Raw genomic sequence first — 72,089 nt, 5'->3', positions numbered from 1 at the left:
TAAGCCAGAGAATGAAAAACATCCCTTCCTAAAGTACAGTGATTCCTCAGTTTTACTCTCAAGTTGCAGTTGCACTTCTAGTGCTTAGCCTCACTTCTACAATCAAATTCATCCTGGATTTATGGACCCAGCTGTAAGTGCCATGACATTATTTGGGATCTGGTCCCAGTTTGGGTGCCAGTGCTGAAGAAGGAGCTTGACAGCTTTGTTTCTACTGCTTCTGTGCAAACTCGCCGAAAGATTGAAATAACAGAGTTCTGCAGAAAAACTGTAATTATATCATCTTTTGACAGCTGGGGTGATGTTAAACTTGTGTATTGAGTAGAATTAGGTATTTTATTTTATTATTCTTTGAGTTGTAGTATTTGAATTTAAAAACTGATAGTACATGCAGATCAGAAATGTAGCGTTTCTGAGGTATTTATAAAATAAAATGAGAAAATCAGCCCTATTTATCCTGGTTGTTCTTCAAATAACGTTATTCTGGAAAAATCAAGATTTTGTGCTTAGTTATCTGAGGCCAAAACATACATTTCCAGGCAAATGGTAAATCCTTATGGATTTACATTTATACAGAACTGGTAATTGCCCTGATGTCAAGAGGAAGGGATTAAGACTGCAAGTACAGGAAGATGTGCAATAATACTGCTCCTCTGCACGAGGGCTCAGCCTGAATGGTCTCCTCAGGGACTCTCCCACCCCTTGAAATTCAAGAATGATACAGAATCAAAGAGCTTTATGGTTCTGGCAGTTAAAAGGACAGTCAAATTCCACATAAATGTTAGTTAATACACTGCTCATACACGCCATGAATGCATTGCACATGCAGCTTCACACACAGGAAGGCAGATTTTTTTTTAGGACTCCTTAGAAAATGGTTTTATTTAGAAAGGCAAGAATCCTCTATGCGGAATGATATATCTTCCCGGCAGCCTGTTTTAAAGGATGAAAAGATTAATTCATCCTTCTCTTGAAAACAACAAATGGAAGGTAAATAACAGTGTCAGTGAAGGGGAACCAGTCTGCCCAATGGAGTCATTCTCTTGTGCACTATGAATTTCACTGCTGATCAATAAAATATATCATTTCCTTGGTGCGCAGGTTGTCAGGAGTGAGACAGCTACAGAAAACCCCTATCCTGCTTTTCTTATCCCTATTTATTTCTTGTGGTAGGAGCAACATGCAAGAAGTAAAATTAATTCTGATTTTTTTTTTTTTTCCGTGTGCAATAAAAAAACACTTTAGAAAATAAAAATTAAGTGAAAGCCTACAGATCAAAACTTAGAATTTTGATGGTGGATTTAATAACAAAGATTTGGTCGGCAATTAATTAATTACAGTAGTAATTTTCTGCTTTGGAAATCACTCACATCTTAAACAGAGGCTCTCAAAGGAACAGGAACACTGAAATGTCTTGGCCATGATACAAACAAGAAAATCTAGCCAGGCAAACTGTAATACATAACAGATTGTGTGAACCTTGTTTCATGAATGAATCAGAGCCATGACATCCTTTTGGAGATAACCTATTGGCTCCAAGATGGTGAATTTAGTCCTGCTCTTCACAGCTTAATGTCAACCTTACAAATAAGCTTCAGCAATTAAAAAAAATTACACAGAAACCACTTGTACACATGCAATGTGGTCCAGAGCTCACTGGGTTTAATGGAAAATCTCACTCCTAGTGATGTCAGTGATCTTTAGATGAAAATTCTTTAACGGATCTTCTGAAAATAGTAATGTGGGGCACTGTGTTAATAATTTAAAAGTAATTCCTCCGTAGTCAATCTAATCAGGCTATGAGTTCAAAATATTCAGGAAAACCCAAGAAATTGGCAGGGTTTTGTACAAACGTTCAGTTTTCTTCTTTCTTATTATCCCCAACAAAGGACTTTTTAGACACAAGATTCTTCCGTAAGTCTTCAGGGAATACTCACAAATAACGACTATATCTTTTTTTATTGTCAGAGTTTTCCCAGCAGCCATGCAATCTGGCCAAAATTTGGCCCATTTAATCTTGATTGATGGTTAAGATGGAAAAGAAATAGAAAAACTCACTTGCTTTCTGGGTCTTAAATTGCTCGCAGGCTTCTGAAAGCAATTATTTTGACTAAGTGGAATGTTATTGATATAAAATAATTTAATTTCTAGATTGTGGGATGCGACTGTCACCCAGTCACCCATTCAAATCAGACTGCAGCCATGGCAAGGTCTTTTAGCTTAGATGGCACTTTGGTCTCTCCTGCCTGCTCACACCTAGACTATGAGAACAAGAACTCCAAGCTGCATGTGTGCCACACTGATGGGATGCCTGAGCCATCTCCAGAAACAGGACTGCAGCCATATGCCAAATTTTCTGCTGGCTGACTTTTCTCTTCAGGCTCACTTTCAGTTTATTGCATGTACTGGGGTTTTGGGACCCACATTAGAAAGTGTTCATTGTGGTGTACCACATGTCACTGCCATGCTAAGTCAGTTAAAATTTGCCTGGGGCTCTCTGTACCATCCCACATTTCATGACACTGGCATACTTCTCTTTAATGATAGTTCCTGGGTGTTTGAGAAGACTCAATGAGTGGTAATTTACCAAAGGAGTGACCTTGTGACATAATGACCTTAACTACTGTGGAATGATTAAGCAGTTATTCTACATATTTAATTTCTGCATATTCTGCATACTATAAAATTAATGGTGTTCATAGAAACAGAGATACAAAATGATCATAAATGCATTATATTGAAAGGACTAGTCCAGATCTCACATCTTTATAACAGTTAAGGGAGAGTCAATATGGAATGAATTAGAACCCAAAAGCAACCAAAACTGTTTAATTTCCAAGTTTGTCCGGCACGAAATCTCTTTCTACTGAGCTTTTACTTAACATTTACTGTAATGCTAGTTATGTAACTTAACATATTCAGAAAGCATGGAGACCTCAAAAAAAAAAACAAAACCCAAAATCCAGGATTGAGGCTGTTTTCTTCTTTTCAGGTGAAGTCTACAGCTTAAAAACAAGGTACATCCACCTTTTTTACAAGGTGATTCACACCTTTCCTTGGTGTTCCACTGTAGATCATATTTGAATCATTAACATCAGAGGAGAAGGAATCTTATGTTTGAAGAATTTTGGGGTGCCAATGACAAAGAAAATGAAAGTCAAATTGAAGGAAGTATGTACAGAAGTGGACAAAAAGGATGGTGAAGGAAAATAACCTGATTTTTCATTTGGATAACTGAGAGAGGCTGTCAAATGTTTTCACCTCCAGGGCTTTTTTTGAATTAGCACTAGTTTGACAGTTGCTGCTGTGAGGTGCCTCAGGATTAAAAGTGTGGAGAATAGAGATGTCATTCTGACTCCAAGAGAAGATGACATTCAGTAGATTTGTATTGGATTGCATCTTTATCACAGTAAAAAGCATGTCTCACTTGTTCTAGTGTCTTTCTTGCTTTTCATTTTCTGGACACCAAAAAATGCAGACTGACAGTCTGATTAGCTCTCATAACTTCCATTAATGATTCTTCATTTAACCACATTCTAAGGGACAGTTATTCTTTAAAATCAAGGATGTAAAGAACAAGGCAATAATGCTACACCAATTATTGCCTTCTTTCAGGCGTCTCTATGAAATATAGAAAATATGCTATTCAACCAAAATGAGAAAATATTTGTCAGAGTCATCAGTGAATGCAAATGTTGTCTCCCATGAGAGTTCTAACTGCAATTGAACGATTTGGAAAACAGCATGTGTAATGTTGTTATCCATGTCTGTCTAATGCACATTTCCAAATAAGTCTGAGGATTCATTAAAAAAGAAAAAAAAGAGTCCTGATAGGTTTGGTTTTGATTGGGTTTTTTTAGGAGCTACTCCTAAATATTTCACTAAGAAAAAAAAAGGAATGTCTTCCCCTGGGTTTTGGAAAGATTAATATGGGAAGAAATGGATTAATTTGCAGAGAAATATCTATACCTCGATTCCTTCTTCTTTTAAATATAGAAATGATGACAACCCCATAAGAATAATGTTTGAAGAGATTTTCAAAAAAGATACTGATTTTGAATATTAGCCCAGGATACATCTAAAAAGACTAAGTCACAGGATAGATAGCATGCTCAGTGTTTCTTAAATGTAAGATTTTTAATACGCCAAATATTTTGCAGCTGAAAATAAGATTCTCTTAGGTGGTTATCCCATTGTGAAATCATGGAATCCCAAATTTTTCTGAGCTTTTTAGGTTTTTTTTACAAATTTAGGATTCAATATTCAAATGTATAAAATATTAGTAAACTAGGAGTCTTTTAATATTAGGTGTTTTAATTAAGTGGCATCCAGATAGTGGGAAATAAAAAGGGTCTTTAAACATGATGAATATGCAGTTCAGAGGCAGAATTAGCAACAGAATTCATATTTGCTGCAGTGCTAGTCTTAAAACTTGCTCTTAGTAGTGTCCTTTCTGTAAGTATTATGAAATTAGCGTAAAAACCTAAGTGGATTAAATTAAACAAACAAACAAACAAACAAAAAAAACCCAAACAAAAACCCAAACCCCAAGAAAAACCCCAAACTCACCCAATTTTATGGGAAATTTGTACTTCATTAACCAGCCTCACTCTTTACCTGAGATAATTATTTTCACTCATGATGCCTTTATAAAAAGAAATCTTATTTCCTACTTAGCCATTACTTAGACTGACAGAATGAGACAAGCAGTTTTGGTCTCCTGTGGTAAAATAATCTGTTCTCTTTCTTAAAGCATTCTATTTCCCCCGAATTTGCTTTCTGATTTTTACCAAAAATCTGTTACTTAATACACTTTAGTTCCACATTTGCCTTTTTCTCAGTGGCCTTAGCGTGACATCTTGTAGACATCCTATGATGAACCAAGGTCTTCTTCCTGTGCTTTTTTTGAGCAAAAAGCTTTTAGCTCATTTGAGAAATTTTGATTAATTATTCCTGACGACTTCATCTCCTAAATTTCTTTTCATTTCAGTTCTTTTCCTCTGTTAATCTAACAGTTCTTCCATGATGCTCCGACTTTGTTCCTGCAGTGCTGTCCAGCTTTGAATCATCAGTAATTTTTTTGAACTCACATTTAACCTCTGCTGCCAAGATCATTAACAAAGCTTTTGTAAGACTCCTACACTGATCAGTTCTTGAGACTCTTCCCTGTTTTCTGTACCATAATTTCTTTATCAAGCCCTTTGATTACCTTTCAGCATTTTTATTAATCCTAATTTATTCCAATTTCTACAGTAATTACACATACAACAGTTTATGAGGTGTATTACTGAAGCCTCGATCAAATCTATTGCACTTCCTTTGTTAAGAAAAGCATGTATCTTGCAATGGACAAACCAGACTAGACATTTTGTGTTTTATCACTCTGTCTATTAATTCTCTTTGGATAAGACCAACGAAGCCAACCAAACTACATAATGTAGCTAAATAAGACAAATATTGTGATGGTTATAAGCCTTAGTTTGCCATTTCCATGCCTTAAATTAGTGAGAGAGTTATGACTAATGGAAATATTCCTGTCCCCACTCCAGGTGTATATTCTTTACTTGTAAAGTGGACTGTAATCAAAGAGGAATGAAAAAGCAAGGTTATTGTCCAAAGGGAAATATTTTTTTTTCTAGATTGTTGTTTTACATGGTCTTCACATGAGTCAAATACAGGCTGGGCAGAGAATGAATTGAGAGCAGCCCTGAGGAGAAGGGCTTGATGGTGTTGCTTGACAAGAAGCTCAACATAGCCCAGTAATGTACACTTGCAGCTCAGAAAGCCAACCGTACCCTGGGCTGCATCAAAAGAAGTGTGACTACCATGTTGAGGGAGGTGATTCTCACCCTCTACTATATTCTTGTAAGACCCCACCTCGAGTATTGTGTTCAGCTCTGGAGCCCCCAACATAAGGACATGGACATGTTGGAGCGAGTCCAGACAAGGGCCAGGAAGATGCTCAGAGAGCTGGAGCACCTCTCCTGTGAGGACAAGCTGAGAGAGTTGGGGTTGTCCAGCCTGGAGAAGAGAAGACTCCGGGGACATTAGAGCAGCCTGCCGGTACCTAAGGGACCCTACCAGAAAGCCAGAGAGGGACATTTTACAAAGGCAGGTAGTGATAGGACAAGGGGGAATGGCTTTAAACTGAAAGAGGGGAGATTTAGATGATATTAGATTTAGATTTAGATCTAGATATAGATTTAGATCTAGATTTAGATATTAGGCAGAAATTCTTTACTGTGAGGGTGGTGAGCTGCCCAGAGCAGCTGTGGGTGCCCCATCCCTGGCAGGGCTCTAGGCCAGGCTGGACGGGGCTCTGAGCAACCTGGTCTAGTGAAAGGTGTCCCTGCCTGTGGCAAGGGGTTGGAACTAGGTGATCTTTAAGGTCCCTTCTACTCCAAACCGTTCTATGATTCTGATGGTAATATAAGAAAGTCTCCCAGAAAAGTTTTTATACCATGGTCTGATTTCTACAAAGTCAGCCTGTCATGTTAAGGTTGATGGGTTGGTGTTAAAAGCGTATTTAATTTCTGCTAAGAATGAACTCAGCCTGTAACCAGAGATCCAAACACTTGTTAGGCTTTTGGAATTTTAATCTCACACTTGAACTGTTTGGCTAGGACTTGTCTCAAATTTCCATGTACATTCACGCAATTAAACAATCTACAAAGATGTGGCTTTTTAAACCTGTAAAATGAAGTAACATTTCATATTGGTTTACCTGTTATTTTCCTTCTGATCTCTTTTCCTTCTAAAATGTTTAAATTGTCACATCTGTAGGATGAAGACTGAGCTCCTCCAAGGAGGAGTTTAAGCACAGGTGGACAAGGGGCATTGTTCTCCCTCTTCTCCATACCTTGCTCCACCCCTGGAGAGCTTGCTCAAGAAAGTGAAGGAATGAGGCATTCCTCACGTTAGTCCGTTCATACTTCTGTCCCCTGAGACTGACAGCAGTGATGCTCACTGTATTTATATGCCCACTCAACTGATAGGAACTGCCTTGGAACTGCCGGATCACTTAATTCAGACCCAAAATATTAGAAAATGATGACCACATTCTGTCATTGTGACCTTAACTGCATTTGAACTGGCGTTACAGGGGAAAGACTGTTAATCCCATTATGACAAGGCATCTCTTGGGAATGTTGGGTCTGCAAGTTGCTACAGAATTTGGAGGAATGTTAGGATGGAAAACTGGAGGACACATAAAAAAGCAGTGCAATAAAAAAATAAAATTGAATACAGACATGAAGACTTCAGCTGTGAGTGTATCAGAGCACTTATTCTTTTGCAGTTGTCCTACTGTTTACCATTAATGTATGTTTTTCCAAGGTACTTCCCTTACCAAAAAAACCAGTAATCCCTATTTTCAGGTTGTGAATTAGGAAGAAAGAATTTCTCAAATACAGAAACTTTGTTTTGAAAATGCTACATAAAATTACTGTTAATTAACCTCTAGGCAATGATAAAATAGTGTAAAGTGTTGCTATTTTTTATTATAATGTTCACTACAGAGCATCTTCTGGAGCAATTATATATATATATGCTGTCCTGGGCACTGGGAAAACAATGATTTACAGTCACACCCTAAATTGCTTACACTTTAAAGAGAAGAGCAGGCAAAATATTAATGGAAAATATGGAATATTACATGACACATACGGAAAAATGCTTTGGAAACTACTGCATTGTACACTTATTTGGGAAATACATTAACAAAATATGAGGAAAACATCAGGAAAGCAATTGTCACTCCAGTCTTCAAAAAGTGCAAGAAGGAGGACCCAGGGATCTACAGGCCTGTCAGCCTCATCTCCATGCCTGGGAGGGTGATGGAACAGCTCATCCTGGAAGTCATCTTAAAGCATGTGGAGGAAAAAGAGGTTATAAGGAGTAGTCAACATGGATTCACCAAGGGGGAATCACGCCTGACCAACCTGGTAGCCTTCAGTGGTGGAAGAGCTGGCCGGGCAGGTGAGGGGAGGGCGGTGGATGTGTCCACCTTGACCTCCGCCCGGCTTTTGGCACCGTCTCCCACAGCAGCCCAGGCAGGCTCGGGCCGGGGGTCAGGGGAGCAGTGGGGGGCTGAGAGCTGCCCGGACGGCAGAGCTCGGGGGCTGGGGTCGGTGCTGCGGGGTCGAGCTGGGGGCCCGGAGCTCGCCGTGTGCCCAGGGGTCAGCGCTGGGTCCGGTCCCTGTTCCACTTATTCATCAGTGACCTGGATGAGGGGACAGTGTCCCCTCGGCACATGTGCTGGTGACACCCCACCGGGAGGGGCGGCTGGTGCCCCAGGGGCTGCGCTGCCATCCAGCGAGGCCTGGGCAGGCCGGAGAGCCGGCGGAGAGGGACCGAGTGACCTTCAGCAAAGGCCAGAGCAGGGTCCTGCCCCTGGGGAGGGACAGCCCCAGGCACCAGCAGGGGCTGGGGGTGACCTGCTGGGGGGCAGCTCTGCGGGGAAGGGCCCGGGAGTGCTGGTGGGCAGCAAGGTGCCCGTGGGCCAGCGGTGTGCCCTGTGGCCAAGGGGCCAGTGGGACCCTGGGGGGCACCAGGAGGAGCGTGGTGGCCAGCAGGTCGAGGGAGGGGGTCCTCCCCCTCTGCTCTGCCCTGGTGGGGCCGCACCTGGAGTGCTGGGTCCAGTGCTGGGCTCCCCAGCTCCACAGAGACAGGGAACTACTGGGGAGGGGCCAGCGGAGGCTACAGAGATGGTGAGGGGACTGGAGCATCTCCCTGGTGAGGGAAGGCTGAGGGAGCTGGGGCTGTTCATCCTGGAGAAGAGATGGCTGAGGGGGGATCTCATCAATGCCTACAAACATCTCAAGGATGGTTGTCAGGAGGACAGGGCCAGGCTCTTTTCAGTGGTGCCCAGTGACAGGACAAGGGGCAACAGGCACAAACTGCAACACAACAAGTTCCATCTGAATATGAGGAAAAACTTCTTTACCCTGAGGGTGACAGAGCCCTGGCACAGGCTGCCCAGAGAGGCTGTGGGGTCTCCTTCTCTGGAGACATTCTGAACCTGCCTGGACGCAGCTCTGTGCAACCTGCTCCAGGAGAACCTGCTTTAGCAGGGGTTTGGACTAGATATCTCCAGAGGCCTCTTCCAACCTTGACTATGATGCAATTCTGTAAAAATGAAACACAAAAGTTGGAAACAAAAAAGATGGTGTTAAAAAGACAGAGCCAGGAAAGAGGGCAGAAGAGCAGGGTTAGAAATTTAAGGGGAGCCAGTGAGAAAAAACTGTGGACACTGTGAAGAAAAGATCGGTAGGAGGATAAAATTCCAGGACATGGAACCCTACTAATAGGTCTAATATAATCAGAGTGTACTACATTTCCTGTATGTTCATGTCAAGTTAAAATGGAGAGTTTAATTTTAATAGCTTGGTGACAGACAGGTAGACATCAGTAAAGAAGAAATTTCTGTTCACTAGAAAAATTTTAGGACGTCAAAATACTTGCAGCTGAAATTACAGTAAAATTCCCTCTATAGCTTTATTAGATTAGTTTAATAATTTTATTTATATATTCTATCATTTTAATAGTTCTTAATTTGTTATGGAACATTCATGTTGAAAAAAATTTTTTCCAAATTATGAAAGTTTTTGTTCCAAGAAATCAAAAAGTAATGTTATAACATTTTCAAAGTGTTTTACTTTCTGTACAATACTATGCAATACAATTTTGTCCAAGCTGATATCATTTCACATTAAAAAAAAAATTGAACTGGTTTTCTCTGAATAGCACTGAATGAGAGAAAACTATTGGCATGGAATTTTTCCAGTCAGCTCTTTTATTAACATCCTCAATTTCCTGTGCTAGAGTTATAACTTTAATTAATTTTATAAATGGAATTTTAATATAAAAATTCAAGCCATGCTGTGAATATGACAGGAAGGGGACTGGTCACTTTGCACCCTGTGAGCTGGGATTTGCGTGCTGTAGGGAGTGGTAGTAATGGAGATGCTACAGATCCAGTTGCCCCTGAGCAACTTACTGACTGAGGACAACAATTTGATGCATGAAAATAATTTTAGGGAGCACAGAGCTGAGTAAAAGGATATGAACTCTGAAATGGAGGAGAACCACAAAGAAATAGCATGTGATCTATCAGCTTTGCCTCTGCAATTGAAGGACAAAGCCCACATTTGCTCTTTTAACTGAAGATTTGCTTCATTTGTATGTGCTGCATTTCTATGGGCATGAGACGACTCATTCACACACCCGATCCCAGGAGTGTCAGGTTGATCTTAGATCAGTAGGTAGAAAAAGAGCTTCTCTTTCTGCAGGAAAAGGTAACTCAAATCTATATTGCTTTTGTTTGATCTTGACCCTTACATTTACTTTCGGTCATGGAAAGTGAAGAAAATTGGCAGATTTTTTGCTCAGTTTCACTGGGATGGGAAAAGTCAAAAGGGAAAGGAAAAATTTCCGGTGGTATGTCTAGCTAAACCATTGCCATAGTTTGTTTCTCTGTGATTTCTCAGAGGATGCAATTCAACCAAATTAACTTCAGCTGCATTATTTAGAATTTTCATTCCTCTGAAAACTTAACTTAAATTCAAATATGATTAATTATAACAATTTTGTCACATTTGTAGATGCTTGATTTTTTGTAAAGGACACTGACTTTTTGCAATGTAGCCTTCTATGCAACATCCTATTAAAGCACCATATAAGAGATTCTGCCACTGAGACTTTTGTTCCTTTTTGTTTCCCCTTTTGTTGAGCTTCAGCTACATGACATGCACAGTAAGTTCAATACTGCTTCAGCAAGTGAAGAGTGTAACTCCTAGTAAATCATCATTCTTCTTTCAAATACAGAAAACAATTCCATGACAGATAACATATGAGATATTGAATGATAGACCTTTATTCTCTCCAACAGTTTCATTCTATCTTTCATCTCATATAATTACATTTTATTTCTGTGAAACTTTCTCTGGCTCTGTGTACAGTAATCATATAGTAAAAAGCCCTGACCTGTCTACCCATTGACTGTATTTGAATGACAGCTGATCTTGACTGCAGGCCAGAGTCATTAAATTTAGAAGGTAGTTCAGGTAGGAAAGTTTGATTAATATCAAACAAAGCCCATTTAATGCTACACCCTTTTCAGAATGGAGTGGCACATTTAATAATTATATGAAATGGCTTTAATTTCTAGCATCTATTCCACACCTTTTCCATTTCCATAAGACGGACAGGCTAAGAATACTTAATGCCCAAACAAGAAATGCTAATACTCATAGCCATCAAACTTTTTGTATTTTTTCAGTGTAACTCCATGACTGAAACAAAAATTGGTTCCTACATGATTTCCTCCATTGTGTTCTTTTTAGTGTAGGAAAGAACAAAAAATTACATTGTTTAAAGCTGTAGATTTACTAGTCCTACCACTGGGCTATTAATCCATAAAACACCAAAAAGATGTATTGAAGATGCGAAATCCCATCTAGACAGAATGATTTTGAGGGGAAATTGGTTTGTATATTTCTTTTATTCATACTTACTCAACTATCTTTTGCAGTGGTGAATAGCAAATGTATATATACATAACAAATCTCCATATGTCAAATAGATGTCAACACATGGAACAAAAAATATTATTCCATGCTACACCATAAATGGGTATCTGAAACTGAACCTGTTCTTTAGTTTTCCTCTTATTTATCATTCCAACTGTAGACAACATCCCCTGATGGGCTGAGATGGACCAGGCACACTGTCTTGTAAGACAATAAACTCACACATTTTGATGGTTGCTCCCCCCCCACTGCATACTGTGATGTTTCTTCTCTAATCTTTGCTTCTAGCAAAACAAAACCAAAGTCCTGTTTAAAAAAAATATTAAAAAAAGAGAACAACTTTCTATGTTTAGATTCTTCGTAAAGATTTCCCAGTTCTTTGTCCGGAAATTAGATACTTGTCACATTGCACAAAAAGTCACTAAGGGACACTATGGACTGGTGATGGTTTTGACAGTTCAAGCGACTGAGTGCCACACAGCCAGCTGGCCTAAAGGATGGATGCAGGGTTTCTTCTGGAGTTTAGCTTCCTATACGCAACCCTGAGAAAATCAAGACATCTCTCTGTCTTTTTGATGACCCCCTTACTTGCTCAGAGTCCTTTACAACCTGTTGGAGGTGGTGGGCAGAATAATAAAAACAGAATAAAAGGGAAAGTGACAAAATAATTTAAGTCTTAAGGCAACCACTCTTGTCCTAGCTCAGGTGTCCCGGGACATTCCCCAGCACAGAGTTCTGGCTGTGTACTGAGCTAAGGTCTATGCCACACAAGATGACAAAGTGATGTCTTCGGGGCCACTCCCTGAACTTCCCACACTCATCAGCTCCCGTGTTCATTCATTCTTACTGGCCAGAATGACAAGAACTCACTTCCAGCTGTCCTCCACTGTGACTTTTTTGGGTTTTCTGCTGATAAATGGGTGACGTTCTTACCAGCAAGAATGAAAAAGCTCAGCTGGATTACACTCAGCAACTGTGAAGTCAATGGGTGTTTTCCATCTCTGGATTTCCAGAATTATTTTCTAATTTGCATCCTTTTGAAAAATTGTGTACTTTGTGTTGGTCTGACTTAAGCTATGTGTTATGTTAAGTATTCCTGATTGGTCCCTAACAGCAATATATTAATGTTATAATCAATGTGAATAATGGCATTCTAGGCAGTACATTATTTAAAATAAGTAACACTACTAATGTGGCAATTTCTTGTTTTCTGCAGTGAATGACCTTACTTTGGTATCAGGTATCTTCCTACTTGCTCAAGAGACGGTTCTGTATTGTGGTCATACTATTCTTTGCACACCAAAGTTAGATGACACGGCTGTTGTGTAAAGAGTGGTACATGTCATAGGGCATGAAAAAATAATTATTTTCATTGTATATGAAAGTGTAGGGGAAGGCTCTGGAGACAATAAAAATGCTGCTTCCACTTGGTGAACAAGGAGGGCTGACAATCAGATGTATCAACTCTCCAAACACCCATAAGGTTAAAAAAAAATAACGTTCAAGAAGATTAGAAAAGGAGAAAGAATCCCAAGTTTAATTTTTTCTCCATCCCTTTATGACCTTAAAATGCTTTGTAAAGCAATATATCACTTGAGAAATTGCTAGTAATGGAATAAGTCTGTCATTATTTTGATTGTTTCATTATTACCAATAAATGAAAACCAGAATTAGAAATACAAACCAGTACTTATGGGTATCCTAAGCCTAACCTTCAGATTTATTCACAACACACACCTGAAACAATACTGATCCAGAATTTATTGAAATCCCTTTGGTTTGCAAATCTGAAGGAAAAAAATTTTCATTAAGTATTAGAAGCAAAGAAATGAGATAAAAAGGGATTTATTTTTTATGCTTTTAATGTCTTTCCCACTTGTTCTTGTCTGATGTTTCTCACCAGCTCATTTTATAATGAATCCAGGGTTTTGTCCTCTAACAGTTATATTTTCAGTGTAGTAGATCCTGAAAATGTTACATGCTTTAAAAACAACTCCGCAAACTGAGAGACTTTTTATTTTATTTTAGTTATTCCATTCTGCTACTCTTAGAAAACTCCTTTAAATTTAAACATTTAAAAAAATCTTTCCAATCATCAGTTGCATTCCCTCAAGATCCTCTATTTTGAGGATAAACATTCAGGTCTATGATTTTTGCTTTTTGTTTGACACCTTTTACACCGAGGGATGCAAAACACAGCAACCCGTAAACTTTTACTGCAGAACTGTGTTGTGTCAGCACATAGCCAGAAAATATACTTAATTTTAGTATCGGGTTTTGTTTGTTTGTTCCACCTTTCCTGTTCCAAAAGTGAAGTCTCCATTTCTCAAACCTTTCAAAACTGTTATTTATTGTATCATATGTACTGGTTTGGGACATGCAGCTGTGATGAAAATTGGCCCTTTTTGCATTGTTAAAAATGTTGCCATTTTCCGATATAAAGCAAGAGTTGCATTAAGTATCTATCTCATTGCTGTCACTTGTGCTAAAGGAAAGGTGTGCTGTAAAGGTTGGTGAATTAGTCCTCCTGGGTCCTGTTCCTGCCAAATACAAATCTGAATTCTGTTATGCCGGGGTTTTCATACACTTGACTTGGAAAAAATGCTGATCCCGCTTTCTCTTTCATGAATAAACTTCAGTGAACTGTATTAATGCATTAGGCACACAGAAACATTGTTGGAACGAGCCCCGGAGTAGCAGGGAACAGACTGGGTTACTTAATAAATCATCCCCCATTCATGACCATAGAGATCTGGTAAATTGCGTGTCAGAATTGGCTTTACTGACGTTATGGGGGGGTCCTGTGCAGAGGTGCTGCCTCCACCAGGCTGTGTGTTACCTGACCCACATGAACAAGACCATTAAAATAAAGGAGGGCAGGAGATTCAGAAAAGAAGGAAACCCACCCTTCTTATTTCTACTCTCACAGCCATCCCCCTGATTTAAGTGTATCTACTTCTGCCTTATTAAAACATGAAAAGCGATCTAGTTATTTATAATTGGACAAGATTTTATAGGGTTATAGAAGCACAGAATGGTTTAGGTTGGAAGGGACCTTAAAGATCATCCAGTACCACCCCCCTGCCAGGGGCAGGGCCCCCTCCCCCCAGCCCAGGCTGCTCCCAGCCCCGTCCAGCCTGGCCTTGAGCCGTGCCAGGGATGGGGCACCCACAGCTGCTCTGGGCAGCCTGGGCCAGCGCCTTGTCACCCTCACAGGGAAGGGTTTCTTCCCAATATCTAGCCTAAACCCATCCTCTTTCAGTTTAAAACAGTTCCCCCTTGTCCTGTCACTACCAGCCCTTGTAAAAAGCCCCTCTCCAGCTTCCTTGCTGGCCCCTTTAGGCACTGGCAGCTGCTCTAAGGTCTCCCCAGAGCCTTCTCTTCTCCAGGCTGGACAACCCCAACTCTCTCAGCCTGTCCTCACAGAAGAGGTGCTCCAGCCCTCTGAGCATCTTCCTGGCCCTTTTCTGGATTAGCTGCAACAGGTCCTTGTTATGTTGGGGTCCCCAGAGCTGAACACAATACTCGAGGTGGGGTCTTACAAGAATATAGTAGAGGGTGAGAATCACCTCCCTCCACCTGCTGGTCACATGTCTATATCCTATATATCCTATATATATATATATCTCACATCCCTATAGCAGGTGTCTAGGTTTCTTCAGTAATACTCTTCTGCATCTGAATAGCTGACTTCTGCCTTCAAAAGTATCTTGGGCACTGGAAACAGTCAGTGGGTGACAGTAATCATAAAATGAGACATCCCGTGATTGAGGTTGAAGAATATCTCAAATAAAGTGCTATATATAGGAGTACTATAGGCTAATGTTATCATTCTATGATTCTATTATTTCCAAAATGGAGGAAAAGGGTCTCTTTCTATCCCATTCAGTCTTCCCTTGCCCTTTCCTGGCATGTAAGCCAACATGGCAAATAGGCATTTATTAATGTTTTACAACTATTATGCCATACCCTTAATATTATTTTTATATTTTCATATTTCTTTCTTTTCAATAATGTTTTTAAACCTTCTTAAACAGGTCTAGGAAGTGAAACTGAAATGAGTGAAGTTGAAAAGAAAGAAAAAAGTATGAAAAAGACAGAAGAAAATATGAAAATAATGTTTTCAGTTACACGAATCCTATCTCGTGCCCATATTACCTTGTGCGATTCACAGCTATTTTTGTCCATGCAACAGAGGAGGGTAGTAAGCACTGCCATGAGAGCAGAGGTATTACCACAGACAAAGCAGGCAAGGAACTTCTTAAACTTGCTTTCTTGTGTTAAAAAAAGATCCTGGTAAACTACTTGCTGTGCATGAAATACTCCCAAAAATACAGTGTACATACCAATTGCCAGCTTGCTATATTCTTATTGGCATCCATCCAGCCTTGTGAAGCAATTATGTATATGTCTCTCTTCAGTACATACATCTACTCTCTGTGAAAGTCAAGGAAGGAGGGAAAGAGTTCTTAATTACAACAATTAGAGCAGAATTGCAAAATTGAAATTATTTCATTTTTGTGACATGAGGTCAATAATCTTATTAGTTGTTAATGCATTTATACTCCCTAGGCAATCATGCTAATAGCATTATACCTGCACACTCACAGCACTGGGCTAGTGTTGCTTGATAAGTGTATTGAACCCCCATTGTAATGGTGACTTACTTGAGGAACAGCATTTTTTTTTCATGTGAATAGTACATAAAGCTCCATTTCATTTTGTACTGATGCACTGTTCTTGCATGGACTGCCAGATCAGCAAGAAGGGGCCATGAAAATACTTCAAGAGGAGACGGAAGGAGAGGACAGGAGGGATATGTCTACTAGAAATGAAAGGTATACAGCAAACCCATCATTTGCAAAGACTCCTGAGTTTTCCAAGACTTCTGCCACCATCTCTGGAGTCAAAACAAAAATCTTTAGATTCTTTTATAGTTATTTTAGTAGATTGCATCTGGGATAACTGAAGGGCACACATTTGATAGTGTGGATATTATTTGTAATGTGGAAAAACATTTGTAAGCCTGAAGACTTGATTTTCCAGCTGTATTATTTTGTCTAAAAACAAACCAAAAAAAACCAAACAAAACAAAACAATTACCTTTAACCATGAGCTTTGTCCTGCTCATACTTATTCTGGACTCTGTAGAGAGAAGGCAAAAACCACATTGCAGAGATTTCTGCCTCTGATAGTTGAAATAATATAGATGGTTGTATTTGTTGGTCTGTGTGTGTGTATGTATGTATGTTTGTATTATAGAGAATTTCATTAGGTCTCCCTATCCTGACTTCCTCAAGGTCCTTTGAAAATGTATTTTCTTCATGCTTTGCTTGAGAGGCTATTATTTTCCACTAACAAGCTGATTTTTTGCTACATATAATGCATAGGTACACTGTAAGAGGAGACACCAGTAGGCAAGGAAGAGGCCCATGCTATGATCATGTTGTTTCCTATGTGATGTCATTAGAACTGAGCTAAATGTTACTTTGGGCAAATAACTGTGGGTTTCACTTTCCTTTACATGTTATGAGGACAAAGTGAACCTTAGCAGAATAGTTTTAAGGCAGCAATAGCTTCTTCCAGATATGTTGGGTTCTGATCATATGTAGAAGTATAGCAGCACCTTCAATCATTCCATTTCCACTTCCCTATTTGTTTGTTCCTACTAGTTCCCCAGGGAAAACAAAATAAAAAAGAAATTTATGTAGTATGGGTAGGAAAGAAAAATCCTTTCCTTGGCATAAAATATGGTTTTACACAGACATATAACGGAGTCAATAAGATTCTTCCATCTATAAAGTGGTCTATGAATATGTTGCAAATGGCTATCTTCATGCAATACCAGGTGGTGTATACATAGTGGACCAGGAGTATGCATTGGGCTTGGAAGAGAGGAGTTTTGGGGAGAGGGAGGCACTGTCTTTTAATCAGTTTCTTAAAACACAAGAAATGCCCTACCAATATTTCCAACGCTTATTCTTTCTGTGAGGAAACAGAAAAGGCTGTTCAGGGAGGGTTGCACAAGTTTAAGTCTTGTAGGCAGATGACTTATTCCACTGTTACTGTATTAGGAATGTTAGAGGGTACATACCTCCATATTCCCTTCCATATGTGTTTAAACCTTCCTGTTGTCCATTTCATAGAAAGATAGAAACACTGGATGGAAGGGACATCTGGAGGTCATCTAGCCCACCGTCTGCTCAGTACATGAGTGTTGCTAAAGCTAGATCAAGTTAGCAGTGACTGTTTGACAACATCTGGAAAACCTCCAGAGGCAGAGATTCCACAGCCTCCCATCCTCCTGTTCCTGTGTTGTGCAACCTTCTCAGTGAAAAATGATCTTTCTAATACTTAGTCTGAACCTCCCAAGCCACAGCTTGTGTCCATTCCACTTTGTTTTACCATCTGCCCCTACTAAGAAGAATTGGACTCCATAATCTTTGTAACTGCTTTTGAAGTGATTCCAGGGTGTCATTAGGCTCCTTCTGTCCCTTATCTTAGTCACACTAAACACCCTCATCTCCTTGAACTTTGTGTGCTTTGTGTGCTTCAGGCCCATAATCATAATAGTTACTCTTTGCTGCCTCTGTTTTCTCCACGTGCTTCTTGAATTTGTGGGGTGGAAGAATGAACACAGCTCCAGGTGTAACTTCACCTGCACTGGTGAAGAGAATAATACAAACTCTCAGTATTCTGGCCATGCTTCTCCTACTCTATGCAAATATGGACCGTGCCTTATTCTTGGTGGGAGTGCTCCTGGCTCCTGCTAAACCTGCTGTCCACCCACTGTGCTCAGGTCCTTTTCAGCAGAACTTCTATTTAGCCTGTCAGTTACCAGCTGTAATAAATGGAATTATTCTGCTCATGTGCAGGACTTTGCTCTTCTCCTTGTCAAACTCCATGAGATTTCTGCTCACTCAACCTTACAGTTCATCAAAATCCCTCTAGACTGAGGCTTTTTCATTTGTTTTCTCAGTCACTCAATAGTATAGTATTGACTTTGCTCATTAAATATCTAATTTGTCTTGTCTAATTTGTCTGCCTAATTTCTTTAATCCTTTTTGAACCTCCTGATACTCTGTGTCTCCACAATCTCCTCTGGCAACAAGCTCCAGCATATTATTGCTTCCCTTATATGTGTTTCTACCCTCAACAAAATCCAGGGGTTTTAATATCCCAAGCAAAGTTTGAACTCTTTTAGGGATTATGATCATTTGCAAAGTTACAACATATATTGCAGTTTCCTCAAAATCAATTTATCTTTGTCTCTTTTTTTTCTTTTTTTTTTTTTTCTCCCTATGATGTCAATAAATATTTTTGTCATTAATGTTTGAGGTCCACAGGGACATGGTTCTCCAAATATGAGCTGTTTAACTCTACTGCCTGTCTTTTGTCATTAAGTCCATAATTCAACATAACATATAAGCACATCCATCAGCACGTTCTTTGCACGTTTTCTTGAATAATGATGATGTATGCATTTAGTGCACTGCTAAATAAGAGCCTAAATAAACTGCTCTTTTCTTTTTTTTTTTTTTTTTTTTTTTAAGTTCCACCGTGTGCATAATGAAACGAGTTTACAACAGGTGTACAGCTTGTGTCGCAACATGGTCCAATATCACAACTACAGGAATGCCCATCTGTTAAGTCAACCTTTCTGGCAAATTGAGAAAAAAACAGGGTGTCAGTGCAGCCAAATGCATCCCTTCTTTGCTAGGGAGGGAGCAGGAAAGCAGTTATGCTCTTTCAGAATAGAAAACAAAGAAAAAACCTTTACTTCTTTAGAAATTGTTTAGAGGAAGCTCTACACCATGAAGAACAGAGGAAGCTTTTTGTCAGTTACCCAAGTTGTCAGTAAAGATGTTATTTCATCATCAAGTGATTCATCAGAAGAAGAAAATGAAACAAGTCAGAAATCTTTCTAGAAACAAGTCAGAAATCTTTCTAGAAGGAATGGATATGATAGCTGTAACTTTTCATTCTCCAGATTCTATCACAAGTGTTTCTGTATGATGGAAGGATGCTTCCAGTAAATACTCCCTAAACTGGTGTGTGTCACTCCATCCCATCCCCACCCCTACCCGCCCCCCCCCCCCCCCCGGCCTTCCCACCCCCACCCCCACCCCCCCTTTTTTTTTTTTCTTTTTTGAGACTGCTCGTAAGTTCTAATTTACTAAGTGACAGTTCAGGTAAAAAAAGGCACTAATCATGGCAGAGAACTGAGGTGACAGGAAAGAGACAAAGAAAGATGTCAGCCAGTAGGACTTTGACCTCACCATCATTTCCCAATGTTGTCCTTTGAAAGAAACCAGAAAAGGCAAATTCTTCTGTTATTTAAACCCTTGACATCCTTGGAGGGTTCTAAGATGTCAGCACTGACTGAAGCACAAAGAATAGAAATAAAACAAATACATGTTTAATTATACTTAGTATATAAACCTGACAGTCCAGGCCTGTTCTTCTGACAGTGATAAACCACTCATGTAAATAAAGTATCTAAAATAGAATGAGTACAGATAATTTAAGATCTACTTTAAAAAAGACTTTTAACATTCCGATAATTAAAGGGGTATGATAGATTACCTCAACCTTGCTGTAATCAATAAATGAATTTACATTGATTTTGTAAAATTTCTAGCCAGTATTTAAGGCTGAAACAGTCAAAAGTGCAGGGGTAAATAATATGCTGCTGAAAGTCAATAGAAATACATGTAGTTGGACTAAGAGTAATTCTGGTTACAAGTTCCCTTTGAGGTCCCTTGGAGGTCATGTAGTCCAACCTTCTGATCAGGTCAGGGTCAACTAGTCAACTAGATCAGCTAGCTAAAGACCTTATTCCCAGGGATTGAGAGACAACAGCTTCTTCGGGCACCTTTTCCAGTGTCTGTCTACCCTCTCAGTGAAAAGATTTTGCCTTTATCCATTCACGTTTTCCAATGCATCTTCTTCTTCTTCTTCTGCATACTTCTGACAAGGTCCTGGCTACCTCTTCTCTAAACCCTCCCATTAGATAGCTGAAGGCCATAGTGAGATCTCCCTTCACATTGTCTTTTAAGGCTGTCCAAAACCAAATCTTTCAGCTTCTGCTTGCTTGTACATCACACATGCTCCAGCCCTATACTGTCTTCATAGTCTACTGCTAGACTTGCTTCAGTATGTGATCACCTGTGCACAACTAAGCACAGTACTGCAGATGTGCTCATGGCAATTTCGGTAAATATCAAGTAGAACACAGAAAATTAAAACCACCACAAAAGCTATGCAAGTTTTTTATTGATAACAGGCATGTCATAAAGCCCAGCTCAAGAAACATGACAGTATAACTTCATACTTAAATATGTACTTGAGCTAGCAGTATCATTGACAGCTTTTTGAATGGAGGCCTTGATTAGTAATCCGAGTTTTTAGCTACAGAAATAGTCAGAAGTTAAACTACTAGATCTCAGTGTTTATAAAATTTAAATGATTGAGGTTTTATTTGTTTTTAACCTAGGGAAACAAAAAGCAGGTAATAAAACCAAAGCCACCTGAAATATTGCTGTTTTACATTTTCTTACTCCATTTTCTCCATGCAAAGTCAAAAGTGCATTAAAAAGTAATATTGTGCTGAGCTCACAAATATGCAAACGCCTCTAGATATCTTGTCTCAATAAAGTTTATAGAATGCATTCCCAAAGGTCTGACAACAAAACACAATAAATCGCAAGGCTTATAAAAAGATAATGCATGCCATTTTTTTGCTTACATAAACACAAACAAATGCAGTGAGAGGCAGGAGTGGCTATGAGAGGCCTCTTCTATTCCAACTAATTTCTCTTATCATCACATATATTTGTAATGAATTACCACTATCTATGGGAAAAATAAATAGCAGACTGTGTGAAGCACATGGGCATTTAAAAAAAAACCAACAACCCCGCATTCTTGCAAGTTCTGTGGGAAGATGTCTTTTCCTTTCTTTTCTCAATTATTCACACTAGCTGTTGAGGATCATATCCTATGGGGAACCCACTCTCCCAAAGAAAGGAAAAAAAACACCCCAAACCCAACCACCCAGCAGAGAAAATGCCGATGTTACAGTACAGCAGAAAACCCTCAGCAAAGTCCATTGCTAATTCATCAAGAAATGAAAATATATAGGCTAGTGTTACATATTCAGAGCACAAATATCCCAGGGAAACCCTGTTCTACATCATAAACTGGGGAAGTTGCTTTCCTTTTCTGAGCAGGAGCTTTATTCAAGCCATGAGTAAAGTCAGGGTTTTCTTTACAGGTATGATCCTGGTCGAAAATGAATCCCATAAAAATGTATATAACATCTAAGCCTTATTACCCGAGTTACAGAAGTCTGACAGGAGTTGCTAGTGTGTGATTATAGTTTACCTGGTTAAGGATTTATACTTTCTAATTATAGATATTTTTTAATTAATGAAAAAAACCCAAACCCACACGTAATGAGAGAGTAGAAACACACATTTATTTACTTCATAGTTAATTTGTCTCTAAAGTATTCATAGTTGGTAGAGATCCCTTGTATGTATCTGTGTCGGTGAAGTACAAAGTAAATATTAACAAGAAGAGGGAATTTGTTACGCCCAACAATAGCTGTCAGAAATGAGGCATTTAGTCTGAGCTCCTCAGCAACATACATTGAACCTCCTCTTAGTTGCCTGTTTTTTGATGGGATGAGCAACCTTCTTCACTGAACAGAGAGAGAAACTGTTTAGATGGTGTAGACAGCATAGCTAACTTTTAGACACCTAAAATAAAACAAGAAGAAAACTTCCATAGCGGCTTCATCGCACTTTAATAGCAGGAATCCCTGAAGCAGTGTGTGTCGCAGGAAGGCATAAGTGCATTGACACAAGTGACCTGTTAGAAATGTGAGTTACCCTATTAGCAATGTGAGTTACCAATACTGATGGTAAATACATCTATTAGTAGTGTTCTTGTCTTTCTGATGTTCTAAGACTATGAGACAAGGCTTCCTGTGAGAAATTGTGTGTCATCTATTAGAATAACTGGTATTATCTTGAAGGTGGAGGCACAGGGAGGGAGAAATTACTTTTCAAAGACATGGCTCCTTTTTGAACCTGAAATAGATGCAGAAAACTGAATCTTTGTTGTTAATTGTGTTCGTGTGATATGTAGGAGGGGATGGCCATCACAGGGCATTGTGGTTGTGGAGGTGCTCCAAAACTTCAAAAAAACAGCAACGTAAAGTAGTGCTGGAGCTGTCTGATTTGAAAGGATTTTTTTTTTTTTTTCCTTGATTAACTTGATCTCCTTTGACAGCCAATGACCCCTTTAGTGGATGCGGGAAAGGCTGTGGATGGTGTCTACCCGGACCTCAGCAAAGCCCTTGACACCGTTTCCCAGAGCATCTCCGGGAGGAACTGGTGCCCAGGGCTGGGACGGGTGTGCTCTGCGCTGGGTAACAAGCTGGCTGGGTGGCCGGGCCCAGAGCGTGGTGGGGAATGGAGTCACATCCCGCTGGCGCCGGGCACAGGTGGTGTCCCCAGGGACCAGCGCTGGGGCCAGTCCTGTTTGATGTCTTCATCAGGGACCTGGACGAGGGGCTGGAGCGCACCCGCAGTGGGTTTGCAGAGGACACGAGCTGGGGGCAGTGTGACCTGCTGGGGGGCAGGGGGCTCTGCAGGGGATCTGGGCAGGCCGGGCCGAGGGGCCGAGGCCAGTTGTATGAGGCCCAAGAGGGCTGAGTGCCGGGCCCTGCCCGTGGGTCACACCAGCCCCCCACAGCGCTGCGGGCTGGGGGCAGGGGGCTGGGAACTGCCCGGCGGGGAAGGGCCTGGGGGGGCTGGTCGGCAGCCGGCTGGGCATGAGCCCCCCGTGTGCCCAGGTGGCCACGGCGGCCAGCAGCGCCCTGGCCGGTGTCAGCAGCAGCGTGGCCAGCAGGGCCAGGCAGTGCCCGTCCCCCTGTGCCGGGCCCTGGTGCGGCCGCCCCTCGAGCCCTGGGCTCAGCGTTGGGCCCCTCACCCCCAGACAGACCCGGAGGGGCTGGAGCGTGTCCAGAGCCGGGCAGGGGCTGGGGAAGGGGCTGCGGCACAGCTCGGGGGGGCAGGGGGAGCTGGGGGGGCTCAGCCTGGGGAAAAGGGGGCTCAGGGGGGACCTTCTGGCTCCCTACAGCTGCCTGGCAGGAGGTTATAGGCAGGTCGGGTCGTTCTCTTTTCCCTAGTGACAAGCCATAGGATGAGAAGAAACAGCCTCACTTTTGCACAAGGGGAGTTTTAGACTGGATATTAGTAAAACTTTTTTCCCCAAAAGGGTTGTCAAACATCAGAACAGACTGCTAAGTTGCGTCACCATCCCTGGACGTATTTAAAAGACTTGTGGACATGGTGCTTAGGGTATATGGTTTAGTGGTGGGCTTGGCAGTGCTGGGTTAATGGTTGGACTTGATAATCTTAAAGGTCTTTTCCAACCTAAATGATTCTGTTCCATGATTTCATGAAAATAACATCTTCATCTTACCTACAAATGTTAACTATGAATCTTCGAGACATGCAGAATTCAAAGGAAATGGTTAACCATGCAAACGACTTATTCTTTGAGTCATCATTCAGAGTGGTTCAGAAGTCATCATCACATTCAAGACATCTAAGCTTTGTTCATTTCTACCAGACCATCAAATAGAAATATTGTGAATACAAATATCAGGTGAACACAATAAAAGCCTTCTATTGAGTTTTATGTACAAGAAATATAAAATTTACTTTCAAATTTATCAAATTAAAATAAGAAATTCTGAAATATTGTATCTTTACTTTTACTTTATCTTGAGTATGCGTACTGCTGATGCAAAATTAAAAATCTTTTCCCCTGATCTTTGATAGCAATTTCATAAGTCAAATGTGTATTTTTGCTGTTTCTTCTGATCTCATTTTTCACTTATTTCTTGAGGGAGATTCCACACCCAGAATGGATACTAGATATATTGCCTGGTTTTGGTCCATCTGTAATGTTATCTTACATTCACTGAGGGAAAGGAAGGGGAGAAAAATGGTGGAAGAAAGAGCAAAGAGAGAAAGAAAGCAAAAAAAAAAATTCCATTCCATGAATCATTTTATCCAAGATTAATGTAGGCAGAACTGTCAGAACCAGTTAGACCTAGATTAGATGTAATTTTTTCCCCATCACTGTTTTCCATAACTCTGCTGCTACTAAGCATGGGTAGTTTTCATGACATGAACCGTATCACTAGTATTTTAATATTTACTATTGTATTTACAGTTGTAGTCATGATGTCATGAATAGATGAGGTGCTTCCTGAGTTTTGGGATTTTATTATTTATTTATTTTGTGGGTTTTTTTTCCTAACAATAAACCTCTGAGAAATAACACTATTTCCAGAAAGCTTTTCAATATCATACAATATGGCTGGGGTGTTATGATTCTTCCATTCACATTGTAATAACTGCTGCAAAAGCAAGGCAATGTCAGCCTATTTTGCAGAGTTCCTACCTAATAAGAATAAGTACTTGTGGACATGCAACTTCCACTACCATCAGTAATCTAACAATTAAAATGTAAATCAATGTGATATTTCAGAGTACCTGTAATTTGCATATTATGTGTGAGTTTAAACTTCCTGAAGGTATTAAAAATTGTGTTATAAAAGAACCAAAGCATGTTATGTATGGCAAGTTGAGATTCTTTCTGTGGCTGGATTACAAACAAGGAACCATATCATTCAATTTTTAGGACCTCAAGGAATCATATTATGAAGCATGTCTCATACATCTGCACAAATATCGGTATGACTTGTGAATATGTGCAGATGGAAAGAGATGTCTATTTTTTGTTCCTTTTTAATTCTTATCCAGCCGTTCAGCAGTAGCAATGGAGCTCATTGAAATCTTCCCACACACTTGGGTTGGGTGGTTTCATGGTCATTAATATTTTTGGCTTGGTCCAATAGCACCTGAGTTTCTCGTGTAGTCCCCATACAGTTATTAGCAAGGTCCAGGAGCCTCTATGTTGGGTGCATTCAGTATGGAGTGGCTGTTTGCAGAGAGATCTATAAACAGTAGAATAAAGTCATCTATGTAATCTGACTGAAATGCTTTAACTATCCCCTATAGCCAAAGCCCTTCAGTCACACAAGTGAGGACATGGTTCTATGGGCATAAAAGTGCCTGTACCAAAATGGCTCGTTCCCTTATAAAGAATATAAGATACACCAATACAAATTACCTCTGTTACTCTGTGATTTGCCTATTTCAGGGATTGCATTGATCTATTGGTCAAAAATCACATTCATCAATGAAAGAGTTATACTCTAACTAAGTTTAAGTGAAGGGAGCTGAGATCAGATTTCTATCTGGATAAGAAACTGAAGTTACTAATTTGTGTTCAGATTGGACTTTTGGGCCATTTAGAGTGTTCATGCAGTCCAAAGCCTTAATCTCTGGTTCCTCTAAGATCTTGGCTCCAAATAACAGATGTCCTCAAAAAAAAAAAAAAAAATAATAAAAAAAAATTACTCAAATTCCAAGCAAGAGACTGGTTTTCTTTAATTCATGGTACACCTCTCTGCTTACTGCCTCTTCCTCTTAAACGCTCAAATGTGATTGTGTCTGGGGACTGAATTAATAGAGAAGGCTCACTGAAAGATGCTGAAAGGCAACCCAATCCTTGCAGCCTGTCTTTAGCCCATCTGTGACATGAACACCTCCTTCAGCAGACCACACACCAAGTAATAACAGGTATCCTATAATGATGGAGGAAGGAAAGTCTTTGACTCATTTCTTCAATAGCATTTTATATGACAACAGGCAGCTGGGACTAGAGTCCTTAAAACACCTTCCTCTTGATTGTTCTCATCTCAGGGTTTATCAATCCTGTCCCTTCCCTAAAGGACACACAGTCGACAGTTGACAAGGAACATGTGCACCTGCTGGGGATGGGAACAACCTGATCATTTTCCCCACTCCCTGTTGCAATTTCCCTTTATGGAGTCATATAAATGTAGGACCATGCCTCCTGTTGACTGATTACTGGCAGGTTTAATTATATAAATAGCACTCTGTAATTCAACAGTTGCAGGCAACAATGAAGGATTTGCTGGAGATGTATTCTTTCTTTGCAGTCTCATTTATCAATGTACAGTTTCTCACTTGCTATTTATCATCTGCTTTTCTGTGCTTCCCTCGACATCTGGAGGATTTGTAGTCTGCTAAGTGGAGCAAGGCCTTGTCTTGAATACCTTGCTATCCCTGGCCAGGCAACATACTCCTGACTTTTCCCCGGTTTAACTTTTCTTTAAATAAACTTGACAGGTTCAATATATCCTTGCTGCAAAGGATATATTTAGAGGAATCGTAAGTAACAGAGAACAAACTGAACAGCTACAGCTGAAGGAAAAAAGAGTGAGACAGAGAGAAATGTACCTCTAATGCGTGTATGAATTTATAATAACAAGCAGTTGTGATAATTGCATGTCTTTTAACTCAAGAGGGCCATAAAATAGCGTGATGGAATATACACACGAGTGCCAGGTGGGAAGCAGGTCTTCCGTTTTGCAAGTACTTTCAGGATTTAGAGATGTTGGACGTAAAGAAGCTCTTTGCTCTCATCAGTTTACGAAAGCAGTTTTACATCCTGGTACATTTGAAGTCTACAGGATGTCTAAATATGTCTCTGCCGTACAGATGTTCCAATATTGAATATCTGGGAAATGAGGAGGAGAGGGAAGAAAAAAAAAAAAAACAACAAAAAGAAAAAAAAACAATAAGAAAGAACCCTTTGGAAGAAATCGAGTTAAGAATTCACTTAAAAATTTGTAAACATTTTGTTTTGATAGTGACCTTTCAAAGTTTCTTTTATTTTCATTTTCAAATGTCAAAACAGGATATTTTGACAATTACAAGCCACAATATATTTTCTTTTAAATTGAAATGTGGTATTTTTCACAAGCAGTCCCTTTTTGCAAATGGTTTCAATTTTGAAGAAAATCATTATTTTCAGGGGTGAGGATGGAAAACAAAAGATAATGCATTTCTGGAAAATGATAATATTTTTTTATCAGTAAAGCACGTGCCTGGCCAAATGGGGGCTACCTGTCCACTTCCAGAAACCAACAAGTCTGGCCCCCAGGTGGGTAATAACCTTTTGAGCTTTACCTGGTTGCCCAGCCTAATTGCAAATAACACCTTAAGGGAGAAGGGCAGGTACGACTGAGCTGGGTACTGGTCTGCCTTGTGTCCAGTACCTGGGCTAGCCAAATCCCTGACCTGGCCACCAGGTGGAGGAATTATACAGAAGAAAGTGTTTTCCCTTTGTAATAGCTATCCTGTGCACTGGCATTTATCTGAACAGACTTTAGCATTCTTGTCTGTAGTCAGCATACCAAAAGTTGGCAAAAGTCTGGTAGATTGTCTTGAACTGCATCATCACGGAGAGGATATCTGACACTGTTGGTTGAAGGGTTGGGATGAGACTTAGGAGGGCCGAGTTCACTTCAGGGTTGTTACAGACTTGTATGATCTCAGGGGAACATCTCCAGACAGTTTCACAGGGGATCTTGCTGTGTTGCTGATACTGCATCCGAGCAGCACCCTCAGCTCAGCAGGGCTTTCACCGAGTCACGGTCAGGCTGCTGAACAGCATTGAGGAATGAGCTGACTCCCTTCTAGGCATCATGGGCCTCTTTTACCGTATCCTTGGAACACATAACCATTCTTTACTTCCATGCTTAAAAAAATCTCAGGTACGAGCAACATAGGAATGCAGCAACTTCAAGCTCATGGATGTGACTTAGGTATCTATAAAGGCTTCTTCCAGTTGACAAGTTTTAACTGAAGTGACTCCCTTGCCTAATAGCTGCTTTCTTCTTCCAATTTCCCAATAGAAGTCAAAAGTAGATAATATTTTGAGATCTCTATCCATCACAGACTCTCTATTTAGGGTTTTGTGATGCTGACTGTCATAGTAGTATTTGATCTCATTAATACCAAATTAACAAAAGCCAGTGTCCCAATGGACTGTGAGGAAGAACAACATGACAGAGCAGACTTTTAAATGGTATCACTTATGACAACTCCATACAAGCTGATAGAAATGTGAAATTTCCCCCAACATCCAAGATTTCCACCTCCCTAAAATAAAATCCCCTATCTGTCACCTCGCTATCTTCTCTTCACAGAGTTCATACACCTTCTCGATGCACGTATTATGTTAAAAGATTCTATGTATATAAAAATACATGCAAATTCTTTCAAAATCTTTAGTGAGACAGAAGTACTCAAATAAAAAGCAGGAAAAATGTAATAGCAACAAAAAAACGCATCAATGGTTAAGGTCAAAGAATGTCTTGCCTCCATAATCACTCTTAACACATCTGTCGATCTATTAAAGGGAGTTTTTATCAATGGACAGTGGCTTAGTTTCAAAGCAACTGGTAAGGTTGTCTTTGAAATATCGCTGTTCATGGGTTCTGATAATAAAATTAACAAAGGGCAAATAAAATAAACACAGATAGTTTTAGTGGAAAGCTTTCTGTGAGCTGCTTCTGTCTTTTAATCAACTAAGAATAGTCTGTGATTACAGTAATCATTATGCAATTAATCACTATAATTACTTTTTATTGGAATAATAGTTTAAAAAGCAACTAACATATTTTCTGTTCTTGCTTGACTGGGAGACGTTAAGTGCTTGTCAAGAAGTTACTAAAATTATGTCTTTGTAATTTATTTTTCTTTTTGTCAGCTTATGTTTTGGGGATTTTTTTAATGTAAAAGTAACAGTGCAAGTTTATGCACGTCCTATACACAGACAATATTCACACAAAGCAGGGGAGGTGTGGTTTTATAGTGGTAATAGGATGCTATTTTTGTGTACTTGGCATGCCACATGCTTCTATATGGCATGTACTTACATGTAGGCATCTATAGTACGGTCATGATTATAGGTGGGCTTACATCAGTTAAAAAAAAAAACAAACAAACCAATGAATTAACAATTAAAAACGACTTTTCATTGTGAAGTTGAAGTTTTATTCTTCCTGGACTTCTGTGTTTTCGTGACTTCAGGCTGAGAGTAGCTCAGTAGTATCTCAGAGCTGGGCTATGTGTTTGCAATTTCTCCTAAGCTCGACAAGGGGACTCAGTCCTTGCAATTATTTCTTCCCTTGAGTTTCGATGTACTGAAGACAAAGAAAGGTGAGTGTTTGCTTTGAATAGGACTGTGGTTAGGAACATTTTATACATATATCCTTTCCATATCAAGGCTGTAGTGAGAGGTGTACAGGCTGGGTTGGGCTGGGATTTTGGTGTTCCTCCTTCACTCAACCTCTTCTCCCTCTGGAACTGCTCACAGTCCTGAAGGCATGATCTCTCGTGCTTTCTGCATTTCTGCTTTTCTGGAATTCCCAGAAATCTCCAAGAAGTCACCCAGAAGCGCTCTATGTAATCCAGCCCATCAGCCTTACTATTTCAAAGGTGTTTAATGAGATCTTCTTACAGAGTCTTTTCATGGCTGTGAAAAGGTACAATCCTTTTCTGTCTAGTTATGCTGCCGTTTTATACCACCTTTACTGTTAACATGAAAAACGAATGACATATAGTCCCAGACAATTACGTGCACACTGAAGGGACTGTTTTGCTTCATGTAACTCTATAAAATACAGCCAGCATAATATGGTATATACGTGGAGCTGTTGTATAATTAAGGAAGAACATTTTTTCAAGCAGGCAACTGGCAAGCAGTGCATGGCTGAATCCACTGGTAAACAATTTAAAACTAGACTTGCCTAGACAATGTCAAGGCTTCCAAAATGCTGAAGCAGTCCCATAAGTAAGACATTTTCTGTTTTGTTAATCAATGATCCCTAAAGCCCCAAGTCCTGGATCACATGCTGCCCTACCAGGGCCAGCACGCAAGCTGTCAGTGCTAGGATTTTAATGCACGTGACTCTGCACGATCATGATCGGTGCACAATGAAAAAGTCCAAATCTACGCCTAATCCTGGCTATTTAGCATGCATTAAGCTGTGCAGGCAACAGTTAATGTACTAGACCTAACTGACCCCTCCACACCTACCACTGTGTATCCCAGTATACATCCGTACTGCTATATATACCTATATAACTCAATAAATTTCAAACACTGATTCTATCCAATGATTTTAAAATACAGAAGAGAGCAAAAAATGTGGAAAGTATTTTACACTTGACACTTTCTTATATTAGTCTGAATTATTGGTGTAGAGCACGGATTTAGTTGCTGAGCAACTACCCTGTTTAAAAGCACTTTCACTCCACCCGCCTTTTAGAGATGGATCAGCAATGGCTTTTTCTGTTTCCCCAGGCAGGGAGTCCGAAAGCTTTTACATAGCGCCTTCTGATCCCCTTCTGATGTCGAACTCTGCCGATCTACTACTAACAGGTGAAAACAATGAAATGGTTGTTAAATAGCAATTCCTCCCCATGCTCCCATCTTTCCAAGCACGTCTCCGATTGGCAACCCAGGAAAAATGCTCTTTAATAGCATTTCCTGCCAGTGTGGGACCCTGCTGGTGCACTTCAGACACGGAGTGAACCAACGTAACTCGAGTTTACCCTGCAATGGGTTTTTACAGGTGATTGCTGGAGCGTTTAGGCAGTTAGGGGAATTAAACTCAGAGCAAAGCTACTCATGCAGACGTAGACACATTCTTATGGAACATTTTTATTTGGACAGATTAATATTTTCTGACTTCTGGAAAAGTTCTGATTCTCCTAAGGGGAATAGAAATGCTTTGTCTGCATTAGGGTTTAATAAATGTGCGCTAACATTTCTTAATAGCACAACCTTTTTCCATAGATGTCTGTGGCGCAGCTGGTCATATAAGAGCTTTGGGTGCAACTATTTTTTTTTCCCCATTTGTTAAGAAATTGTTTCTGGGAATCCTGTTACAATGTTCATCACTGAGGTTTGGCTAATGGTCAGTTGTTCATTTTGACAAATGAAGAATACCTCAGTAATTTCATATCTGACTGACCATACACATTGTGGGGTTTGAGACTATTTTGGACATTTTAAAAAAAATTGTTTTCTTCCTTTTAAAATAATTACAACTTGTCTTTATTTTCAATTCCAGAGTTAAATAAGTATTAAATAAGAAATGGCTAGTGTTTTATCATCTGTATCTATTCATAAAGCATTTCAGGAATTCCAAAGAATTTAAATACCTTTTTTTTTTTCAATAATATTTTTGGCAAAATGTGTGGACCAGTTGTAGCCAAGTGCAATGACTAATTTCCTGCTCTGGGCTTGAAGCCGTTTTCTAAAGTAGCTGCAAGGACACACAGTACCAGGGATGTTTGATATGTAAAAAGAAAATGTGTCTCCATTTTGTTTTTTGCCAGTTACACTGCTGACTTTTAAATTAGTTGTATCTGTAGAGGAGCATTTTTAATGGTCCTTGATACCAGTTTCATTAACTTGTCATATGTAATTTCTCTTTTTTAAAAAAGGAGACATTTAAGAAGTTTAGGTCAGTGCAACTTGTCACTGAAGTTGTTGAAGTTTCATAGAACCTTATCTGAGTTTTAGAAGTTGTGGCAGGAAACATTACATCTCCACATTATCTTTACTATGAAATATTTTGGTGAACTGAGTAACGTAGCACATGCTGGTTTCACTGAAGCCAGCTGAAGAACTTCCTCTTGGCTACAGTAGCAAGAAGATTTTTGGCACAAAGTTTTGGGGATCTGTCAGCACTGTAGCACTCCCTTTACCCTCGTACAACCCAGATTTGCCCAATATCATGGATTATCACACCCTGTCCCTAAGGCATTGCCCTTGCACTCCCCACTGCTGGCCACATGGACCCCTGCAAAGGCTCACATGGAAAATAAATGAGTTTGTTCTGCAGTGGTGGGAATGGAGCCCTGTTTTCAGAGCAAAGCATGGGAGAGTTATCCCCATTGCACCCCCTTAGAGAAGCCCTTTGTCACCCAGCACCCCTCAATGAGGGTGGAAGCTGCTGCTGGAGTGAATTAGGGGCCAAAGATCACATTTTCCATTGAAAAACAGAGCTGATACGCCTAGCCAGCAGAAAAGTGCCAGTTTTGTTTCTGTCTCTGTTTTGTGTTTCACAAGAGAAAAGATCTGAGATTTACCACTGCAGCACTGCAAAATTTTGGAATTTATCTTCATTGTGACAAAGCAAGAATGTATTTTGCCTTTGGGTCATGTAGGTGAACACCTGCTAACTTTGAATTTTGGCTTTGAACCAATGATAAACCTCATCATAGTCTCAGTCAAAAAGCATCCAGCTCCACCTGGTTTGGACATAAAACCCAGAAGCTTGTCTCAGGCTAAGCTAAACCAGATTTAATTGAAATATTTGCAGATATTTTTTCCCTTTTGGTGAGTATGGGTTGATCCATAATAGAACCCAGTTCCATGAAGTTTGCATAGCTTCTCACTGCCTTAAGGGAATTTTTCAAAGGTGAAGTAATAATACTTTTCTGATCTCCAATATGTTTTAAAGAAAATATTTGTGTAGTTCTCTGTCTCTCTTTCTCCTTTTTTTCTTTCTTTTTTTTTTTTTTTTTTAAAGAAAGCAATTTATAGTAACTTAATCAAGCCTTGCAAAGTACCAAAGTAAACCAAGTCCCTTAAAAATGCTTTGGGATATGGTTCAGTGGTTATAAACTGGCACTTAGGAACAGAATTAGCGTGTCTGGGAATTACAAACACAAGTCCCTGCACGTTAACAAGATAAGAGGAAACATGTCATATTATCTTTGGCTGCAACTTCTTACACAAATATGCACCCCAGATTTTCAAAGGTTTTCTGTAGCATTTTCTTTCTGCTCAATTGACACCTGCTGATGAAAGGTATCTCTCAGTGATGTTCTCAGATTTCTTTAGATCAGAACAAAACTGACACTCAGTCTTTCAGACTAGGGCAGACAAAATACTTTTTCTGCAAAGCTGAGCCACGCAGAAGGATGAATTTGACAAAAGGTAATAAGGAAAACAGAGGAAAATCAGGAGGGGTTGAGCATGGCCTGTTTGCAGTGCTATAAAGTCACTAAAACCTTGAAGGTACCTAAAATATTTGATATTCATGCCACTATATCAAAAGGTTTGGACCTCCATTAGGTATTAAAATTTGTCATTTTAAATTGCTTTTGTGCCACCACTAGCAATATAGATATTGAAATTTCCTCAGAAAGTGCTTATCTCATCAAGAGTAAAATTATAGTATATGAAATACTAATTACAGTATTATGAAGAAAGGTGAACTTTATGGTGACATTTTATCTATTAGTAGAATACTAATGTTCTTCTTTCTTAAAGCAGAAGAAGCCACACATCATGGTTTCTGTTATTTTCCCATCAGAATGTCTTTTTTATATATGTGTATAAGAAATGATTTTTTTAAACTTCTTGCAGAATCCATGATTCCACAGAAGCAAACTGAGTTTTAATCACACCTGAATCAGAGTTCATCAGTGTGCCCTGGAAAATTCTTCCCAAAGTCTAGCCAATAGGATAATGCAAGAAACTTGTCTAGATCTATGTAATTTCATGTTACTGAAAAATAAGTTACTATTTCATTTCGAATTACATGGTTTGAAGTTCTGTTAGAATACAGTAGGGAATCCTTATTATTTTTAGTGTGTTTCACTCCTGTTATCAAACAATAAACTGATTTAGATGATATACAAATTTATTTCAATCTTAGCTAAGATCATGTACTGTCCTCCTTTGAAACATAATTAACTTTGGTTGACATCTTAATTTAAATATTTGTTTTCTTTTCTATGTGTTCAAGCAAAATCAATTAATAGAAAAGCTACACTATTTATACTTCCAGAACCTTTTGTGGTTTCTTTAGTGCGTTTTTTCTTTCCTCTGTGTTTGTTCTTGCAGTATGCTTGATACTGTCAAAGGCAGTCAGTCTGATCTCATGAAACGGCATACTGGGACTATAAAATATTAAATAAGTTTGTATAAGTTTTGGATATCTAACAAAAAACATTTCATTATGTCTCAGCTGTACACAGTTCAGTTATGATCTTCTTTGGTCAGGCTGAAAAAAAACATTCTTTAGGAAGTCTCAATAACTACTTTATCTGACAATTGCTTTCTCTTTCCCTTCATATAATAGTTTCCTCCAATAGGTGACTTCACTCACATATTTTTTCACATATAGTTAACAGGTTTTTCCTCTCTATATACAAAGGCAAGCCTCAAATATCCTGTGTTAAACTCCAGCTAGATGCCTAGAAAAGATTTATTAAATCAATCACAGGGTTTTGCCTTCATGGTTGAAAGCAAAAAGGCACAGTCTATTCAACTACAAAGACACTGGCGTGAGTGTTTATCACTACGGTTCCACGTACAATTTTAACATTCATTTTTGGTAAATATTTGACCACTTACTCTGCATACAGTGCAAACAGAAATATACAGACAGGAAAAAAAAAAAAAAAAGACACAATCAATGCACTGGAAAAGCACATTTTTTCACACCCAAAATCTTTTCTTCTCTTCACAAATTATTCTGACTTTTTCCAATAGTTTTCAGTCTCTTTTGATACACACTACTATCCAATATTTTAGTCTGTGTTCAGTCATTCCTGGAGTTGAGCAGACAAATATTTTGGGTACAGATCTCTCACTTGTGAAATTTATTTGACTGCATATCCCTTGAGTGCGCGAGTCAGTTGCTCCTGGTCACGATAGCACTGTTCAATGTGGCTTTCAGCCGGCCCAATGATCTACTGCCAAGGGATAGGGTGACACACGGAACTGGAATAAGAACCCATTAATTGATTAAAGTTTTTGTCAGTGAGTAGCAATAGTTAAGCAATTTATTTTAATGGCTCTAATGGGGAGTACTTGCCTTTATTTGTCCATTTATTCATTTTAAAGCTGTGGCCGGTTGTGTATGAGGAGAACACAATCACATAAGAAACACCCATAAAAGCCAATTTATAGATCTTGTTCTTGCAAACCTGATATGTTACGTTCATACTGATTTCAGCGGGTGGGCTGTGCCTGTTGCAGCTCCAAGCCTTAACCCGCAGATAAATCAGACACCATAAATTCCTAGGGGGAAAAATAGGAATCGCGTGCTGTGTGAATGAGTTGCAAGCTGCTAATCGTCATTCCGCTGTAGTTCATCTCCACTTTTAGCACCTATTAAGTAAAAAGGGACTACACTTCACTAAAGCATGAGTTTCATTGACAGGGGTGGGAGAATCAAAGAGCGGAGATCATGAGCCCATTGTCTTCCCTGGATTTGGCCACACCACCATCCTCTGAGTCACTACACCGGCGTTCTGATCATTATTAGCTCCCTCTGATTGATGTCAGGCGGGTGAAGCAGGTTCTTGCACTGCAAGAGGGCCTTCTGCTAAATACAGAACCACTTCTAATAGCTCTGTAAATCAAATGCGCGAAGATAATAGTTTTTATCTACAGATCTAAAGGCTGTTTATGGCAGATGAAGTACTCAAAAAGATACATCATTTTATTTCTCAGAGTAACCCATAACTAGCAGTTAAATCCTAAGGAGGTGTTTTCCCAGAATCCATTTGCTGTAAAGAAATTGCTATCAACTCTAAATACAGACCCTGAATTCTTCACCAGCTAAGCAGTGTTTCCAGAGAAGATATGTACTAAAGAAATAATGCATATTCTCTGTTGTTGTAATGAATGGTCACTTTGTATATGCATAAGTATAAAAGCAATACTATTGACGCTTACATTTATGCCTTTCTGCTGAAATCTGAACTGCAGACAACACACCAGGTGACTTTTTCATACACCAGATAGGCATTTATCCAGATATTGAACATATTACTATTACACAATTTCTTACTGTGACTTTGAATTGTGTCCATCTGCACTTTTAAAATGAAATGTGCTCAATTGATTAAGTGGAGGAGAGATTGATTTTTAGACTAAAGTGCGATGACTTTCAAAATTTCAGAAATTTCAACCTCAGATATGTTTGATACTCCTGATGTCCACAGAGGTTCATGAAACCTGTACGTGTTATAAGGTTAAACCATTCTATACCAGTTGTATAAATAAGATTTTCTTCAGTCATGTTCTGTTTCCTCCATTCATCCTGTTTCTCTGCCTGCCTGGATGTCTTTGGGCTGTGGGAACTCAGTGCAGGGTTTGGAGGGACTGGTGACTACTATTCCAAATAAGATAATCCTTTCAAAAATCTGCCCTAACAGTGTGCAGTTTCCTATTGAGCAAAAAGCAGTCCTTTTTCTATCTGGTTTCCATTCCTGCTGAACACATGGAGTAGTTTGAAAACTGCTGTTTACTTTACTTTGTTAATAGTCTTTGGAAAACTATTCAAAAGAAAATGTAAAACTACTAAAATACTATTTCATATAAAATATTATCTGCAGGAGTAAAACAAGGGCTGAAGTTTTCAGACATGAATATGTTACCTGATAATCCTTTGTGTCCTCTTTTTTCCAATGACAATTTGTTTCTAATAGATTAGGACACTGTGAAATTATTATTTTTTTTCATAGAGATGTTGAATCTTTTGCTTTTATAAAAGATTTTGTTACCAGACAAGTACATTAAGAAAGATCATTTTGTGAATATTATAGTAAGAATTATTCCTACATAGCACTCTGGAAACACATATGAAAAGCAGTAAAAAAATTAAAAGCATGTGCAGCCATAATTGTTTTCAGTTTGTGTTAGGAAGACCCACGTATTATGCTCGTACATGGAAGAGACGGCTCATATTTAAGAACTCCTATTATCTGTCCTATATAAAAACACAGGAAAAGATAATTCCTTACTCCAAAGAGTGTAAAGAAACTAGAACTGAAAAATATAAAGGAAAAAATAAAGGGTTTAGACAAATAGTCTTTCAAATGTTTAAATTATGTTTTGTATTAACTGTGAATAAATGGCCAAGGTTTTTTTAGAAATCTTTCTGTATGATGAGGATTGTACAAGATGGTGCATAAGCACTTTGATCCTCAGAGAACAAACATTAAGGGTAATAGGAGAGCTCTTTCTCTCTGAGTCTCTGATCAGAGTCAGCTTTCCTAAAGGGTAAGTCTGGGGAACTGGAAAGCAATTTGGAGTTAAGTTTCCTGAAATAAGGATTGTGTTGTCTGACTGCATTTTTCGAGGCCTCAGGTGTGCTTGTGTGCAGAACACTTAAGATATACACGGACTACATTGCTGACCTCACTTTTCTTAAAACCATCATCCAAAGCATCCACGGGTTGGAAAAAGTGTGAAAAGCAGAGAAAAGCACCACTTTGACAGATTGCACTTCACTGTGTAAAAACCACACTGCAACATGCATTGCACATTGAGGATAACACCTGTAACAACAGCTAATGTGTGCTCCTGTGGCTGGGTGCCGATCTGTGCTCTCCAGGAATAATTCTTCACTTGGAGCTGCATTAGAAAAAAACACTTGCAAGCAGGCGAACAAGGTATCTGACACCTCAGCAAGCAAAGAGAGAAGAGAGAGAACCTAGCAGGATAACTGTTCAATGGAGGATTTACAAAAAAAACGTGCCACTAAATCTCAAAACACAACAAAGTCCTGGGGTAACTGTGCAGGAATCAGGAAGCCAAGTATGTGATTATTTTTTTAGCTCTGAATGAGCAAGTGAAGTGTGAGCCTAACTCTAAGTATGCAGTCCCATATACCTCAGTGGGAGTATTCATATGCTTAAATTTAAGCATATGCTAAATATCTTGTACAATTGGGACCCATTTACATCTTTAAGTAGGAGAAGCAGCGTGGGTGATGGAGTAAGTCATTTCTGGAGCTCAGGCAGGGATATACATAAAATTAAAAATACGAAGAACAAATGAGTAAGTGGTGTATTAGAGTGGTAAGTGTCTGCCTGTAAATTGTTAGCAAACTCAAGCCATTAATATGAAGTCACATGTTTCCAAAAAGGCAGTGTGGAGAGTTACTGTTAATGGATGTCATAAATATCTCTAATTACCAACAGATATAAATGCCCTCAATATTAAAAAAAAAAAAAATAAAAAAAACCAAAACCAAACAAAATGAGTACGTGGTTATGCATATATAATTTTCCTGTGTGTCACTGTTAGCAAAGATTTTCTTCCTTTGATGCCTGCACAGCAGGCTTGTGTGTGGGTGTCAGAGTTCAGGGATGGTGGGAGGGAGGAAAAAATGAGATGAGGAAGCTTCTTACAGCATTGTGCTGCTCCCCATGCCCAGCTCCCTTTATGGTCCAATGCCCTGGCAATATTGGTGCTACTGGAGTAGCATCCTCTGCTGCCATACCCTCTGAGAGACGACAGGTAGAGACAAAACAGCCTATGAGGCTAAGATAGCAGGGGAACGGCGAGGTTCATATGGTTAGCCCAAGTCATAGCAAAGCACCTGCTCAAACGGTTTGTAGTAACTTCCATGTGCCTCTGATCTTACTCATCCCACATTTCACTGAAAGACCTCTGACACCACAAGAAAGTATACTTCAGCCCGTCTTTCTGAGTTTATTTTCAAGTAGCTTGTGATTTTTATGCTGTTGAAGCACCAAAAGGGCTTGCTCCATCCAGATGTGTTTTCAAAAATCAGTTAGCACTCAGGCCTGTTTGGGCAGCTAAAAAAGGAGGAGTCAGTGGCCGTTTCCACTAGCCAAACTCCTCCCGGTCCTCTGCACCCCAGTAAATCTGAGTTGCAAGGGTTTGAACTCACGCTCCCAAGTTGAAGTCTTGAATGAGCAGCCTGTGCTAAGCTCAGGCAGAGGCACAAGGCAGCAGCTCTCAGCAAGAACTAAATCTATCAGTGTGGTCACATTCCTCCTGCAGTAAATTTGTCCCAGATTCAATTATTTATGAGCAAACAGGCTCATGCTTACAGTTAATAAGAGAAATGGAGTATAAGTGAGTTTTTGTGGGCACATATGCAGTTCATTGTCTGTGTGTAGATTTTCAATTGTAATTTAATACGACGTTTTGTGAATATTTGGCCTATCAGCTTTGAAAACTAATTTTTGATTTAGGTTTGCATTGCTCAAATACATTTCTGTTATTTCTTCTTTCCATTACTTCATGGAAAATCCACTAATAAAATTTATATCCTTAAGTTCCTTGTCTTAAGGAGCTGGAAGGAAAATGAAGTACATGCTGGGACACTTACCTATACATAATCACTGAAGGTACATTTCCTCTAATTCTACCCCTTTTGTTGAACTGTCACAACACAATCATTTGTTTGTGGACAAGCACACTGTTGGAAACGGCAGCCAGGAATCATAATACCAAATGTATAGTTTCTGTGTGTACTTTTTTTATCTGTGCATGCCACAAGTATTCTATGATGGAACCACTCATGAATGCTTACATGTAATTGTATTTATTTCTCTGTGAAATCTACAACATTTTGTAACTGGAAAGCTAGTTCTATTCCATGTTGTTACAAGCAAAAAAGTACAGAATGCAGGAAAAAAAAAGAAAAAAACAAAAAAGGAAGAAGCTATCAGATAAGTAACAAGTCCCTTTTTTCTAGATGCTGGAGTATTAGGAAATTCTTTAATTTAAAGGCTGTCTCATTGTCTGAATAGAGAACACAGATGGACATATAAAAAATAAAAAAGTTGAAACAAAAGACATTCTGAATCTATCACTTTTATGTTCTGCTCATCACCGTGGTATAAGAGTGCCAAGTCTGCACACAGTCTCAGTGAAGGCACAGATAGGTAGTGTAAGCAATATCCTGTAGGAAAACCGTTCTCCTCAAACACTGCCTGAGTGACTGAAAAATATGCCCTTACGTTTCTGGGTAGTAATAGAAGTGCCAGAATCAATTATCTACGAGAGCTCTCGGGCAATAGGAACAGACATGTCTGACAAAGCAAGGTGCGCTTGCCACACAGTTAATTGGGCCTAAGACATGTAACGCATAGAACAGCTCCCTCCGTTATTGCAGGATCCACTTCTCCTCTGCTCCTTTAAGGGGCAACCCCATTAACCAAGCTGAAGAACCAGGAGTTAAATGCCCAGATTGAATATTCCATATTTAAAGGCGAAGTTAGGAGCCTCTTGGGTCATGTATATTTACAGACATCACACACGGAGATGCATTTGGGATACACGATGCAAGAGAAGCAGTGGGACATGGGGTAGAGCTGCTGCTGAGAAATAGCAGAGCCTAGCATGGTGAGGTCATTTTGAGGAGCAGCTGCATACATCCACACCAGACATGCTCAGCAACACATCTGCTTGTTAAAGCACTCATAAACTGCCTGTTAACCTCACCTGTAGAGTGCAGGGTGCCTTCAGCTTCTTCTGGCTTTCCTGAATAGAGATCTCCATCAGTAGCCCCTCAATCAGGCAGCCAGATATGGTACCCTCGGTTTCTGGCTTCACTCATACTCTCCACAGGAATGGCTTGGGGATGGGTAGGGGTGTAGAGAGAGAAAGGGAGGAAAGGAGGAAGAAAGGAAAGAAAAGAAAGAAAGAAATCAAGAAGGAAAGAAAGCCAGAAAGAAAGGAAGGAAGGAGGGAAAGACAAAGGAAGGAAGGAAAGGAAAGAAAGAAAGAAAAGAAAGAAACTTTTCCACAGAATCATTGTGTTTGTTTTGTTTGCGTGTTTTTTAATATAAACTCCCTTATTAAAGAAGTTTCATAATATAACAAAGAAATTTAAACAATAGGAGGAGAAAAATGTCTATTTACAGTTATATAAATAGACTAATGAAGTATTTTATCAAACTTAAATCTCTTTTCCCTCCTCCTTGTTTCATTAATTGATGTTCAAATAAAATGAATTTGCCTTATGACTCAGAAGAATACTCAGATCTGACAAATTAATAGCTAAGTTGTTTTGGTGCAGTATTTCAGTGATTATCAAGAAGACTGTTAGTCACTGATCAGCTTTCTCAAGACAGATGACAAAGCCTCTTGTCAATCATTTTGCCGACAGTTGAAGCAACAAGGAAAACAACCCTGCTTTGGGCACCTCAGCACAGGTTTGGGGATGGAGTGGGTGGGGTTTTTTGCTGTAGTACCTGATCCAGCTCAGACCTGATGCAGAAATAGTCGGAAGCACCCATGTTGGTGAAACTGATCTTGTGCTGAAATTTTAGCATCTGGTTGTTTTGCCAAATGAGCGCTTCTAACACAGTAGGAAAATCTTTTAATTTCTGTTGGAATCCTGTGGAAATCAAAACTTGCTGCCAAAATGGGGCCTGAGGACATACTTATACACATTTAAAAAAATAAAAATAATTTAAAAAAGAAAATAAAGAAAGGAATGCTTGCACTACATCAGGGACCAAACTCTGTAAGCAGCCACTGTATGGCACACAGGCACAGCACAGCTCACTCCTATGTTGACCACCTTCTCTCCCCTATGCTGTAGATTTGCAATACAGATTCAAGGCAGACAGGCATCAAAACTCAGTGAAGACGTGGCTAGACCACGTGGAAATGCCATTAAGCCTACAACAAGCAACAGTTGCTTTTATTCAGAATTATATTTTTTTTCCCACAACAGTCTAGAGGGGAAAAGGGTCATCCAGGAGGCTGTCACTTTGCATTCACTACATTTCTGAGATGGAAAGAATTCATGCCAAAAGCTTTGATTTCAGGTCCCTGTTGTGGCCAGCTGAAGCTGGGTGGGAAGTCTGCCTCCTTCCTGCTCAGACTGGACCTTGGTCAATCATGAATGCAAAGCCCTATATCCAGAATCCCAGCCAAACAGGGAGGGAGTTGAGGAGGGCACAGTTTTATCATGCAGGGAACTTTATCAATGCCACTGTACTTGAGAGTAAAGAAGCTGCTCGGGACTAGGAGGCATTGAAAATGGCTCCATGGAAGGCTTAGAGTTATTAACACTCTCCAGGTCGCAGAGGTTGTGGCCAGGATCAATTGAGCTAATGACATTATTAGATTTCCACAATGACTCAAGTCTCAGTCATAATATCAGGCTATGCGGTAGCTAAACAAAGTTTCAGACAGGGGCTGGTTTTCAGAGGTTTTCTATTTTTGTATAACAAAAAAAGTTGGTTTATCTATCTTATGGCAGGATAGATTTGAAAAAAAAATCAATAAATACAGGAATGATTAGCTGCTGAATTTGACAGCCAAATATCTTATGCATGTGAAGTAACCTTTCAAGAGACCCATGCTTAAAGTAGCCTTAAAATTACATTAAAAATTAGAGAAACACAGTGCTTTGATAACTACTATAGTATTCTCCTATTGCTCTTATTTTTTATTTAATATTAAATTACAGAACTGAGCCAAAATTATTGTTCTGCAGTGCCAGATGCTTTATGTATATAAGGTTGTATGCATTGCTGTATCATCCAACATAAAATTTGAAACTATAATTTGGCTAAAAATCAAACATTTTTAGTTTGGTAGGAAGAAGATCTACAGGCTTAGTGCTCAAAGAAACCTAAATCTGACTGTGTAACCCCATCCTAGCATGTCAGCTGTAGCTAAAAACATTGTATAAATAACCCTGTATCTAACGTGTTTTCTATTAGTGTGAATCCATCTATAGCCCTTTTCTGCATCCTTAATGTCTTCCGTGATTTTGTCAGGAGACTGGCAATTATTCTTTGCTGCTGGATATTGTTTGCTTCAGAAATCTCTTAAGGGAAATGGTGACATTATGGCACACGTACAGTGGCCTAGCTGGCTCTGGAAATACTGTATTCACTGTGCAGGCATTGCAGAGTCACTTTACAACGTGCACAGTTCAACATGGCTCAGAGTGCATGGTAAGGGTGAAAAATCCCAAACTCACTAAATTCCTATCCTTTTGCAAACCAAAACAGTAAGCAGATGCGCAGGATCTTTCAATGCTTTTCTTTCTGAAACTAGCAGTCTGAAAAGAGTATTATATGGTTGTTTTGTGTTGGGTTTGTGTTTGGTTTTTTGTTTGTTTGTTTTTTTAAAAAAAATTAGGCCCTTCTTTAAATGACAGTATTTCTGCTGTTGAGTCTTGTATCTAAAGCTACAAGTTTATTGAAAACTACAAGTTTTATTTTTAAAACGTAGCTCATACTTCCTATTTTATTTCAAAGTTAAACATATGCGTAAGTGATTCAAAAATCTTCTTGGTCTTCATTGCCAACACAGACTTGAGTATAGATTTAAACTCTCTGGATATACAATTACCTTCAGTATTTGAGCCAAAGAAGGGAACCAAGACATTTAAGAAATTTTGGTGTATCCACTAGAAATACTGGTCCCAGGAAGGGCAACATAAAGACTTAATGTTTAAGAGTATTATCCCCTGTAAGTAAAAAAAAAAAAACCACAAAACAACAAACAACCAAAACTCAACAGATGTGTTATCCAGCCTGTCAAAGGAATGTAAAATATGTCAGATGACTTTGAAAATCTCAATGTATTTACAGTTATTCTTTTCATAAGTGGCTGTTCCATCTAGTTTGATCGGATTCCACTGATGCAACTCTTCCCTGGCAAATTTTCCTAAGCCAAAAGTCCTTACAGTTATTGAACAAGAAAAGCTATAATTTAAAAAAATTCTCTCACAACATAAGGTTTGGTGTTTTATGTGTATGCGCGTGTAAAATATTTATATATACTTATCTAACACTAACATATTTCACAACATGTAGCCTAAATCTCCCTTTGCTAGTGAACTCCTCTGTACCCCTACTTCAACTACATGCACTTAGACAAAATATTTATATTTTCCCTGAAAACTACTGTGATCATGTTGAGATACCAACCCGCTAATGATGTCGATGAGGATATGCAAATTAATTCTGATTGGGCTCCTGCTATCTGTATCTGGCGTGTCTCATCACATTACCATTTACTTGACCTACAGCATAATATGATGTGACAACTCTTAATATCAAATGAAATGACACAATGTAATATGACAACAATGTAAAAGAATACAGTGCTTTCAGACTGAGTTTTTACCTTTCATTTCCATAACCTAAAACAACCCAAAGTGATGAGATGACAGCATACAAAAAACATTCTAAATACTTAAGAAATAATACAGCCTACCATCTTACCAATGCGTTTTCAGACAGCTCAGATTATTTATTACTTTTGTTAGTAAGTGTTGTGTAATCTTGTGGATAACTGGCTAGCTGAAAAAGTTCACATAGACATAGTCCAGCTGGCTGGACAAAAATGCACATCGCTCTCAGCTTATCTGAAGTAAAGCAAAATACACTGTCTTTGGCTGTCCTTGTTACACAATAACAGGAAGATTTTGGTGGGAAAAGAATGTTGCAGGTGGGAACAGAAAACTACAGAAGAGAAACTAGGGGTGGGCTTGGTATTTAGGCAACTAACCAATAATGAGCTTAACTTTTGTAATATGTATGAGCTAATTATAAGAAGGCATAAAAGGTGACTGTAAGGTACAATAAACGAAGTCTGCTGATCACTCATATTGAGCGACTGTGTCTTCCCTCCGTCGCGACATAATCTAACTTCTACATTCAATTGCATATAGCTCCTATGTAGCTTGAGCACATTACGCTCATTATGGGCTTTAACTTGGAGGGATTTTCTTTTGAGCATATGGGCAAATGTTGCAGGAACTGGGACACTTTCTTCGTTCAGAGTCTCTTGGTTGACAAACACCATCGCTATTAAGCTTTTGACTGCCAGGTATCAGTTGTTTGTATGATCAACCTCCATCACAAACCTCTCTTTTGTTGTTTTGCCATAAGAAGGGGTTATGTGAGAGGACTGGTCTCTTCCCCACAGTGAACAAATACACTGTTGCATGACCCACTTGGACCTTTTTTCTTGCACCTCTAAAAAAGTTAAAACTGGTTAGCATGAAGAGTAAAGTTATAGTGTGCATGAATGAGGGCTGCATGTGAATAACAACAGCATATTAAGCTTCAGAGGTCTTCAAAACATCCAAGATGCATCCAGACATACCTCCAGTCCAAATAACAACACTTGAACATGACTGTATAGCTCACACACACACACACACAAACACATATACACACCTCCGACACATCTCTTTGTTCATTCCACGTGTTGTCTAAGGTAATTTGACAGACCAGATTGTCTTTCTCCAGGGAATAAAGTAGATCTCACTGAGAACAGAAGCATCTTTAGATCTGAGCTGGTTCTATTGAATTGTCTTGGAGTGAAGACATATAGACATGCATAGCCTTGCAATAAAGCATGTGTTTGAATAACAAACGGTTTGGAAACAAAAACTGCATGATCTTAATTCACATAGAAATGTATCAAGTTATCTACCACACATTACAGCTCTTTGCCATGAGCTAGGAAGGATGGCTGGTTCTCCTCAGGACTGATGCATAAGCTGGAACAAACCTCTGGTTTTTCACATTATAGAATCTTTGTTTCCTCTTGGAAGCACAAGAGTTTGACCTCTCCAGTAAATAGGATTAAAGTTCTTAGAACCTTGCAGGCATTTGTTAGTTATTACTCACAGCATCCTACTAGGAAGATAAGAAATTGCTGTTGCTCCATTTTATGTGTTGGGAAAAAACAGAAACAGAGAACAGTTAAGTTATTTACTAAACCTTTGGTCTGTGTCTCACCTAACACCAGGGGCTCTGGACAGCAGGTGTTGAAGTTATGTGATTGCATTGATTTGAAGTAAATACAGGAAAACATTATCTTTAAAAGACCAAAAATAGTGAAGCACTTTTTCATTTTAAGTAAGAATAATTACATTAATATTTTTAATATTTATTCAATTGTATGATTTCTGAGAGTAAATAGGTGCATATTTTATGAACTCTTAGGAAAACCTGAAGTTTCACCTTGGAGATTAAACCCGTAACTGTACAATCTTTCAATGCTTTGAGGAGTGCTTAAGCTGCTAAATATTAGCAGCAGTGTCAATGTTTCTCTGCCATTGCACACCAGCTGAAAGTCTCTCTTGTAATTTTCTATTAGGATTATTTTCAGACTATTCTTTCTCCCTGAGAGGTTACCTGGCTTTCTGCAGTCGTTAAACCCACTCTTCTACTTTGATATCGAGCAAACACTTCTGCCTACTTTCTGTATTCAGGTCAGATTCCCATCATCAATGAGATTCTTCCTTCTTCCATTTGCTGAATACCTGAATATGGCATCAAACATCCAATGAGAAAAATGAGATTTTGAAAATAAGGTATGAAAATATGAAAAGAGAAATAATGCAGAACCTTCCTTTCTTTTGTGATATGGAACATCTTTTTCTCCCTGTCAGATGCTTCACCTCTGTTGTTGACTATTTGATACCCGTGCATTCATCATACTGTGTCTTAGATCAAATGCCAGGCAGTTCACATCAACCTAGTTCATCACAAATCCAAAAATGTGTCTTTGCATTGGGGTCAGGAGATATAGCCTAACAAACCCTCAAAAATACAATGAAGCCTTTGACACTGCTGTTGGTTTGTGATCCAGGAGCAGGCAGGGACTTCAAAGTTTCTTGGAGTAGAAATCATTCAGAGGAAACTTAACCCAGCTACTTAAAGGACAGAAAAATCCTGGTACCTGTGGTCACATGAGGATCCTTTCCCCTTTACATTCACTTATTCTTTCCTTACAGTTTGCTTATAGCTCAGCTAGCTCTGGGACAAACACCAACTTTCCTCCTGAGTTCTCCTGGAACTCTGCATCGGTGGGATTCCCTGGAGCCTCTGAATCTGCATTTCAGGCAGGCAAGGCAGGGTCTCCAGGTACTCACACTACAACCATTTTTTTAACCATTACAAATGTATTTTATACTGCTGTTATTTTTCTTTGAATTAGATAGTCACTGGCAGAAGAATCAGCATTTGTTTTCTTCAAAAATCTAAAAAATGCTCAACAAATTCTGTACTGTACTTACTACTAGGTGAGATTAGGGCAATAGTATTCTAAAGGTAAATAATACTCATTTTAAAGAGGTTTTACTGGATGTCTCTTTTCCTTAGTGCTAGCTGTATGCTCTAGAAGAGATGAAATACCAAAAGTGCTGGGAAGGGCCAGATTTGGGAACCAGCTGGGGAACAGCAAGTGGTCCATGAAATTATCCTGAGATAGGGGTCCCATCTTCTCTCCCACAAAAAGAAGGAAGAATTTATGGACCTCTGGCTTTGAGGGGATTATGTGGAGTTTATTGGAGGCTATTACATGCCACAAAATCAGATATTGTGTGATTATAAGCAAGGGGATAGGGAGGAGAAGACACAATGAGCAGAGAAGACACTTGTATTCAAATAATTTCTTGGCTATGCACTGTCTGAATTTCTTTGTTTTTAAACCTCACTGTTCTACTAGGTTTTTCAAATTTTAAAAAATTGCTTTAGAGTACCAAAGTCTTTGTGGTGCTTTCTGAATGCTCATTTTAAGGAAAACATGTAGCAGATCCTTTTCAGAGCTCTGCCTGACTCAAGGTCTCAGGGTCCTGTGCTTTAACACTCCATTGTCTCAGAAGTAATTTATGAAAATTCTTACATAGATGAGTAATGGAGGCCTGGAATTGTAGCTGTTGGATTCAGTCGGTTTCTTCTGATGAGCTTTAAATCACCCTTAACATAAAAAAAACCAAAACCAAACCAAAACAAAAAACCAAAACCCAAAACCCCAGCCAAAACGAAACAAAAAACTCAGCAACTCCTAGGTGTTTTCAAGTGGTCTGAAAAATGTGAAGTATGTAAATACCACTGTTATTACTAACATCTCATGTTTATATCTCAACATTTGTAAAACAAAATGTTCACAGGCTTCTCAAAATTGCCTGTACGGGGAGCCATTTATGTGCAAGGTCATTCTATCATCACATCATCTAATTTTATCCATATGAAAGTTAGTCATCAAAGGTAATTATCTACAGCCAAGGCAGAGAATGTAGCACCTCCATGGGCAATCCATCCTACATATCGCAGACATCTACCCTTGAAAGGAATGAATTGCTCAATACTGATGCCTGTATCTCTTCATTGCCTTAACAGGAAATTGAAGCAATTTGATTATATTACCTGCCCAAATTTATTATGACCAAAATTAAGTAGAATAGATGGCAGTTGAGACAGATCGGCTTTCAAGGAGAGATTGAGATTCCATCTCACTTGTGTGAGGTTTAGTGATTTCCAGAAGACCTTAGGATCCACTGAGGGATTTGCCTCACAGAAAGCCATATCCATTTGGGCTGTTGAAGGGTATAAGCTTCAGAGGGAGCCATGGTGAAAATATCCTTCATAATCTACAAAGAGGGAGGGATGGATTCATGCATGAATACGTGGATGATAAAAGCTGTAATAAAACGAAACAGCTAATTGAGCCTGGAGGCTTTGAGTGTTTAATGGTAATAAACAATGCCCAGAAATAGTGCAGTAATTTGAACATGCCAAATTTTGGAGGCTTCTTTGATGTGTGATAGCAAGTAATTTGAATCAGCATGAGAGTCTGAATCAAGCAGCGTAAGCCCTACCATAACCCACTGGGGCTGGCATTCTTCTGGCTTGATAAAAGGTTTCTCAAGGCATTAAGTAAAGTCCATGGGGGGTGGGAACATAAACACAAACAGAAGCCACTGAAATGTAAACTCCAGTTTTCTCTTCCTTCTCAGCTCTCTTCCTTCTTTCCAGCATCAGTTTGTCTGGAGGAGCTTAGAATCATAATGTATGGTTAAAAAAAACCAGAATAAATACGTATTGGACATCTTGGAAAGAAAGTTTCTATGATAAAGCACTTGTTTAGCTAATTACCTACTTGTAGCAAGCTTGGGCACAGATATTTTAAAATAAGACCGATCTCCTCTTTGAACACCGTGATTTTAGCCACTTCAGTGTAACTCAGGTTCAGCAGTCTCTGACAAAGCAAAGGCTGTAGCTCATCTGCGGCGGGTTGGATCCAAGGTGGAGGGAAGCCCATCCATCCCCCTGCACAGACCTGGTACGTTCAGCCAGGTCAATGCATGCCGTTGCCAAGAGGCATCTTTTGGGGTGGTTCTTCTCTCCACAAGTGCAGTTTTTCCCACATGAAATGTAGAGTTGTATCAGATGCAGCTGACACTCTGCACACAAAGATGATAGCTCAAGTGGAAAGCTTTAGCTGCTGAATGCAGCATCAGAACAGCTCGGCTTTAAAGCCTTGAGATTATATAGAGCCACTGTGTTTAGGGCCTTTAGGGAAAGAATACCAGACAAGTTAGATCACTATGAAAAATGATCACTAGGGACTACAATACATAATAAGGTATATAAATAAGTGTCACGCAAAACTGCCGTAGAAAAAAAAGAAACAAAGCTTGCAACATTCTTCCACATAATGGCTTTATAGAAACATTACAACATTACACAAAGCTTGGAGTACAATATGAACCCCTGCAGACTCTGAAATATGGTAAGCTGTAGGGTACAGGAACCCACAGAGCAGCAAAAGCAAAGGTTTAATGGTATTTTAAATGTTATGACTATACAGAAGGAGAAATCTGCAATATAATCCTTTTCAGAATTCTTTGTGCGTGGCAGAATAGGCGGGAGCTCTGATGCTGTCCTCTAAATCCAGCTGTGACCAACTGAAGAAAAAAGGCTGGTAGGGGCAGCAGTTAAAGGAAATAGTTCGCCAAGGCAGAGCTTTGGACAGCATTGAGGTCTGTGCTGCTTTTGCTGTCAGTGCACCTCTTACTGTGGTGCACCATGGGTGCACACATACGTTTCCATTTTGAGAGCCTTTACTCTCATGCAACAAATACATTTTGCTTCCAAAGGCAGACAGTTGCATGGTCAGACTGCATCACATTTGGCTTGAACTGAAATTCCCTTCCATCGGAGGTTCCTGGAAACCAAAAAGAAAGGGATGGGGTTTCTCAAGTAGGGTGCTTCTAGGTTGAAAAAAGTCACTGGGAGATTTTGAAGTATTGTAACATTTCTCAAGTTTCTGTGGAGTTTCATCAGCTGGAATTCAGACAGCACTAATGCAAGGAAAATACTTTAGCAATGGATATTGTCTTCTCTTCTGCTAGAGAGATCTTCCTGCTTGACCCTGTAACCCCCACGTTTCCCTTGGTATGAGTCAGATGGGAAAACAGGAGAGGGCTCATCACAGAAGAGTGACATGAAAATGCATTTAATGTGCTAACATTCCCTTTCAACATAGTTGTCCTTTTACAACCAACAGACAACCAAAAATATTCTTATTTTAATTTACATGGCTTTCTGATTACTTTTTTTCCATATCTAAGATTCTTTGCAGATTTGTTTTTGAACACATAAATCTCAAGCTTGAAGATGGAAAATTCAGATTAATGCAAGCTATTGAACAAGCAGGAAAAGAAAAACAAGACAAAACAAATTAAAACACATCTTTGAGAAGACATTTATTTTATTGTCTTGAAAGAAACCTTTGTCTGTCATAAGTCCTGTTATCAGCCAGCTGTTTAGTTAACTGAAATATTGATCAAGCCTGTCACACTTTCTTTGTCTGTCAGGAGCAAGAGAAGGTGCTGACCCTCTGCAGGAAACTCTAGTGATAGGTCTGTAATTTGATAATCGCTTGTTCAGGAAAGATTTCGCTTTGTTCCCTGATGTAAACTCCAGCTACTTGGTTTCCTTTGATTTTTTTTTTTTTTTTAATAATATCAAGTTTAGTCTTCTAAAAGCTTCAGAGTCTGATAAAGAAACACAATATAATTACCACTTTCACGCAGTATACTTTCTAGATAGTCTCTCAGTTCAGTGGAGGTGACTATGCTTATTGGTGAGAGGTTATTTATTTTTTCCTCCGATTTCTCATCTTATGAGAAGATTGCCTACAGAAAAATCCCTTGAATTGCTTTTTTCAAACTGTAGCTATAACTCAGCAGCCATTTCCTACAGCCTTTTTTATTGTTGGATCTCAAAGGGTCCTCCCACCACAACAGGCTGGTTTTTAGAACTGGACATTTCCCATCTTGTAGTGGTTGTGAAGCTCAAAAAGTACCTCCCGTGTGTTTTTTTTAGTGAGCCACAAAGCCCTGATTCAGGAGAACTGTCCTGTTTCTCAAGGATCTTAGGACAACCAAATCTCTAGTTTGTTCAGCTTTGCTAGCAGAACTTGGAAATCCATGGGAGGAGGACTGTGCACTGTGCATAGTAGGAATGGTTCTCTCTCAAAATTGTGAATAATCAGATAACTAAGTTACGCAATCCTCCTGTAATTATTTTGCTCCATTAATGTTCTATCCATCAGAAATTAATTGTTGTAATTAACAATAGATGTATTCTCTATCTTCTTTCCATGTCACTGAAATGATCTTCTGCATGCCATTACTTGGCATAGTTAACTGAAATGAAGATTGTGTGTCTTCGTTTGATGAACAAGGCTGTCACCTTCCCTGGATTTTTCTGTATTTTTAGTCTGATCAAAAGTAGTCAAGTATTATTCCCCACAGCTACACTTCAGCAGTATTTCTCAGAGGTACCACACTCCTGAAACTGAACTAATACTTCTATGACAAACTTTAGCTGCCTCTGGGATGAGCTACATTTAAACCAATTGGCTGAAAACAGATTTAATTTTGAAGCACGTTATTAATACATCCCCAAATTGTAAAAAAGGTATTGGCTTGCCTTTCTACTGTTTGGTATATGATCATGATTATTTTTTGAGGATGTCTGTGAGTTCTTTTTAAGGAAAATTTTCAAAACAGTGTGAAAGGACATTTGACCCAACTCCTGTCACATCTTGGGGACAGGAGGTTCAGTTTTTTAGAATCCTATGTCAATCCTGAGATGCTGTTACTTTTTGCTTATAGAGGTCATTTAAGCCTGGAGTTCCCACCTGGTCACTAACGAGTGGATTCTGTCTTCAGGTGGCTTATCTGAGACCCAGGGAAGTCCATTTTGTTGCATTCTAGCCTTCAGAGGTTAAGCATCTACAATGCTAATTAATTCCCGCCCCCCCCCCCCCCCCCCCCAATAAGGTGAAATGTGAAATCCATTTTGCTGAAATTTAGACTGTGAAAAATTAGGTGTGTAGGCCAAGCTGGGGGCCCATCCGTACTCAGTAGAGAGAGATGCTACTTAGAAGACCATCCTAACCTGAGTATTCATGATAATGAGCATGACCATACATTCCTTCTGAGGGTGCCTCTGTTTTCCCACTGTTCATAGGCAGGACCTGAATAATGTCTAACTTTAGAGAGCTAGACCTTGATGAGGTAAATCCCAGCCTTACTGACAAATATTTCCTTATCCAATTCAAGAAACATCAAAATAGCATTTTTCACATCTAGGAAGTTATCTGCGATTCCATGGCAACCTCCTCTGCCAGAATCGGTGGATTGACATCTCGTCTGTCTGACATAGACCCTGTTGCTGGAGTTTGCTATTGCCTCTGTAGTATCACGAGAAGCAGTTTAAAACTCCTTTCATTCACACTGAAGCAAAGCAGGTGTAATTCAGTGAACCAAGAAATAACTCTTTGTGCAAGAGCAGAATTAGATCTTTTTGAAAGAAAACAACTATTACGACAGCTGTATCAGGCATGTCATGTATACATCCTCTTAAAGATATGAATGAAAAAGTTAAGGAGAAAAAAAAAAAAAGCAGAAAAAAGTGTGTCACATAGGAAGGAGTTGGCCAAGAATATTATCTGCATGTTGCAGTAACTGTTGCTGTTTAATTTTATTTTTCAGCTAGGTAAACTAATGTTTTGGTCTTAGCATTTTTATTGCATATTAATAGTCTTTCTTCTAAGAAGTTAATGCTCTCACTGAAACCTCCAGAAATACAGAGGATCTCTGCTTATAGCTAGAGGTTTCAAGGCTGGCTGAAGATGATGGTGTTTAGGTGATGCAGTGAAATGGTATCTTGAGTCCTGATCATCTCTTGTAGCTACCAGACTGCTCATACTAGTGCTGCGCTCACTGTTTCCCTGTGTCAGTGCATTATTTTCTTCTTCCTTTTCATTAATAAACTGCACTTGGTTACACTTTTTGTGAAGTTCTATCTCACCATCCTGGAATATGGCCCCAACAACATCAGAGAATAATTTTGTAACCCAAGTTCTACACATGAGACACACCTCTGGCCCCCTGCCTCTGCCCCCATCCCCCCTGCCCCCCATCCCCCTCCCCTTACTGCTGCTTCAGCTCTTCTTTGATATATGTTTAAATAAAAGCTCATTTTCTGCTGAGCACAGCCTGGTGCCTCTAGCACTGTGGTTCTGACAAGTTTTAGCAACCATAGATGGTGCTGTGCTGTAATTCTTTGATTTATTATTTTTTTTTTTTAAGTAGCTAAAAGAGGCATAGAGACCAGCAGGAAAGAATCAGTGGCTGTATTTTTCAGACCAAAAGAATAAAATAAAGTAAAAATAAAAATAAAAATGGATTGGATTAGTTCAAAACAAAGTCAGTGGGTGTTCTGGTGTACTTCTGAATTCTCAGCTCCTTTTACTCTCTCTGTCTCCAACATATATGTTTTTATACTTCTACTTATATCTTTCCCACAGCGCTCCTCTGAAAGTGCCACCACCTCTGGCTGTCCTTTTCATTCTGGTACTTACTGGTACTTTCTGGTACTTACTTTTCATTCTGGTACGTCCATTTTGTGGGTATCTTACAGCTTGTCACCTTCATTAACTTTATGTGCAGAAAAGCATCATTGCAGAAGCTTTTGTTCATATTAAAGTTTATCGGTGTCTATCGTTTTGTTGATCTCTACTAGTTATCCTTTGTGCAACATATGCTTCTGAAGTTCAACTGCAGATAAACTTAAAATCATGAAATGGAATATTAATCCAAAATCTGGTCTGAATTTCTCCAGCTAGGAGGCCAGCATGATTTACCAGACAAGAAGTGCAGAAGCTTACCTGAGCCCTTTGAAATGTGGAGCTCTCTCTATCATACTGAGCTAGAAATGTCCTGGGAAAACCACTTCTGAGAGGCTTTCTGGTTTAGTTCAGCTGGAAAGGTCTGGAAACATCCTGTCATATGGTATTACTTTGAAAATTAGTGCAATGACTGTAAATCATAATAATAAAAAAACCCATATATTTTTACAAATACACAAACACACACAACCAAAGTTCCCTTTAGATTTGATTTTTTTGCCCAAGTTAAGTTCATTACTATGCCTTAAAACCAGTGCCTCCATTGCTAGGTACTAGAGGGGAAAAAAAACCCAACACCTGCTCAATTCATGTGGTTTAAATCAAATCAGTATCAAGGAGGTATGTCAACTCATTAATGACACATCGTTATCTTGCAATCAGTGAGCTATACAGTCAGGATCAATTCAGCAATAAAACAAATAAACCACAACACTAGACATTTGCAAAATGCTAACACACACCTACGCATGTTGAGACATACTCCGGTAACTAGTCCCCAAAAGTTGTAATCACGCCCACACGCACCCATGCAGACACCAAGTTGAGTGCACACAACTCCTCCTGGGACACGCGGGTTACTGGGACATGCGGGTTACAGGCACATGCATCCCTCTCCTCAAAGCTTTCCCCCCCTATTTTCACACACTCCCTGTCAGAGACACGATGGCTGTAGCCCTGTGGGTATCCACACCAGTACCTACAGTTCCCTAATCCTCACCTGTGTGCACTGACACCTGCACACAGCTGGCACGGGTCTCTCCTCGCTGCTCCTGCACTGCCAGGTAGGAAGACAAGTCTATTGCCCTTATCTTTCAGTTATTTTGTTGGGTTGTAGGCAGCATGATCTGCTCTCTTACCACCCATTCTTGCAAACATACATGCACACTATAGTTGACTCTTCCGCTGCTGTACGTTGCAGCACAATGCATGTCCTTGGAACTCCTGCTAAGTGCTGAGCTGGGCTGTTTTGTGGCAGTGAGCTCCATGTGATGATCACTGAGTAGTTATTCGCTTTTTCATCTTTTGTTAAGTATAATCAAAGGAAGATGCAGAGTACTTTGTTAAAAATTTCCCAAAATTCACTCCAAATATCACCCTGTGAGTCCTCAGTTTACAGAAGACTTCTCAGCTTAATAAAAAGGGAAAAAAATCTTTCAGAAAACATTATTTTTTTAATACAGGAAATTTCTGAATTGCTTTTCTCTTTGCTTCCAGCTTGGCTATCTATCTTGATTCTTTACATCTTGCAAACGTGAGAAAAGGTCCAAGTAATTTTTTTAAAGGAACAGCTTAATAAACACCAACTGGACTCCAGAGAAGCTTTATTCTGATTTTAATAAATATCCATTTTGGACAGCCCTGCAAATGTCATGAGCTACAGTAATATTCATATTCTTTCTGCTTCCACAATAAAATGTACTGATCTGAAAAGCAGAAACACTGTGACTAGTACTCTAGTGAGGAAAGTCTATGTTATACTTCTCTGGCCTTTGTTCTGGTTATCATCATTGGGATAGCTGAGGGTTTAGTAGCTAACAGAAGGGCAAAGTTTTTTTCTGGATAAGATCAATTTTATATGGGGATGGTTGTCACAAATTCCATTCTGTTTATTACGGAGAGTTTTGATCACAGAGGGAAGTCTCTTGATGTGGTCAACAAGTGGTCTGACCCAGTGCTGATGTTTTCTGTAAGCTTGGTCAACCTGTTCATGTCCAATGAAATGATTATTTTTTTCCTACCTGCTTTATGACTTACACTTAAATAGTTAAAAATTATTCCAGCAGTTGCTGAGACACCTAGGAGGAGAGTCTCTAAGGTATTTGAAGCCTTATTTATGAATTGCTTTGATGAGCAGAGTGCACCGACAGCCAAGGGAACAACAGATATGTTTATGGCTCATCTTGATACATGGAGGAGGTCAGTAACCAGCTGAGACTGTACATTATTTTCTTCCATTCAGCAATATATGCAATGAAAAACAGCAGTGCAGCGCAAAGGTGAAAAATGCACATGTCACCATAACTACATTCTTCTGTGGGAGAGTGAGGAAAAGTGTTTCAGTGTGAAAGAGTGTTTCAGAGTCTGGAAGTGCAAGAAGAAAGGATGAATGACATGATACTTAAAAGAAGATATGTGTTGCAATGGTAAGGAAGTGTGCTACAGAAAGTCTTTAAGAGTCTGCAAATACGAACTTCAGCAGAAGCATGTGCATAGTCTGGTGCACAAGAGGTCTACTTCAAAAGTAGAGAAAATGAGGTTTTTATTAAGGCAAGAGACCAGTTTCTGATTGCTCTTTATAAATGCACTGCATGGGAGAGTATAGGAGAAAAAGAAAAAGAACTAGAACCACAGAGTCCAATCGGTCATAAACTGGCCATAAACGTGTTTTAATTAGGAAGTAAGAAGAAAACCTGAGCACCAGAGCAGATCTAGAGCCAGAACAATAGGGGGAAAATAACCTCTGAGTTAATTTCAAGAATTATCTTATACTCACGAAAAGGATCCTGTGAGATTGAGTGTGCAGATGAAGGGACGTGCTGACCAAAGAGATTACTCTCCATTATGCATTCCTAAAATTTTCTTCCAAATTTATATGGAAATTACCTTGTGTGAAAGATTTCAGAGAAGATTATTTGCCTGCCTTGTATTCTTTGAGATCCACTGGGGTCAAAGATGCATAAATTTTCAAGAGCTCAGACACTGCCTGTCTTGCTGTAAATCTTTTGCATTTCCAGGTGCTAGATACAAAGCAAGAAATGTAAATATAAGCAGTGGAGTGGAGGAAAATATAAGGGAAGAACTTAATGATCTTACGTCTCACCTTTTACCCCAGTCTTTTCACAATTTTCTGGCCTACTGAGATGTGCAAAACATTAGAAACTTACAATCCAAAGTCTTCCATTTTTTCTGTATACATTTTTGTATCTCACTTTTCCCTGTTGACTGGGGGTCACTCTCCCTGCTTTCAAATGCCTTCTCCAGACCTGTAATTTTTAGCACTCAACTCAAGCTGCTCTTCTTTCTCTCTGTCCTGATTCTAAGTTTAAATGCTGAAATCCATATGCAATTACCACCCAATTACCTTTACTTGTTATAAACCTTTTTCCTCCCACCCACTTTCCTTCATCTCCTGTTATGTTTCTTTATTCTCTGCTTTGAGCCAGAGATCATGTCTTTTTCATCACTTCTGAAGAGAACCTCACAAACATAGGATGGTATATAAATAGCTGTTAGTGAGGATGAAGAGGTGAAGTAAAATTCTCAAAAATAATTCTACATTTTACAGCATGCTTTCATCAGCTCAGCTTTCTCAATCATCTAGAAAAACTTACCCTCTCTGGACCTTTCTGGAGAAACAGAGGTAAAACAGGCATTAGGTCTGGTCCTTTCAAATACCAAGTTCCAGATTATTCTTCTTTCTTTGTTTTCTGCCTTACTTACCTGGCCGTGTTGTAGCATATCTATCTGCTTAGTTGCTTATTTGTCTCGCAGAAAATCACAGTAGCTCTAGGAACTTTCCCCCCTATATTTATATGATAAATATTTACATATTTATTAAAAATAAAATCTCTAAGTCACGCAAAACATGTAAAAATAATTTTTGTTCTGTTTAGGTAGTCAACCAGGATACTGCAAATAACATAATCAGGTTGAACGGCATCTCTGAGCCTCTTTGAAATTGAGCTTATGGAAGGGAAAATGGACTAATAGCTTTTCTTCCCCACTTCATTCAATATAGGACAAAGAAATACATAACTAATAAAATTCCTTTCTGAGGGTTTGGAGGATTCTTCCACATATCTAGGAAATTTACCATAGGGAACCAACTTATACAAAGGTGAGACTTTACTGGGGAACCTTATTTTTTTTAGCATCAGGTTTTCAGTAGTCGTCTGTTTTTTTATTATTGGGGAGGGATTTTATTCAACTTTTTTTTTTTGCTTTGTTGAGTTACATTTACTTATACCAATATTTCTCAAATATTCAGCTAACAAGTGTTTTCAGTCATGAACCATTACAGTTATAAGACCATGTGATTTGCATATTAGTTGATATTATCTGAGACCCTATACTGTATTGATAATCTTTCCATTTAGGACTATTTAATGCTTGTTTTGCCCTATATATACAGGAAATGTATAATTTGTGGAAAAGACCCACAATTCCACAGTGTTTCGAATGTGGGAAACACTTATGAGCAAAAATATTTTAAACTTAATTTGAGGTCTTCCTCCGAGCACCTCTACATTGCTACATCAGTTCCCAGATGTTATGGGAACAAGACCTAATCTATTCTATGATGAGCTACTCTATAGTGAGTTACCAGCAGGATTAGACATAGAATTAAAAAAATCTTATTCTTAGTTTGACCATTTCATCTGTTAATTATTCCTTGTGATGTATTAAGAACACAATTCTCTTTTTAATCAACAACAGCAGCTAGTTTTGGACACAGTTATAAAAATATAAAATTTTCCTCAAACACATCATCTGCCATTCTTTAAAACTATGCCAGCCTCTTTGCTAACGTCTCGAAAGATATGCACAAATAAGTTCAATGGATGCATTGCAGATTTATTATTCCTACTTTTAGAGTAAGTTTAAGTAAAAAAACATGCTATTAGTTTTACTTCAAAGAGGACCACTCACCTGAAGAGGACTAATTTTTATTTTTTTTTAAATAGATCAGAAAGAAAAATGGAGAGAAAGGGCACAAAGGAGAACTATAGTGCTCTTAAGTTTACTTAAAATTCTCTGCTGGAAATATTAAGCTGTTTTTCAGCCGTTCTTAAAGCATAGTGCAAACCCAATCACTCATACCCTGCGCCTCAGGACCCCCATCACTCCACAGCTCCAGAATTGCTCAGCTGCCACAGATTCACAGTGAACTGAATCAGCACTTCAGACCCTTGAAGCTCACTTGTGTCTCCTAAGACCAATATTTGTGAAATGTTCAATTAATAACTATGACCAACCATGTGCCATTATGGCATCTTATACCCCAGGAAAATGCAAACACATAAGTCACGCATGGGGAGGAAGGGGTTTTGAAAGGTAGGGTTACTGTGAAATGTAACATAATTGAATACCCTTTAAAAGACAAAACTCCTTATAACATTACTTAGGCAGTAATTTTGATTCAAATAATGTCAGTAACATTATTTAAAATCCTTTTAGATAAGAACACCCACCCCCGCGCTCATCTCTTCATCAACTGACACCTGTCAAGAAGAAACTGTGGGGGGAAGGACTGCTTTTTAAAAGGAATTTAAATAATGTTAATACATCCATCGTTCAACAATATTTGGCAGACACTTTTCTTCCTAGCACCTCTCATCTTTGACCTCCATATACTTGCTCAATACCCTTTCAGAAGAACCGGGACAATGTAATAATATTTCGGTTGAAGTAAATAATTTTGTTTATTTTGAGGAAAAGAGCACAAGTGGTAAAATAATGTGAAATTATTTAACTTTCCCTGTAAAAGCTACAACTGTATAAATAACACAATATATTAGCTATTGTAAATATATTGCATTTAGAATTATAGAATCATAGAATTGTTTTGCTTAGACCTTTAGTTCATTGAGTCCAACCATTAACCTAGCACTACCAAGTCCACCACTAAACCATATCCCTAAGCACCATGTCCACAAGTCTTTTAAACACCTCCAGGGATGGTGACTCCACCACCACTTCCCTTTGCAGCCCATTCCAGTGCTTGACAACCCTTTCAGTGAATAAATTTTTCCCAGTACCCAATTTAAACCTCCCCTGGTGCAACTTGAGGCCGTCTGCTCTCATCCTATCGCTTGTTCCTTGGGAGAAGAGACCAACACTCACCTCGCTACAACCTCCTGCCAGGCAGCTGTAGAGAGCAATAAGGTCCCCCCTGAGCCCCCTTTTCCCCAGGCTGAGACCCCCAGCTCCCCCCGCCCCCCCCCGAGCTGTGCCGCAGCCCCTTCCCCAGCCCCTGCCCGGCTCTGGACACGCTCCAGCCCCTCCGGGTCTGCCTGGGGGTGAGGGGCCCAACGCTGAGCCCAGGGCTCGAGGGGCGGCCGCACCAGGGCCCGGCACAGGGGGACGGGCACTGCCTGGCCCTGCTGGCCACGCTGCTGCTGACACCGGCCAGGGCGCTGCTGGCCGCCGTGGCCACCTGGGCACACTGGGGGCTCATGCCCAGCCGGCTGCCGACCAGCCCCCCCAGGCCCTTCCCCGCCGGGCAGTTCCCAGCCCCCTGCCCCCAGCCCGCAGCGCTGTGGGGGGCTGCTGTGACCCACGGGCAGGGCCCGGCACTCAGCCCTCTTGGGCCTCATACAACTGGCCTCGGCCCCTCGGCCCGGCCTGCCCAGACCCCCTGCAGAGCCCCCTGCCCCCCAGCAGGTCACACTGCCCCCAGCTCGTGTCCTCTGCAAACCCACTGCGGGTGCGCTCCAGCCCCTCGTCCAGGTCCCTGATGAAGACATCAAACAGGACTGGCCCCAGCGCTGGTCCCTGGGGACACCACCTGTGCCCGGCGCCAGCGGGATGTGACTCCATTCCCACCACCTTTAAGGATCAGCCATCCAAGCTTTTTTTTACCCAGCGAAGGGCACAGGCATCCAAGCCATGAGCAGCCCATTAGCAGCCAACATCTATCAGTAACAGTACATACTGGATACAGCAGAAGTGTCAAACAAGCTTCTCAAAAAATGTGTATTTCAATTAATGGTTGATGAACAGGAATTAAATTCACAGATATTGGAGAAAGTACTGAAAACATAACCAGAAAAAAAGAAAAAGAAAAAATGACCAACAGGGATTGCAAGCATAGGTAGAAACCAGCGATGAGACTCGCATGTTGGAAGGAGATGTAGCATAGCATGTACAGGAAATAATCCAATGAAAGAAAGTAAGAAGGAATGCCGAGGTACAGAGAAATTATGTGAGTTTTCAATCTTACAATGATCTATACTGTAACAGTTGCAAAATACTTGTTATTAATATAGTTTTCTTGCAAACATTAGTAAAGATGTGGCCTTCCATGATAACTTCTTCACACATAGTAAGAGAAAATCAAGAACAGTAAAGAAGAATGGATGAAAAATGTGAGGGCCAGGGGGAACATTTTCTGGGGAAAGATGAATGGGATTACATTGTCATTTAAACTGAGGGACAAAGATGCTCCTGAACCCTGACATCTTTCAGAGATTACTTCAGGTTTTTTACCTTTAGTAACCCAAACCAGTCCTTAGCTAGTTCTCTACTTTCCTTCAATAATCCGTGTAAGAAGTCAGGGCTGTTTATATTAGCAAAACAGGCAGAAAGAACTGCCATGGTCACAATTTCATTATTACAAAGGGATTACCTCCAAAACTGATAGCAGTAATCATGCAAAGGGAGGTATCACCTTCAGCAAAGAACCCATAAGTACAAAGTGGGAGACTTGACTTTTGGTTGGATAAAATCAGGTGCAATGGATTCCCACCACAAAAGTCACCACCAATTTTGCAGTGCTGCAGTCTGCGGTGCACACTACATTCATGGTGAATTTAGGATGGTTGCACCAAAATTAATATTTTCAGGAGACCAATTATGCAGTGGTGGAGAAGTGACATGGAGGACCAAACACTCAGAAGACCTTCTTCCACTGCTACCTTCTAGCTACTAATTGATTTGGTTATGATATCTGAGGTGTGATTCTGTTGTACCTGCTTGAGTCTCTTGGCTTTTCTGGGAATATGAGCTACTGATGGATCAGTAGCTTTGACAGTGATTGCTGGCCAGAGACTGAGCCCCACACCTGTGAGGATTGTAGGCACTGGGAAAGAGCCAAGAAGGTGGTGGAAAGAAAGGCCAAAAGTAGCAGTCAGCATGTGTCTCTCTCCCACCTCTCGATGCCTTCAGTTGTGAATCTTTCACTGCCATCTTATACAGGTAGCAATGCTAAGTGTAAAATCAGAATAGAGATGCTTCATTTCATAAACAGAGATAATCAAAGAAGAACAGGTACAAGATCTTGGATGTTCCCCATCCCTGGAAACATTCAAGGCCAGGCTGGATGGGGCTCTGAGCAACCTCATCTAGTTGAAGATGTCCCTGCTCATTACAGGGGGGTTGGACCAGATGACCTTTAAAGGTCCCTTCCAACACAAACTATAATTCTATGATTCTCTGACCTTGTGATCTAAATGCTCTAGGTTCTTTGTCACTTCCCTTGTGGTTTTTGTATCCCTTTTTTCTTAGTCATAATATTAGGAAACTCTGGAGAAGACTGCTTAGGTGAATTTTCTTCTCATTACACAAGATCTGTCTCTAAATTGGGCTGAGCAAGTCAGGTCAACATGTTACCTGGCCCAGGCCTAGAAATGCAACGCAACTCAGGTGCAACAGTTTCTTTTTTTCCTCCATTTTGTTTTGTGTGTGTGTGTGTGTCTGTAAAATAATGAGAAAAAAAATCCACCTACTTGCAAAGACAATTCATCTGTATTTGAAAGTATATTAAGATTTCCAGATTAGTGGTCCAGCAAGCCTTGTATACTATATTGGTATTGTGCCATCACAATTAATTACTGAGTTTTAAATTGTTTCCACTTTTCCTCTTTTTTTTTTTTTTTAAAAAAAAAAAAGTCTTAAAAATGGAAATAATAATAATAATAAAAAACCTATATACTTTGAGCATATTTGGGGGTTTCAGGTTAACTGAGACGTGCAGGCAGATGTTACATGACGTTCCAGACACTGTCCTGGCACGCTGCCTGTGAAAGTACACCTCTGTCCTGTTCAATGTGTTTGGCAGCAGCCATACCACATTCAGCTCCTGTCTCTCTCCAGAGCAGAAGCTGCCCATGAAGCAGAAATGTGCCAGGTGCATGGCTATGTGATATGGAGAAGAATGGTTTACATTTATACTGCTTTCCTTTCTCATTACCCTCTTTTATGACAATGAATTTATGAGTGGCCATTTTCTATTCCATCAGTCTTTGCCAGGACATTGAAGTATCAAAATTGTAATGACTCATGCAGTCTGGGAAAGATAATGTGAACATATACTACTTTGACTTTATCACTGCTCTGTAATTCAATTGCCTATGGTTTTTTCATTCTCTTCAGTTTTGACCTTCCTGATCTCATAGAAACATAAGCTTACATCGTCCAAATGCAGGTATCTGAAGTTCTTTCAGTCAGAAAAGATAAGGAAGCTGTTTTTCAGTGCTCCTGAGTGACCAGAATTGTTTAGTTTTATGTTGCAATGGTTACAATCGCCTGTGGTGAAAAAAGACCCCTGTGCTTGCATCTGTGTGAGCACTTAGAGTAAGGTTGTCCCTGTCTTCTGATAGAGAAGCTGTACAAAACAGAAGGGAAACTTGTGCTAAATGTTTTGAGTTTAGGACTTGACATGGAGAAGCTCTGGTGTCCAAAGAAGCTGCCACTACACAAGAGTTAACTGGGATCATGGCTTATCACCTCAACCATTTTACTCTAGGATTCCCGTGCAATCAAGGGAGATAAGGAGACCTGTCAAGAGGGAGACTGATCTTATGATGCAATATATTTGTGAGGGTGTTCAAGTGAGCAGCCCTGTTTCTCTGTGGCACTTGGAAGTGGATTCTAAAGAAGTCACTGTAGACATAAGTATCTACTCTACATGAGATAAACTTCTCCCATGGACAAGAGCAACTTGCCGGTAGCTCTCCAAGGATATACACTCATACCATAGCAAAAGCATATAATTCAAGATCCATTGTACTGCCGATGGACCCATAACATTGTACTCTAATGTGGAGGCAGATAAGTGCACAAACAGGTAGCTCAGAACACTGCAAATCTTTCCACGGTGTTTGGTTATGAAAGAGGGAAAAGTGTTTAAAACAAGCACAGATACACAGCACAGTAAGAAAATTTGAACTGCTTTGTATCACTTATCTTATAGAGATAAAATTGATATTGTCATCATTAATAGAAGCAAAACCCAAAGAAAAAGATTGAAAACCACTGAAGTAGGGCAACCTTTTTACAGTGGAATCAATTAAATACATGCTGCTCTCTTAAAATGCACCACTTCATTTTAAGGAGCTTAAGGTATGAATAACAAGGCCATAAAATGTTAATAACTATAATAACTGTAGCTTCTACGATATTTTTTAACTGTGCGGAACTGTAATGTGACAAGTAACAATAAAAAGAACTTTCAGGAATTGCTTGGGTTAGGAAAGGTTGAGAGATTTTACTGAGAAAGCTCTCCTCTTTCACCTTTTTGACCTTGAATGAACAAAGGTCCAGGCAAGTAAAGCAACCAGGTAGTTTTTTTCAAGCCACGCCTTAGGAATAACCATTGCATTTATTTTGTAACTGCTGTTTATATTACTGTAATGCCTAGGGGCCTTGTCATGAACTATTGTGCTAAGCACTGAAAAATACAGATTAAAATGACAGGCTCTGTCTCTGAGAACTTGTATGCAAAGTGTAAGGCAAAGGAAAACAGCCTCATGCAAAGAGACAGGACAACACAAGGAAACATTTTCTTTCTTGGTCAGTCTGGTAAGCAAGGGCCAATTTCTTGAGGGTTGGGTTTTTTTCTCAGCAGGCTCAATGGTAAAAAGCTTCGTAAGGGATTTACAAGAAAGCAGAGAGCTGTGGAAGATTTTGGAAGGCTCCCGTCATCCAAAGAGGCTGTGTGGTATGGGTTGAAAAATGTCTTTTACATGTCTGGAAGGGGGGTGAGACCAGACACTAAAACTGAGAATCAGGAAGGTCTTTTGGAGGATATATGGAAAGAGCACAGTAAAGGGAACTGAGAATTATCCAAGCCAATGAAGGGTAAAAAAGAAATCTTCAGATGTACTGCAAATGGATAGCAGGCCAAGGAGAACCCAATGTGGTGCCCATGCCAGTTTCTGAAAACTTGTAAAATGTTTAGCATTCCCTTTCCATTCTGCTGCCTGCAAGGGCACGTCTGTAGGGAGAGAGAGGCTTCTTAGGAAACATCATCACTGCTTCAAAGTCATAGAAAATACAGTAGAATCATTCTGCCTTTGAGAATTGCCTGTCCATCACAAGGGAGAAGCACCTGAGTAGTGCACTCAGGATGACCTGTTTCACCCGACTATATGTGCATACTGTCAGGGGTTGCTGAAATCGATAGCCCAATAGATGTGTGACAGCTGCATCTCCATGTCCCCAGGTCCAGCAGAAGCAACACTGGGCATGTGTTCCCAAAAGGCACGTACCCGGCCATATGAAACAACACAGTTGGGCAGATTCAGCATTGACATGAACACAAGCAGCACCAACGGCCTCATTCTGTTCTTTAGCAGGAGGGAAGTCCATTAGGTGGAAAAAATCTTTATGTATAGATATGTAAAACATGGATCTGTTCAGTAAGTGGACTCAGTCTGCCTGGTAACTTGTCCCTAGACCACCAGTGTCTCACTTGCCCTTTTTAGAGAGAGACACACACATAAAGCTGGTATCCCAGTCAGCTCCAAAACCCTAGAGTCTCTCCAACAGTTGGCATGGAACCCCAGTCTCTCCAGTAGCCAAGTCCTCCAGCTGTCTCACTCCCAGTTACATGCACACCCACTGGTTCCTGACCACTTCACCCTACCCCCATCTAGCCTGGCTTGCTATTTGCTGGTGGTGACACATGGCCATAGGCACTTGTGCTTGCTTCAGTTGACGGTGCTATAGACACAAGGACGTCCAAATTCAAGAGATGTTCCCTGATGATGTTATACCTTGTGCTGCTCTGGGATGCTCCAAATCAACACTTACACCTTTGTAGAGACAATCCTAGAAAAGCAATCCTTTGATTTCATTCTTCTCAGTAGTGAGGAAAGTATATAAACTATTATGACAAAATGTGTATTGCACATTTTGCCTGAGAAACTATGACATAGGAGAAAGACACTGGTTCTTGCTGGTTGCCCTCAGAAGAGCCAAGGTTGCCTCTTCCTTCAGCAAGAAGAACAAATAGTAGCAAAGAAGGCAGTTTGCCAGTGCATTCACCCTTCTTTCCATTGCAAAACACAAGACGAGTAGTTAAAATACTGCTCGCATCACCCTGCATGAAATGATGAGTTGCTCTCACAGCCTGCGAGGCACAGCTGTGCAGAGGAACAGGGCAGTGGTGCCCTGCTTTCCGCAGGCAGGTGTGTCTTCCAGAAAACAAAAGGAAATGCAGGATATTATACTTTCCCAGGTGCCGCGTAAGCAATGTTATTTCCACTATCACCTCCAGTATTTAGGTATTGTTGGGCAAAGCGAGAAAAGGTACATCAGCAGGACCAGGTGTTTTCCACTGCTTATATTCAGTTCTGTGATTTTTGTCGAGGTTGAGTCCTAGGTGTGAAAATCTTCTATTTTTCTGTAGAACAGGAGGAAGTAAGGAAGGAGGGAAGGAAGGAAGGAAGGAAGGAAGGGAGAGAGGGAGGAAGGAAAGGAAGGAAGGAAGGAAGGAAGGAAGGGAGAGCGGGAGGAAGGAAGGAAGGAAGGAAGCAAGGAAGGAAGGAAGGAAGGAAGCAAGGAAGGAAGGAAGGAAGGGAGGGAGGGAGGGAAGAAGGGGGTTATTTAAAACAAAAACAAAACCCAAAACCACTTTCATTTGACTTCTTTTAGTACTGGCCTTTCTATCAAATGTGCAAGCCCAAAGCATTGTTCAGACCTGTCTTTCCCTGCCTTAAAACTCCAGTGTGGTTGTACAGATTTTCATCATCTCTCACTTCAGCTCTTGCATTTCCCACCTCACTGGCTGCCTGCCTTCTCTTGCACCATGCCTGTGGCTGTAATTCACACCTGTTCAGATTCCTTGTCCTCCTTTCAAGTCTCTGAGCAACTCTGCTTTGCCTGTGACCTATTGGTTATTTGCCATTTAGCTGCAGTCCTCCCTGGCTTAAATCCCTTTCTTGTGTGTGTTTTACAGCACACTGAGTGCAGAGGCAAACATGCACTGCTTACTTACGGGCAGACCAAAAACTGCATGGCCAGGTGGATATGACTCCAAATTCAAGCTAATATAGTGCATCTGCGGCTAGGTTCAGACAGGAATAACCTACCTTCACTCACCATCTATGGGAAAGCGAGCTGTTTCAGGGCTAGAATCTGTTTTGACTTTACTAAGAATAGTAAAAAGTCTTAGCAAACTTAGTGTAGGACAGACCCTGGGCCAGATCCTCTAAATGACCTTTACAAGCCTTGCAGCTTAGTGCCTGGGCGGAGGTGACCCATGACCACGCTGTCGCTCCGTAGGACTTAGCAAGTACTTATTGAACTGTGGCAAGCACTGGGATATGACTTTTATGCAGAGCGCAGGCAGAGAAAACTCATACCTTCACCACTTTTGCCCATGTTTTTAATCTGTCACAAATGACTGCACGCTAAATATGTAGGCAGATAGATCAGATACATGCCAACCCAAAGAGGAGCAATCACCTCCTTCTGTAAGGATTTGTTTGCACGGGAGATTGCAGGAAATTAGTTCCAAATTAATTTTTAATGGTTTAACGAAGCAATGTAAATACATATTATTAGGAAATCAATGTGGATATAATTTAGCTTACTTTAAATCACTTTGCATCCACGCAGTTATGCAAAATGGATGTATTTCTGATTTTTGCTGTAGAGATTAGTCAGAGCCTTCCAAAAGTGGCAGTGCTTTTTGGTACTGTGAAAAGCTATACCCAAAAATCTTAAGGATAGATGTAGTCAGAGGTGATTCCATTGGAAATGCCAATCTGTATGTAAAGAGCAAAAACCCAAAAAGCTTTTTGTTATGAAAAATCTAAACACAGAAAATATTCATTTTTCAACAAAAAAAATATTCTTATTTGAGGAAGTTTAGGGACTTATTTATCCTGTGTAAACCCTTAAAAGAAAGTGTCCTTTTTTATTTTCACCCTGATTTTTGTTTTCCAGAAATTTTTATAACAAGAGAAATTTCAATTAAAATAAAAAGACGGGATTCTTTAAGTCACATATTTTATAAATCAGAATAAAACTAATTAAAAGAGAAAACTCTCTGCTTTTCCTGACATTTCCTGATTCTGAATCCAGAGCTTTACCCTTAGGAAAGTGAAATTTCATAAAATCTAGGGATACATTTACTAAATGTATTTTTAAAACCTTCAGCTCAAATTTAGTTGTCAGGTGACAACAACAGGAGGGACAACCCCTGCCTCTGAAAACAGCACAGAAAATAAAGCAAAGGGGAAGGTCTAAGGGCACAAACCTGCCATGAAATGATCAGGAAGAGGAAATAAGAGAAGACCTGGTCCTCTTTATCAGTGGACAAATTTAGCTTTTATGGTAATCTTAGGTCAGCTGGGACACTGGAGACCCCACAACAGATTTAGGAACAGGGGCACCAGCAGATTCAGTTATTGCAACAGGAGGAATTCCCATGACTAGTGCAGATGCCCAGAGCGTGGGCATCTGCACCTGCACGTGGTCACATTAGGCTCATTTCACAACGTATGGACGCTCCAAGGGTTCAGTTCATCTCACCACAGACATCCAGCATAGAATCACAGCATAGAGATATTTGTCTCCAGTGACAAAAAAGGGAGCTTCGGTGACTAGCTAAGGAGCAGGCACACTGTAGACGGATACAGACAGGGGACACAAGTCTCAGTCTTCCATCACCCAGACGGAACTGTTCAGTATGTCTGATGTCTAATTTTATTTTTTTTTTTTTGACAGTGCTTGCTGTCTTCTGTATAGAAATGAACACCCTGCAATTGTGGTCTGTAAAACATCTCATTAAGCTCCAAGGATAGTGATTTCTTATTCAGAAGTAATTAAGTGAGTTTATACTGTGGAAAAGTTACAGATGGGCATTTAGTATTTCTGCAATGGGAACAAAAATATGAACAAGGAAATGTTTCCAGTTTCTGATGAAGATGGGCTTTAGGACAGACCAAAAAAAATAAAATCTTATGTGGCAGGGTCATCTATTCCAACTTTGCTTAGCACAGGTGAGCTGTTACTAAGTACTGACTAAAATGAAATAGTTTACTATTATTATTCCGTTCTTAATGGCTCTGTATCAAAAGTACCACCGCACTGCTGATGACATTACTTGCTAACCTTCACATGCTACTGTTCTCTTCTGCCCATAAATTAAAAGATCAGGCAACAGCTTGTGGCTGCACCTTGCACTGTGCCGTGTGGGCTACAGAAGATAAGTCTCTATGAAACAGTACGTGCTAAATCTGTACACAATATCTGCAGATCACTCTTACAAAGGATCTTATTTTGCATCTGGGAAAACTGGGAAAATCCCCTGTCTGACATAACAAGATAACAATGGATTTGCTGTGCGTATACAGTCAACTGCACAGTACCTACACTGTAATTCTGCTGTAATGATTATGCTTTGGCCATTTTGTGTATTGAAAAACAAAACTGACAAATTGATCCATAATGACCTTTTTATGGAGTGGCCAGACTGAATGGAGTTTTTATTCAAAACATGACACTTTAGGAAATCCTAACACATTGCCCTCTAGTATCACATACAGGCTTGATTCCTGTTACAAAGTTGATCCAAAACTATGTAAGAAGTTATTTGGTCTTCCATAGGCACTAGATAACATTTTAAAAAAAAGAATAAACCAACAGCTTGGTAACAGTGCCAGATACATTCCAGTTCTGAGACGCTTTTGCATGCACTACATGAAGATGCACAGTCATATCCACCAGCTCTATGGGGATGTTTTGGATACCCTGGCATGTCTAAAGCACCACTTCAGTATTTAGGCTACTGAATCCTCTCCCCTCTTTCCAATCCAGCACACTAACAGCATCCTTACCAACAAGAAAAATTGTGAACTGAATGGTGAGAATTATATTTTTACAGAGGGTGGGAAGAAGAAACTCTAAGACATGATAATGTCAATATTTATATACAAGCCCTGAACCCTGGCCAGCGACAGTCCCTCTGTCCACCTCTGAGCTGTTTCAGAGCTTGGAGCACACCCTTAGGAATATGAAATGAAATGATGTCTTTCTAATTGTTTTTACACAGACCATCCATGTGACATGAAACTGTGTGCTATTGCTTGTGTCTTTCCTATTAAGAACAGGCTTGAAATTAAAAAAGACATGTCTGATACGGATTTTATACCACCAGATGATCAATTTTCAGTAATACTTTACCTGTCATATAAAGTTCACTCTCAGTTTTCCCCTTGTCTTATGTCCATGTACAATTTCTGAGAGAGGCATTTGAGGTTTTTCATGTACTTATTTATATGCTACCATGTGCAGAGAAATGTAGGCTTTCAGAGCATCCTCAGTGATCAACTTCCTTTAAGAGTGGGGGTTAAACCAGGACATTCTGTCCTTATAAGTTTTATAGCACTTGAGTATTTCAAGAGTATTATCACAGGCTTTGGACCTAGGGGTGAGGAAGATAAAATTGTCCTTCCCTCTCTGTATGCAATGGGTTGCATTTGGATCATATTTGCCCCAAACAAGATATTGATTACTTGATGACTGACCATATGATCAGTCTAGAAGTGCATTAGGTGACATTTTGTGGCCTGTCATAGACAGGAAATCCAGCCTAGTAACGACTTTAGCAATTCCTTCTGGCTGGGATGGCTTGGGGTTTTTTTCCATTGATGGGAAGGGATAAAAATCTTAACTTGTGATCTTAACTTGTATCCAAATTTGAGTAAACAAACTGTCCCTGTGATTCAGTGCTGATAGGCTTTGCTCCTGTGGTAAGAAACTTCTTAGTGCTGGAGAGTCAGCTCTGCCAAATACCTTAAGCCAGAAAGTGAAAATGTCAAACTTTTACTTTTGTCCCACCGTGTGAGTTGATGCAGGGCATGATAAAAAACATTTCTAATCCTTATTTGATTTTATGTGCATGTGTTCTTGTAAATTATTTGCACTTAATATTTCCATAGCACTTTAATTTTTAATGGATGTCTTATAAAATAAAGCATTGGCTTTTATATATACAGTTTCTTCTCTACAATTCACTAGCTTGTCCTAAGTATAGAGGTAGAGTATACAACTGGAGAAGTCCTTCCTGCCTTGAAAACTGTTAAATTAAAATACATAGAGATGTTCACACCTCTGGGAACGTTCTGCAAGAGTAGTTTCTCAAAAATGCATTAACATTGTAGAAAAAACACGTGCAAAGGACCAAGAAAATGAAATCTACAGCTTGAAACTGCTTTCATCCAACTGTAATCAACGGGGCAGAGCAAACGCAGGGAAAGAAAGTGCTATACTCACATTGCTTAATCATAGACAGAAGGGCTGGATTTAGTTACCTGGATGTAGGTGTCTGGTGATAACATGAGCTCTGCAGCATCTCCCAGCAGGACTCTGGCCCCTGCTTTATAGGAGTCGGGGTTTCTGTGTCATGTCTTCCATGTGACTTGTATAGGGAAGCATCCTCTGCCCAGCACCCTGCTGGGAACCCCCGCAGCCCAGGCAGCAGATGCAGAGGACGCTGGGGTCACTTCTAAATGCCTGTTATGTCCTTTCCCTGAACGTGGCTGAGGAGCAGGACAGGGGGATGCTGCATTCCAGGCTGGGGGGAGGTGGTTTCTTCCACAAGAGCAACAGAGCAGGGTGGGGCAAATGGAGAGAAAGATGGGCTGCTGCAAGCACTGGGAGCCAGCGAGGCAAGCACACCACCAGGGGCCAGAGTGATGGAAGGAACGAGAAGGCTCTTAACCCAGGGCTCTCTGTAGAGGGAAAGTGGGAAGAAAAGGGTCTCTTTTAGGAGGGACTGGAAGGGGGAGTTTAAGGATTAAAGGATTAAACTTT

The sequence above is a fragment of the Falco rusticolus genome, chromosome 2 (genome assembly GCF_015220075.1).
Source record: "Falco rusticolus isolate bFalRus1 chromosome 2, bFalRus1.pri, whole genome shotgun sequence".
Classification (NCBI taxonomy): Eukaryota; Metazoa; Chordata; class Aves; order Falconiformes; family Falconidae; genus Falco; species Falco rusticolus.
The sequence above is the reverse complement of the archived record's forward strand: the minus strand, read 5'-3'. Positions refer to the sequence as shown.